At 39.2% G+C, this 55756-nt stretch overlaps 3 protein-coding genes across 3 annotated transcripts; 1 reads left to right on the plus strand and 2 right to left on the minus strand.

Moving 5' to 3' along the window:
• Positions 1–10374: 10374 nt before the first annotated feature.
• On the minus strand, positions 10375–11307 carry LOC118721589 (olfactory receptor 10J1-like). The gene has a single exon (XM_036442728.1). It carries the CDS (start codon positions 11305–11307, stop codon positions 10375–10377), a length of 933 nt encoding a protein of 310 aa, XP_036298621.1.
• Positions 11308–19734: 8427 nt separating this feature from the next.
• On the minus strand, positions 19735–44964 carry LOC118721580 (olfactory receptor 10J1-like). Its single transcript, XM_036442717.1, has 2 exons — positions 44474–44964; positions 19735–20689 (listed from the first exon to the last, which is right to left on the minus strand). Exons 1-2 carry the CDS (start codon positions 44962–44964, stop codon positions 19735–19737), a joined length of 1446 nt encoding a protein of 481 aa, XP_036298610.1.
• Positions 35261–40957, plus strand: FCER1A (Fc epsilon receptor Ia). Its single transcript, XM_036442732.2, has 5 exons — positions 35261–35374; positions 35800–35820; positions 36897–37151; positions 38655–38912; positions 40583–40957. The coding sequence occupies exons 1-5, from the start codon at positions 35320–35322 to the stop codon at positions 40774–40776; spliced, it is 783 nt and encodes a 260-aa protein (XP_036298625.1). The 5' UTR covers positions 35261–35319; the 3' UTR covers positions 40777–40957.
• Positions 44965–55756: the final 10792 nt, after the last annotated feature.

The following is a 55756-nucleotide window of genomic DNA, read 5'->3' on the forward strand; positions in this document are numbered from 1 at the left end:
TGATTTTGGTGAGGATTTTACTCTAGATTGGTTGGTTTTATTGAGACCCATTGACCCTGATTATGTTTTAGGACCTGTCATGTTTTGACTTCTCGAATCAGCTCTTCCTCAGGAGAAGTTCTACCAGGTGGACAAAGTCAACTTCCATTGACAATTGGGCTGTTCTAAAGGAATTAATCCTATGGCTTGGACAATGGAAAGCCAAGAAGTGGATGACCATGAATAAGCTCTTGTGGGGTCAGGAAGTTGATTCCCTAGCAACTGACTCTTCAATAGATACAGCAGATTGGGTGCATACTTTGGCATTCATTCGGGTGGGTGGAAACAGAATGGAATTTTAAAGCAGCATATGAAATTACTAACAGATAAAACCACCTTGGCTGGGTAGACTAAAATACAGTCCCAGGCTTTAATACCTCTTCATGGACAACCAGTAGAGCGTGTTGTCCCACATTCTAGACTGTGGGTATGTATGTGACCCAGTACCAAATTATATGGAGGTCTTGGGAGACAGTCATTGCTTTGACTCTCACTATAGACCAATATGCTATACTAATGAGAACACCAAGCCCCACCATGCTTGAAAGAGGAGTTATCTACTGGAATTTTCAGTGAGATGTCTCACTAGGATGGATGAGTTGCTTTACAGCCCTGGAAAACTACTCAATCTCTACTGAGCTTCCTTTGTTCGGACATAAACTAGACATATATATATATATATATATATATATATATATATATATATATATGTGTGTGTGTGTGTGTGTGTGTGTGTGTGTGTGTGTGTGTGTGTCTTGATTTTTTACCTAGAATAAGGGAGAGAGATAGAGAGTTAGAAACATTAATGAGAAACATTGATCAGCTGCCTACTGCACACCCCCTACAGGGGATGTGCCCGCAACCAAGGTACATGCTCTTGACCAGAATTGAACCTTGAGTCCACAGGCCGATGCTCTATCCACTGAGCCAAACCAGTTAGGGCTAAACTAGACTTTTTGAAACATACTATACTTGTAATAGAACATATAGCATTGAAAGAGGAGAGAATGTGGAGGCTCTGGTCTGGCAAGCTGTCTTCCCTGGCCAACCTGTATGACACATACAACCAGCTCAAGTTCCTAAAGCTGCCAACCTCCCTCATCTCACCAGAGGTGGATCACATTCTCCTTTCCATTGGTATGATCATGTGTCCCCTCCAATGTTCTGGGAGACTTTATAGCACACATAGAAGCGCTTACTAAGTTCTCCCAGCAAGCCTTAAATGACAGCCAGCAAAGCCAGTCCTTACTAAACTCTGAAATGTCTCTAATGAGAAAATGGACATTTTTACTGCCTCACAAGGAGAAAGTTATGCCATTGCTCAAACAGAGTGCTGTGTGCTCATGCTTGATGAGTCTGCTAGTATATCATCACGTTTATTAAATCCCATGAGGACACAAGTAAACACCCTGAGTGATCCCAACTTCTGGCCTAGTGGACTTAAATCAGTGGTCAGATCGTGGGGGTTTTGATAGGGGAAAAAAGTTACTTGGGAATCATTGTCCTAATCTATTTTCTCTTGCATGCCGCTGTAATATTCCTATGGCGTTTGCTGCTAGTGTAGCCAGAGAGCAGCCTAATCAGCCACCTTCATTCTAGTGAAACCTCTTGCTGACAGCCAAGGCTATTGTGGAAGAGGGAGGCATGGAAGATTGTATGAGCCAGTCATAAGGGGAGGAGTATTGAAGGAGGTAGCTGAGGGAAGTCATGAGCTAAACCCGGGCAATCAGAAACTCCTCCTTTCCTCTCTTGTCCTTGGAATGTGTACTCTGCTTACCATTCACACAATGGGAGTTGTTCCAGGGACATAGCCAGGAGAGGATAAGGGGTTGTTGAGACCATCTGGCCAGTATAGATGACTGAACCCAGTTAAAACCTCTAAACTTTTAAAATTCTGATGGGTGGCACAGAGACCCACCCAAGGCAAGCCTCACATGTAAGTTGTTTATTAAATCTGCCTGCCGCCCACCACCAATCTGGAGTGGTCTGCCTCTCTCTTTGGTGTCTCCTTGCCTTCTGTGTATAGGGGGCAGCTCATGAACCAATAAGGCCCCAAACCATTTCTCTTTCTCTTACACTAGAGGTAACAGTGTTCCCATCTATATAGTAACCAAGCCGGCTCTCCTTTCTCTGGCCCTAGGAATCCCTGGTGCTTGAAAAATCATTTCTCAAATTTTTCTACCACCCCTTCCTTTCTTTACCCCAACTCTCTCCTCCTTTAACAGACACCCTGTCTCTCCCCGTTTCTATCGGTTGCAGTATGTCACCCAACTGGACTCAGTGCCTACCTGACCTCATGCCTCTCTCCTATGTGAATACTGGGAACTGAAAATATTCTCAAGTACTGGAGAGGTTCCAGCAAAGGGGAGAAACTCACCACCTGACTTCTTACCCTCTTCTTTGAAGGAAAAGTCTTTTTTTTGGTAGCTAATAGGAGTTAAATGTAGATGATAAAAATATGTAAATATAAAGAAAGCTTTTTACTGCTTGATCTCTCCTTTCACCTGTTGTGGTTGCCCCATCTCTCGTAACTTCCAATTTCCTACTTTTACCTGAGAAAGCTTGGACATGTTAGACCAGGAGGCAGGCTCCACGTCTTCTTGAGGGTACAGGCTCTTTGACATTTACTATCTGTGTTTCCAGGTCTTGGGGAAATGTCAAAACATGAAGGACTGGTATCTTATCAGAAAACTGAAATCATGTACTATGCAGGTCAGCTGTCCGTTCTGAAATGGAAGCTGGGGGAGGAGAGGGGAAGCCCTCTATTTCTTGACCATGTTCCTTTAAAAAAGAACTCATAGTGGAAATCAATTGAGCAGGTCTGATATTCAGTAAGAGTCAGAAGTGCCCTCTTTTTTTTTTTTTTTTAATATATTTTATTGATTTTGTACAGAGGAAGGGAGAGAAATAGTTAGAAACATCGATGAGAGAGAGTCATCGATCAGCTGCCTCTTGCATAACCCCTACCGTTGATATGCCCGCAACCAAGGCACATGCCCTTGACTGGAATCGAACCAGGGACCCCATCAGTCCCCAAGTCGACGCTCTATCCCATTGAGCCAAACCGGTTTCGGCAGAAGTGTCCTCTTTTGACTCAACCACTCCAAGAGCTTATCGCTGCAAACCAAGTTGGTGGTTTTTACTGATGTACCATTTTATGTTTCTTTCCCCTTAGTCATACATTTGCCTCATTTATAATTATAAGTCATTAGTTACAGTTATGGATCATAATGAACATTCATATTGAAATATAACACGTTAATGAGGAACAAAAAATGATCACTCAGAATTCACCTGGAGATTGCATTTAAAAATAATGAGTGTGAAAATTTTAAATTTATACACCAGTAGAGAAAAGTTATAAATTACATATCTATTACCATGCATTTGCCACGTCAATTTGTCATAACTGTTTCCTATCTCTGTTTTTAAAATAATAACATTTATGAAGACAATCAGAAACTCACATCCATCTTTTCCCTTTTCTTACGTTCTCCTTCCTCAGAGGTCAACAGTCTATTGTGTACATGTGTATTATTCTTTTACATGTTTATACATGAATACATATGTCTGTATTTATAAACATAGGATATTATTTTAAATTTACATATTCTCGATTTCTGAATTTTATTCATATTGGTTATCCAAGAGATCCCAATCTAATAAATATTCTGTAGCACATCAAGATATCTTTAGCACTTAATTAGACTCTGAAAAATAATTACTCGGAAACTAAGCATGGATATTATTTACAAAACAGTTGTGCATGTGTGTGTATGCGGTTATTTTTTAGGTTCTCAATATCAGAAACACAATTCAAATCATTAGATATTTTTGTATATTTCTGATATAACAAAACAGTTGCATTTCAATCTTTATTTTAACGAATATATATTTATCCCTAAGTGAAATGTGGTTTTTAAAATGCCATTTGAATATGCCCATAAATTGTATTCTGTCATAGTTATTTTAATTCAATAATGTGGAGCACTTACTAAATGTGGATATGTCAAATTTGTCTTCTTAAAGTATGTGTTTTGGATATTATTAAGGACTTTATTAAAATTAACTTACCTGGAGCTATAATATACCAATATAAAGTAAGATATTTTATGGAAAATAACTTATTTATTTAGTATTATACAAAATGTACTGTGAAAATGATTTAAAAAGTATGTCTTGGGAAATTTTTGATGTTATGTTGTTATAGTTTTAAAATTAAAAATGAAAAATCATAATTGATTTAGGCCAATTTAAAATTATACAAGCAAGACAAGGATCTTAAAATGCTTTAATTCCCATCACACTATTTTTGACTCATATTATTAGGTCTAGTAATAATTAATGTCGTTTTCTAATACTTTTTTTAAATCGAATTTATTTAAACAATACAACAAAATTTAATCAACAATATAGCTGCTGTTGTTTTCTACTACTTGTGCCCAACTCTCAGGAAGCATTTTAATCCCTCTGTTGTAAAATTCTTGTGATTTTGATGCAAAAAATTCGGTCAATGCATTTTTGAGGCATTCTTCATTATTAAATTTTTTTCCAAGAAGAAAGTTTTGCAAAGAATGAAACAAATGGTAATCAGAAGGGGCAATATCAGGAGAATATGCAGGTTGAGGGAGAACTTCCCATTCCAACTGGCGCAGTTTTTCAGCAGTGATTCTTGCAGTATGCAGTCGTGCGTTATCGTGGTGAAGAATTACGCCCTTCTGATTAATCAGCGCGGGTTCTTTTTCTCTTAAAGCTTGGGCTAACCTTTCCAATTGGGCACTATACACTGCACTTGTAATGGTTTGGTTAGATGGTAAAAGTTCATAATGAAGAATTCCTTTAAAATTCCACCAAACACACAACATCACTTTTTTCGCATGCAAGTCAGGTTTTGGAGTGGGCTGTGGAGCCTCATTTTTGTCCAACCATTGAGGCTGCCTTTTCAAATTAACATACAGCACCCATTGTTCATCTCCGGTAACAATTTGCTCTAAAAACGGCAAACAGTTTTGACGAGAGAGGAGCGAACTGCAAATTGTGACTCTTTGATTACGGTTGTTGTAGGTCAACTCATGAGGAACCTATTTTCCAAACTTTTGGACTTTGCCAAGTGCACGCAATTGATTGGAAATTGTTTTTTGTGAACAATTTAAAGTTGTCACAAGCTCTTGTTGGGTAATTTGAGGATTTTGCACCAAAAGAGCTTGAAGAGCTTCTTGATCAAAATTGGACACACGGCCTCGACCACTCTTGTCATCTAACGAAAAATTTCCCTCGCGAAATTTCTCAAACCAATGCTGGCATTTTCTGGCGCTAACTGCATCTTGACCAAGAGCACTACAGATGTTTTTTGCAGCCTCACTTGCTTTTCTTCCTAATTGGAACTCGTAAAGCATGCAGTGCCGAATGTGCTCTTCATCCGCCATCTTCTTAGCCCTAGTTTTGCAACAAAAACCAAACAAAACACAAACTTTTTCAAGCAAAACTTGTTAATTGCACTTCACACGTTCTGTAGATACCACGTGTTTGAAGGTTATGTCAATACAAGTCAACGCCAAGCAAGATTTTAAACTAATGTTTAAAAACGACATTCATTATTACTAGACCCGATATGTTATTGTCCAAGAGCTAACTGACTTGCTGATAATCAACCTCTGAAATCAGAATAATCACTAAGCCCAAAGCAACCCAAAGATTCATGAACTAAATCGGTGTTTACTGTTTTAAAAACTGAATTTTGAGGTGGTTTATCATGCAGCATAGTTAAATGGATATAGATTACTACAATTACCTACAGTGGCTTTGGTTGTTTGCAACTGGGAGACTTAACTCACACAACTTTATTAACTCTAAGCAACTTGAAAAAAAAAAAACCCAGGTTACTTCATTCCATAAGTAGTTTTAGGGCTGTTACTATAAATTAATCACAGTGATAGATGATGGAGAGTCAGCTATGAGGGGGAAATATACATGACCCCTATGTTCTTGAACATTAAAGTCTTCTAATGTGTAATAAATAAAAATAGAAGAACGGACACAGCAACTTACAAAGTTGTTATTGGAGACAAAGAAACAAATAACCTGGATATCATGTTTATAACAGTCAAGCCTGGCTGGTGTAGCTCAGTGGTTGAGAGCAGACCTCTGAACCAGGAGGTCATGGTTAGAACTTGATCAGGGCACACGCCTGGGTTATGGGCTCAATATCCTGTGTGGTGTGTGCAGGAGGCAGCCGATCAGTGATTCTTTCTCATCATTGATCTATCTCTCTCTCTCTCTCTCTCTCTCTCTCTCTCTCTCTCTCTCTCTTTCCCTCTCCCTTCTTCTCTAAAATCAACAAAAATAGTCAGGTTTGTAAAACATAAATTGAGGTGATAACATAGTATCCAAACACTTTCCCAAGCCCTCCTGAGAAGGACTCAGCTATCCATCTTCACAGACACAGTCGTTGAGCTCTTAATGTCCTAACCATGTCCTGTTTCCAAATGAAGGGCTTCATCTTAGCCCAACATCCAGAAGCTCCTTTACACACAACTTTACAACTTCATCCTCATGATCACCAGAGCTAGCTCTCCACTCTGCCTTGAGCCATGGGGTCTTCATCTCACGCTATTTTGAAATAGATAGCCAGCCCTCTGAAGCAGTGACTGTGCTTGGTGTGCTGGAGAAATGGTTCCTGCAGCAGCCAGCTCTACAAAATGTGCTCAAATGGCCAAGACATAGAAACAGCCCAAGTGCCCATGAATAGATGAGTGGATAAAAAAACTGTGGTACATTGACACATAGAATACTATATGGAATACTATATAGCAACGAAAAAGAAGGATTTCTTATACCTTGAGGCAGCATGGAGTGACTCAGTGAGTATTATGCTAAGTGAAGTATACCAGTTAGAGAAAGACAAGTATCACCTGATCCCACTTGTATGTGGAATCTAATGAATAACATAAACTGGTGAACAAAATAGATCCAGAGACATGGAAGCATGGAACAGACTGACAGATGTCAGAGGGAAGGGGGAGGGGTAGAAGGAAGAGATTAACCAAGTAACCTACATGCATATATGCATAACCCATGAACAGAAGGCCTGGGGATGGGAAGGAGTGGGATGGAAGGGGTCAATGGGGGTGGGTGGGGAGGGGAACATCAGTAATACTTTCAATAATGACAATAAATGGAAAGAAACAAAAAACAAGACATAGGTAGGCCTTTCGACTCATTCCGTATTGTGCAAACATTACTTTGGGTGAATCATGTCATAATTTTCTGCATTACCCAACTGTAGGATCTGAGGGGAACACACAGCCCTGTACAACGGCAGGAGGTCTTATAGGGTTCTGTATGCAACAAATCAACAATCTATAAAAATAGCATCACAGTGGGCAGAGGCTTTCAGGATTAGGTTACTATAGTCGGCAGGACTCCCAAAGCCAGAATCTCAAATGGGGCTTTATCAGAAGTAGCGTTGTAAGAGTGTTTCCCTTGAACCTACCGAGAAAAGATGCAGAAGGGTTCCCAGAGAACATAAAGGCAGCAGAAAGCTTCCCAAAAGGTCCTCTTCACACTCACTCTCAGGTTGCTCTCTTAGAGATAGCTGTTCTGAGGAGGCAAATCTTTTTTTTTAAGGCAATGCCCCCTAAACATGAATATTTCTCTTATTGGCCCTTCTGCTATCAGGGATTCCCAAGTCCTGGATTTGACATGCACTTTCAATGCAGTTTTGGACTGTCTTTAAGCAGGAGAAGGATGATGAGTGGCAGGTACAGAATATTATTAGTATTATTTTTTAAACATCAGCGCTTTATGTACCAGCAGTCATTTGGCAAGTTCTGCCTCACTTTACTCAAGGCCAAATAATCCTAAAGCCTTAAACATTTTTCACATATCAGAACAACTTTCCGTTTTAGAAAGCAAAAACAAGACGCATTGGGAGATCCTCAGACTTGCTTAGACAAATGTTTAAACGGCGAGTTTAACCTAGGTACCCAACTGTTCACAGAAAATGAGTCCACTTATGTAGAAATGATGAGGGTCAAGACAAGACAAAGGTACCAGCTCAGGTTCCACACAGGAAAGACCGAAAGTCATGGGCTGATTTTCAAATCTGAGAAAGCCAGAGCTGGTTGAGAGGTGGAAATAATTAATTTAATTTCAAAAATATTTTTAGATCTCTCTACACTGTGAGTACAGAAGAGCATATGCATCACTCGGTACAAAGCATATATAACTGCAGAGGAATTCAGTTGCTGGATGTAACAAGTTACTTACGAACATGTAAACATACAAGACTCACCAAGGAAATAGCTCTAATATGAGCTTCAACAAAATTGGAAACCTATCTTATCTAATAAAGAGGGAATATGCTAATTGACCATCACACCCTCACAAAAGATGGTGGTGCCCACAGCCACAAGATAATGGTGCCCATTCTACTCAGCCCTGCCTCATCCATCCAGAATCCCCAAGTCCCCTCAGTTCTGAAAGGGAGGGCAGTTGGAGGTGATCATGCCAGCAGGGGAGAAGTTAAGCGTCAATCAGGCCAGCAGGTAAGTAGTTAGAGGGCTTTCAGGCTGACATGTAGAGTGGTTAGGGCAGCGGTTCTCAACCTGTGGGTTGCAACACCTTTGGGGGTCGAATGACCCTTTCACATGGGTTGCCCAAGACATCCTGCATATCAAATATTTACATTACAATTCATAACAGTAGCAAAATTAGTTATGAAGTAGCAACAAAAATAATTTTATGGTTGGGGTTCACCACTACATGAGGAACTGTATTAAAGGGTCACGGCATTAGGAAGGTTGAGAATCACTGGGTTAGGGGCAATCAGGTAGGTAGGTAGGCGAATGGTTAGGAGCCAGCAGTCCCAGATTATGAGAGGGAATTCCAACTATTCTGATAGGTGTGCAGTGATTTTTATTGTGGTTTTAATGTACATTTCTCTGATGATCATTGATATTGAGCAACTTTTCATGTTTATTGACCATCTTTATGTCTATTCAGTTCCTCTACCCATTTTTAAATTGGATTGATTATTAATTCATTTATTAATTCATTTATTTATTTCTGTTATATCATATGAGTTCTTTTTACAAATTGAATATTAATTTCATTACTGGCAAATACTTTCTTCCATTCAGTAGGCTGCCTTTTAATTTTGTTGATGGTTTCCTTTGTTGTGCAAAACTTTTTAGCTTGATGCAGTCTAATGTGTTTATTTTACTTTTGTTTCCCTTGCCTGAGGAAACATTAAAAAAAAAAAGTTACTGACAGCTTTGTCAGAAAGTTTATTGTTTTCTTCTAAGGGTTTTATGGTTTAGGGTCATATATTTAAATCTTTAATCCATTTTGAGATTATTCTTGTAATGGTATAAAAAAGTAGTCTAGCAGAAAATTAATCTTCAGAAATTAGTTGAATTTTTTCTTAATCTTTACCCAAGAATATCTTTCTATTGGTTTCTATAAAGAATGAAAGGGAGAGGGAGAAACAGATAAAGTTTCTGTTTGTTTAATTGGTTGCCTCCCTCACATACTTCAACGCGGACTGGGGATCAAGCCTACTTCCGAGGTGTGTGCCCTTGACTGGAATCAAAATCAGGACCCTTCAGTCTGTGGGCTGACACTCTCTTCACTGAGCCAAACTGGCTAAGGCTGGTTGCATTTTTAACACCAATAACAATAAGAAAGAGAAATGAATAAAACAATCACTTTTCCAGTTACACAAAAAATACCTAGAAATACATCTAACCAAGAAAGTAACAGACCTGCATTCAAAATATTAGAAGACATTGAAGGAAGAAACTGAATATACAAATAAATGGAAGTATATACAATGCCCACAGATAAACAGAATTAACATGGTTAAAATATCCTTATTACCCAAAGCAATCTGTAGATTCAATACAAACACCTTTGGAATTTTTCATAGAACTACAAAAAATGATCTTAAAACTTACATGGAAACACAAAAGACCCTGAATAGCACAGCAATATTAAGAAAGAAGAACAAAATTTGAGGTATTATGTTACCTGATCTCAAATTACACTACAAAGCCATAGTAAACAAAACATCATGGCACTGGCATGAAAACTAACACATTGATCAATGGAACAGAGTAGAGAGCTCAGAAGAAAAGATACCACAAACCTATCTGATCAATTCATCTCTGACAAAGGGTGCAAGAATATATTATACAATTGGGTAAACACAGCCTTTTCAACAAATGATTATGGGAAAACTGGACAAATACATATAAAAATTAACATAAGACCTTTTTTTCTCAGATTGCAAAAATACCCAGAGTATGATAGGTTAATGCCAAACTACCTATGATCCTAGGCAGGAGGTTTTCTGCTGAGAGCACGGTGAAGGGCATTCCTGACCTCCTTGTTTCTCAGAGTGTAGACCACAGGGTTCAGGAGAGGAGTAAAGATGGTGTAGGCCACTGAGATCAGCTGATCCTGACCCATGGTGTTCTCAGACTCAGGCTTGAGGTAGGCAATGGAGGCGCAGCCATAGTGTACAATGACCACAATGAGGTGGGAGGCACAAGTTGCAAAAGCCTTCTTTTGACCCTCACTTGAGGCAATCTTGAGGATGGTGGAGATGATAAGGAAGTAGGAGATGAAGACCAAACCCATGGGTACCATAATGACAAGTGAGCTGATGATAAAAGTAATTATGTCATGAACATTGGTGTCAGCACAGGAGAGTTTCACAACTGGGCGGATGTCACAGAAATAATGGGCCACCTCTTTACCACAAAAGGGCTGACTGAACACAGAGGAAATCTGAATTATGGCCACCAGCAGGCCAATGCTGCAGGCCCCCCAAACCAGGTGGGCGCACACCTTCTTGTTCATGATGACTGTATACCTCAAAGGTTTGCAGATGGCGACATAGCGGTCATACCCCATTGCTGTGAGTAGAAAGCAGTTGTTGATGGCCAAAGTGATAAAAAAGAACATCTGGGTGGCACAGCCAGCCAAGGAGATGGACTGGCTTAGTCTTATGAGGCCAGAGAGCATTGGTGGTACAGTGACTAATGTGTATATTGTTTCTGAGGTTGAAAGCATACTAAGAAAGAAGTACATGGGGGTGTGAAGATGACGATCAATACTGATAATTGTCACAATGATGACATTGCCAGCCATGGTTAAAACATACAAGGTGAGAAATATTGCAAATAGAGTAAGCTTGTGTTCGTGAAAGCTGGAAAAACCCTGGAAAAAAAATTCACTCACCACTGTGTAGTTCTCTCTCTTCATTGATAAATTCCACCTCTGAAAGCTGCAGACTTAGTCCAATCAGTCAGAACACATCGGCGCCTGATGTTTTGAGCAGGAGAATTCTAGAAGTAGATAGTAAGAACCTGTTTCTGGATGGATGCCAGGTAAATGAAGTCTACTGCTCACTAATAGGTAAAGACAGAAAAACACAACCAGTAAGTAATTTAATTTATGCAGATGCATGTATAACAATATAGAAAAGTGCACATAGTTGTAATAAGGTAGAAGGAAGGATAACTGGGCAAGTTTAGAACAGATTTCCTGATTAGTGAGAACACAGGTGTTAGGGAGAAACTAAGGCTAAAGAAATAGAAAATGCCTAGTCAAGTTTTCAAAGCATTTTCTCCTGGATTCCAGTTGCATAGCTTTGTTTACCTAAAACAAATTTGCCAATCTATTCTACTTTGTTTAAAGCACAAGTTTGATCTTAAACATCTCCCCTTCTTAACTGCTAAGTAACAGAGAAGTGTTTGCTTTCTCCCTGTTCCACTTGTCTGTGTCTTTCATAAATCATTTTCACAAATCATTCAATAGCCTCAAACCTGACTGCCCTCCCCATTTTGAAAAAAAAGTTTTTATTGGCACAACATTGGTGAATAAAATTATATAGATTTCTGGTGTACAATCCTACAGAATATCATATGTATATTGTATTGTGTATTTACCACCCAAGTGAAGTCTCCTTTCCTCTTCATTTCATCTCCCCTTTACCCTCTTTACCTCCTTCCAACCCTCTTTCACTCTGGTGATTTACCATCCTGTTGTCTGTATCCAGGAGGGTGTGTGTGTGTGTGTGTGTGTGTGTGTGTGTGTTTCTTAAGCTCTTGTATTGGTTTTTAATGAGGCATTTTTTCTCTTTAGTCAATACTTTACTCCAGTCTCCTCTTGCAGAGAAAGGCTTCTCACACCTATCAGTCCAAGCCCTTTCCAATTGCTAGTGATGCTCTGTAACTAATTCTCATAAAATATGTGTTATTTCTCTGTGTTTTGTGGCTTGTGCTTGCATATGAGTTTTTATAGGTAGTCTGACTCACTATTCTACTCTGAACTCTCTTTTCTAATTTCTTCAACATTATAAATAGGTTGCACATATCCCCTATTTTCTATTTGAGGGGTATTTGGGGATCACAAAGTTCTCATATTAAAAAATGAATAACGATAACCACAGCAAAAATAATAGTCCCTTATTGCAGTTTTTAGTTTGTAAAGCATTTTTACATATATTATTTAATAGCATAGCAATCCCATGTGTTAGGTAATTATTATCTTAATCTTGCAGATGGAAAATCTAAGACACCTAGGATTAGGACTTGTCTAAAATTTTAAAAATCATAGATTCAATCTTTTAATTCTAACGCCAGTGTGAACAGATAAAAATAGAAGGCTACTTTGGTGACTATTAACAAGTATTAATACTTTTGCCTTACTCTAGAAATGAGATTACATTGAGGGATAAATTGGAAAAATTGGAAATCATTAGGAAAACTGGAAAATTTTTAGGATTATCTAGATAAATAGGTAAAATATTACTGGAACAAAACCCAGATCTATGGAAAAGGAAAATCAACCCTACCTACACTAAAAGGAACAGAAAACCTCAGTCAGGCTATGGAGGAGAACAGACTGCATGTGCTGTGCATTACTGCAGTTACGATCCCTCTCATCGCCCCTCAGGAAGACAATGGCTCCTCCAATGGGGAGGTCCTGATGGGTGAGAGCACTCAGACTGCAAGGTGATCATGGTCCCTGAGACCATAGCAGCCTCCACCTGGGAAACCATGTCACTGGGAAACGCATTTTCTGTTTCTTTATATTCTGGGTCTTTAGCCTAAAACATCTCCCCACAGTTTAAAACATGGAAAATTACTGCCTTCTAGAGAAATATTTTCTGCTGAGACCTGACAAGCTATCCTGAGCAAGGGGTTAATCTTATCCATTTCATTATTCACATCTTTCCAGTTGGAAGCAAGCTGGAAAAACTCATATTCTTTGTAGCTTTAAGTTCTTTCATTAGAACTGAATCATAGGAACTTACAGTTAGGCTGTAACTTTAAAAGCCCAGCATTGCTCACAGATAGTTCACCAAATTCTGCTTCAGTGCTTCCAATGATTGGAAATTTATTATCTTACAAGTTAGTACCCCCTCTTTTATTTTTAAGATACTAAGTTTACTTAAAAATATAAAACTAGGCTTTTTGTTGTAAAAGTGCTTAAGGGAGGAAAAAGACATCTGTAAAGTAAAATACAAATGGGAAAGTTAGTTTTCTCCTTCTGTAATTTGCATTCTCTAATCCAGAAGGAAACATAATTCATGTGTGTTTTTTAAATTTATTTATTTCTGCCTAGAAATTTTGTATGTACAATTATGCATATTTCCATATAATTTCAATTTTATACAAATAAAATTTTATGGGACACGCCAATTCATAGTTTTTTTCACTTAAGTATTATTTCTTATATAATAACATTGTTTTATTATTTCTTACATTATAACATTATTTCTTAAATGTTGTTTCCATAACAGTACTATAAATCCACCTCACATTTTATTTTCTATGGTGCATAGTATTCCATTTATAGATCCGTATAGATATAGTGTCATTAATTCTATTTTTGAATGACCTTAATTCTTAGAAAATGTTACATTATATTGATTTAATATCTGTCTGCCTACAACTTTCCACCTCCCCACAGCAGCGTACCTTCTGCTTCCTTTCCAGCTGGATAGTATTTAAAATATTTGGAGATCATTATCATGCTAAATTTCATGTCCTTGAATCCATTGCCACAGCAAGATGAGCATAAAGAAATAGAATATCAATGGACATGGGAATCAATACAACCAAACAAATGATGAAAAGCATAGAAAAAAAAGAATAAGATTTTGAAAAATATACATGGCATTCCATTTGCATTTAGTTCTGCCAACAGCAACTCACTCACTGCTCCTGACCTTGGCCATAGGAAGGAGCCACTCTCCAGAGAGTGCTCTTTAAAAGGAATGGAAGAGGCTGACTCTATTCAGAGGAAGCCCAGGGAAACACTTTGTTGTGGAAGCCAAACCAAGAAAGCAAGGGAAAGTCAGCTTTCTCTGGCATCAGAGAACTTCAAATTACTGCTGAGCTCCTGGAGGCCGGGCATTGGCTCCTTTGGCTGGGGAAGCGGCCCAGGAAAAATGCCGTCTCTTAAACTCCAGATTTCAGGAGCTGTGGGTGTTTATTTTCCTCAAGAGGAGAAAACCCCTTTGCCTCCAGCCTCCTGGGAACACGCCTTTGAAAATCCCTCCGGGTACAAAGAGGTAGAATGCAAAGACTCTAGAGCGGGTCTCCAAGGCTTCATTAGAAACCCCGGATGCAGATGAGGGAGAGAGGCTGCCATGTGTTTACTCACTAGAGGGAATTGTTGGGGCTTCAGAAACTTATACTGCTTTGAGTGTTAATCAAGAAAACCTCTAGGAATACTTAGTAAGCTTACACAGAGAAAACCCCAAATTTTAGATTTTTCAGGATTCAAGAGAAAGCCACTCCCTGAAACTTATTAAATAAGATGAGGCACCCTGGATAGGTGACTCCATTGGTTGGACCATCAGTGAAAAGTTGCCAATTCCCTTCCTGGTCAGGGCACATACCTATAGGTTGCAGGTTTGATCCGTGGTTGGGAGCATATAAAAAACAACGGATTGATGGCGCTTGTGCGCTTTCTCTCTCTCTCTCTCTCTCTCTCTCTCTCTCTCTCTCTCTCTCTCTCTCTCTCTCCACCCCCCTCCTTCTCCCTTCCTCTCTGAAATAAATCAAAACATATTTTTAAATAAATAAATAAATAAATAAATAAATAAATAAATAAATAAGTAGTCAGGTTTGTGAATCATAAATTGAGGAGATAACATAGTATCCAAGCACTTTCCCAAGCCCTCCTGAGAAGGGCTCAGCTATCCATCTTCACAGACACAGTCGTTGAGCTCTGAACGTCCTAACCTTGTCCTGTTTCCAAATGAAGGGCTTCATCTTAGCCCAACATCCAGAAGCTCCTTTACACACAACTTTGCAACTTCATCCTCAAGATCACCAGAGCTAGCTCTCCACTCTGCCTGGAGCCACGGAGTCTTCCTCTCACACTGTGTTGAAGTATTATAGATAGCCAGCCCTCTGAAGCAGTGACTGTGCTTGGTGTGCTTTAGATACCCCAGCCTGTAAACATGGGGAGAAATGGTTCCTGCAGCAGCCAGCTCTACAAAATGTGTTCAAATGGCCAAGACATGGAAACAGCCCAAGTGCCCATGAATAGATGAGTGGATAAAAAAGCTGTGGTACATTGACACATAGAATACTATATGGAATACTATATAGCAGCAGAAAGGAAGGATTTCTTACCCTTTGAAGCAGGCTGGAGGTGCTGGCAAGCAAATCAGTTTCACTAAAAAGAGATGTTGACAGGAAGCCAGAAAGGCTGGTCAACAACCTTAATTGCTCTAACCACTCACCCTTTAGTTGAGACATTGTCAGCTGAAGCAGCCTCCACCTTGTTTGTCCCATGTAAGTGTCTGTTATTTCCTGCCTAAGGGCTACATGTAAATTTCTGTTTATGTTGCCTAAGATGTTTTCCCCAAAGCCTCAATAAAAGAGGATGGCAGGGCCAGAGCAGGAGTAGTTCTCCCACTATAGTTGGACTACTGCCTGGCCCCCCATATCGCCAAAATGAATTTCTTCAAGTCTCAAGTCTTTTCATTTGTGTGCGGCCCTTCTTCAGAACTCGAACCCTGAATTGGAACTCTTTCCATGGGGATCGTGAAAGAGATTCCTATATGGAGGGACTTGGTGAGTATTATGCTAAGTGAAATAAGCCAGTTAGAGAAAGACAAGTGTCACATGATCTCACTTGTATGTGGAATCTAATGAACAAAATAAACTGATGAACAAAATAGATCCAGAGACATGGAAGCATGGAACAGACTGACAGATGTCAGAGGGAAGGGGGAGGGGTAGAAGGAAGAGATTAACCAAGTAACCTACATGCATATATGCATAACCCATGAACAGAAGGCCTGGTGATGGGGAGGAGTGGGATGGAAGGGGTCAATGGGGGGAGGGGGAGAAAGGGGAACATTCATAATACTTTCAATAATGACAATAAATGAAAACAAACAAAAAATAAAATATAGGTAGGCCTTTCTGATTCATTTGGGTGAATCATGTCATAATTTTCTGCATTATCAAACATTAGGATCTGAGGAGAACACACTGCTTTCCATATTGGTGCCAATCTTATGAAGCCCTGTACAACTGCAGAGGTCTTATAGGGTTTTTATGCAACAAATCAATCCTGCAGGCCTGGTCCCCCCCCCCCCCACCCCCCCAACTTCTCTCCCCTGCAAACCTGGGTCCCGCCCAACTGCCCTTATCTGCAGGCCCAGTCACCCCCAACTTCCCTCCTCTGCCAGCCTGGTCACCTCTAACTGCCCTCCCCTGCAGGCTTGATTGCCTCCAACTACCCTCCCTTACAGGTCTGGTCCCTCTTAACACACAAGATGGCTGCCCTCATGTGGACAAAGATCCTGCCCCATGTGGACACAAGATGGCCACCAGAAGATGGCCAGCAGGGGAGGGCAGTTGAGAGGGACTAGGCCTACAGGGAGGTAGTTGGGGGCAATCAGGCCTACAGGGGAGAGCAATTTAGGGGGACCAGGCCTTCAGGGGAGGGCAGTTAGGGATGACAAGGCCTGCAGGACAGGGCAGTTAGGGATGCTCAGGCCTTCAGGGGAAGGCAATTAGGGGTGAACAGGCTGGCAGGGGAGCAGTTAGGCATCAACCAGGCTGGCAGCAGAGTGGTTAAGGGGTGATCAGGCTGGCAGGCAGAAGTGGTTAGGGGCAATCAGGAAGGCAGGGAGGGGAACAGTTGGGAGCTAGCAATCCTGGATTGTGAGAGGGATGTCCTGGTCGGATCAGGCCTAAACAAGCAGTTGGACATCCTTCGAGGGGTCCCAGATTGGAGAGGGTGCAAGCTGGGCTGAGGGACACCCCTGCACCATGCACGAATTTTGTGCTCTGGGCTTCTAGTGTGATTAATAAAAGGCTTAGGAGAGTGATGATTAAAAAAAAAAAAAGCCAGGGACACTCTTGATTCTTTAATGCAGTCTTACCACCAAATTTTGCAGCTGTATTATAGGTAGAGAATCTATTTAAAAAAATTTTTTTTTCAATTACAGTTGGCATTCAATGTTATTCAGGTGTACAGCATGGTGGTTAGACATTTACGTACTTTGTGAAGTGATTCCCTCTAATAAGGTTAATGCCTGCCTGACACCACACAGTTGTTACAAGATTACTGACTATATTCTCTATGCTGTCCTTTACAAACCAGCGACTATTTTCTAATTGCAAATTTATACTTTTAATCCCTTAACCTTTTCACCCCACCCTCCAACCTTCCTTCCATCTGGCAACCATTAGTTTGTTCTCTGAATCTATGATTTTCTCTTTCATTTGCTTGTATATTTGTTTATTTAGATTCCACATATAAGTGAAATCCTATGGTGTTTGTATTTCTCTCTCTGACTTACTTCAATTAGTATATTTCCCTCTTATATCCATCCATTTGGGCTAAGTATGATCCCATTTTTTATATGTACCACTTCTTTCTTCATTTATTATTGGGCACTAGAGTTGCTTAATTATTTTGGCTATTGTAAATAATGCTTCAATGAACATAGGGATGAATATGTTTTTTTCAAATCAGTCATTTGGATTTCTTCAGATAAACACCCAAAAGTATAATTGCTGGGTTATAAGGTGGTTTGATTTTTAATTTTCAAGGAACAGCCAAACTGTTTTCCACAGAGACTGTACCATTTGCACATCCATCAACAGTGTATGAGGGTTCCTTTTATCCACATCTTCACCAATACTTGTTGTTTGTTGATTTATTGATAATAACTATTCTGATAGGTGTGCAGTGATTTCTCATTGTGGTTTTAATGTACATTTCTCTGATGATTATTGTATTGAGCATCTTTTTATATGTTCATTGACCTCTTAGAGGAATGTCTATTCAGTTATTCTACCCATTTTTAAATTGGATTTTTATTAATTCATTAACTTATTGCTGTTATATTGTATGAATTCTTTTTTCATATTGAATATGAATATAATCACTGGCAAATATTTGTATCGCTGACAAATATTTTCTTCCATTCAGTAGGCAGCCTTTTCATTTTGTTGATGGTTTCCTTTGTTATGCAAAAACTTTTTAGTTTGATGTAGTCTAATGTGTTTATTTTATTTTTGTTTAACTTGCCTGGGGAAACATATCCAAAAAAATATTACTGACAACTATGTCAGAAAGTTTACTGTTTTCTTCGAAGGGTTTTATGTTTTGGGGCCATACATTTAAGTCTTTAATTTATTTTGAGTTTATTCTTATAATGGTGTAAGAAAGTAGCCTAGCAGAATACAACATTAATATTCAGAAATTAGTTGAATTTTTTTTGTTAATCCTTACCCGAGGATATCTTTCCACTGATTTCAAGAAAGAATGGAAGGGAGGGAGAGAAACAGAGAAAGAGAAATATCAATGCAAGAGACACAGTAATTGGTTGCCTCATGTACATGCCCCAACCAGGGCCAAGGATCCAGCCTGAAACTGAGTTATGTGCCCTTACCGGAACGGAACCTGGGACCCTTCAGTCTGTGTGCTATCAACGGAGGCAAACCTGCTAAGGCTGGATGCAATTTTATGCACCAATAACAATCGGAAAGAAAAATGAATAAAAACAATCACTTTTCCAACTGCACCAAAAAAATACCTAGGAATATATCTAGCCAAGAAAGTAAAAGATCTTTATTCAGAACATTAGAAGACATTGAAAGAATAAATTGAAGATACAAATAAATGGAAGCATATAACATTTCTGCAGATAAAAAGAATTAATATGGTTAAAATAACCATATTACTCAAAGCAATCTATAGATTCAATGCAATCTCTATCAAAATACCTATTATTTTTTTCACAGAACTACAACAAATAATGTTAAAATTTACATGGAAACACAAAGACCATAAAAGGCACAGCAATATTGAAAAAAAGAACAAAATTGGAGGTATGATGTTACCTGATCTCAAACTACACTACAAAGCCATAGTAAACAAAACATCATGGCACTGGCATGAAAACTAACACATTGATCAATGGAACAGAGTAGAGAGCCCAGAAGAAAAGATACCACACACCTATCTGGTCAATTCATCTCTGACAAAGGGTGCAAGAATATACAATTGGGTAAACACAGCCTTTTCAACAAATGATTATGGGAAAACTGGACAAATACATACAAAAATTAACATAAGATCTTTCTTTCTCAGATTGCAAAAATACCCAGAGTATGATAGGTTAATGCCAAACTACCTATGATCCTAGGCAGGAGGTTTTCTGCTGAGAGCACGGTGAAGGGCATTCCTGACCTCCTTGTTTCTCAGAGTGTAGACCACAGGGTTCAGGAGAGGAGTAAAGATGGTGTAGGCCACTGAGATCAGCTGATCCTGATCCATGGTGTTCTCAGACTCAGGCTTAAGGTAGGCAACGGAGGCACAGCCATAGTGTACAATGACCACAATGAGGTGGGAGGCACAAGTTGCAAAAGCCTTCTTTTGGCCCTCACTTGAGGCAATCTTGAGGATGGTGGAGATGATAAGGAAGTAGGAGATGAAGACTAAACCCATGGGTACAACAATGACAAGTGAGCTGATGATAAAATTAATTATGTCATGAACATTGGTGTCAGCACAGGAGAGTTTCATCACTGGGAGGACGTCACAGAAATAATGGGCCACCTCTTTACCACAAAAGGGCTGACTGAACACAGAGGAAATCTGAATTATGGCCACCAGCAGGCCAATGCTGCAGGCCCCCCAAACCAAGTGGGCACACACCTTCTTGTTCATGATGACTGTATACCTCAAAGGTTTGCAGATGGCGACATAGCGGTCATACCCCATTGCTGTGAGTAGAAAGCAGTTGTTGATGGCCAAAGTGATAAAAAAGAACATCTGGGTGGCACAGCCAGCCAAGGAGATGGACTGGCTTTGTCTGATGAGGCCGGAGAGCATCTTTGGTACAATGACCAATGTGTATATCGTTTCTGAGGTTGAAAGCATACTAAGAAAGAAGTACATGGGGGTGTGAAGATGACGATCAATACTGATAATTGTCACAATGATGACATTGCCAGCCAGGGTTAAAATGTACAAGGTCAGAAATATTGCAAATAGAGTAAGCTTGTGTTCATGAAAGCTGGAAAAACCCTGGAAAAAAAATTCACTCACCACTGTGTAGTTCTCTCTCTTCATTGGTAAATTCCACATTTGAAAGCTGCAGAGTTAGGCCAATCAGTCAGAATACATCGGTGCCTGATGTTTTGAGCAGGAGAACTCTAGAAGTAGATAATAATAACCTGTTTCTGGATGAATGCCAGGTAAATGGAGACTACTGCTCACTAATAGTTAAAAGCAGAAAAACATAATCAGCAAGTAATTCCATGTATGTATAACAGTATAGAAAAATACACGGAGTTGTGATAATGTACAAGGAAGGATAACTGGGCAAGTTTAGAACAGATTTCCTGATTAGTGAGAACACAGGTGTTAGAGAGAAACTGAGGCTAAAGAAATAGAAAATGCCTAGTTAAGTTTTCAAAGCATTTTCTCCTGGATTCCAGTTGCATGGTTTGTTTACCTAAAACAAATTTGCCAATGTATTCTAATTTGTTTAAAGCACAATTTTTAAAAAATATGTTATTGATATTTTACAGAGAGGAGGACGGGAGAGAGATAGAGAGCTAGAAACGTTGATGAGAGAGAAACATCGACCAGCTGCCTCTTGCACACCCTCTATCAGTGATGTGCCCGCAACCAAGGTACATGCCCTTGACCAGAATCGAACCTGGGACCTTTGGCTCTACCACTGAGCCAAACTGGTTTCAGCTAAAGCACAATTTTGATCTTAAACATTTCCCCTTCTTAACTGCCAAGCAAGAGAAGTATTTGCTTTCTCCCTGTTCCACTTGTCTGCATCTTTCATAAACCATTTTCACAAATCATTCAATAGCCTCAAAACTGCCCTCCCCATTTTGAAAAAAAGTTTTTATTGGCCCAACATTGGTGAATAAAATTATCTAGGTTTCAGGTGTACAATCCTATAGAATATCATCTGAATATTGTATTGTGTATTTATCACCCAAGTCAAGTCTCCTTCCATCTTCATTTTATCTCCCCTTTACCCTCTTTACCTCCTTCCAACCCTCTTTCACTCTGGTGATTTGTGTCCAGGAGGTTTTGTGTGTGTGTGTGTGTGTGTGTGTGTGTGTGTGTGTGTGTTTATCTCTTGCATTGGTTTTTAATGAAGCATGTTTTTCTGTTTAGTCAATACTTAACTCCAGTCTCCTCTCGCACAGAAAGGCTTCTCAAACCTATCAATCTAAGCCCGTTCCAATTGCTAGTGATGCTCTGTAACGAATTCCCATAAAATGTGTGTTATTTCTCTGTTTTGTAGCTTGTGCTTGCATATGAGTTTGTATAGGTAGTCTGACTCACTGCTCTACTCTGAACTCCTGTTTCTAATTTCTTTAGCATTAGAAACTGGTTATCTGGGGAAACCACCTTGCATATGTCTTCTATTTTCTATTTGAGGGGTAATTAGGGATCACAAAGTTCTCATTTAAAAAAATAATAACTATAACAACAGCAAAAACAATAGTCCCTTATTGCAGTTTTTAGTTTATAAGGCAGTTTTACATATATTATTTAACAGCATAACAATCCATTTTGTTAGGTATTTATTATTTTATCTTGCAGATAGAAAATCTAAGACACCTAGGATTAAGTGATTTATCCAAAATTTTAAAAGTCATAGATTCAATCTTTTAATTCTAAGGGCAGTGTGAACAGATTTAAAAATAATGTTATTTTGGTGGCTATTAACAAGTATTAATACATTTGCCTTACTCTGGGAATGAGATTACATTGAGGAGTACTTTGGAAAAATTGAAAATCATTAGGAAAACTGGAAAAATTTTAGGATTATCTAGAGAAGTAGGTAAAATATTAGTGTATTAATTATATCACATGCCCATTTTCCTTGGCTTAATATTTTCACTTCCAATTATTTACTTTAAATAATCAGAGATATGTGTCAGGTTGCATGTGTAGGAGGGTTTTATAATATAATCTATAATAATAAAAGCTTATTATGCTAATTAGACCCGATAGCCAAATGACCAATCGTCTTCCAGATGACCTCAGGACAAAGTCCGGGCTACAAGGGCAGAGGCAAGCCTCCACACTGGGAGGGCAAGGCAAGCAGCCACAGCTTCAAGGGCCAAGTCCTTTGCACAAAAAAACAATAAAAATGAAAAAAGGAATGATTAAATAAATTATACCATATTAATTTAATGGGATCTATGCCTCATACATACACAGTTACATAGATATATAGTAGATACAAAGATACTAGACAGATCATATTTTTGTAAAAATAGTACAAAGAAAAGAAAAAGAAGGAAAAAAAGAAATGAAGGTTATACAGTATATTCATTGGCACACCTGCCATTAAAAAGGGCTGGAAAGAAATTTACCAAAATGCTAAAAGTTAATTTTTTTAGGTAGTTTATGGTGAATCTTAAATCATCTTTCTCTGTGTATAATGCACATTTTCTTCTTAATTATTATCTTCTAAACACAGCCAAATTCTATAATTCTGCTACAACAAGGAACTCTATTATGAGATTGCAGAGAGGACTGAGGAGAGCAAGTGAAAGTAGTGTGTTAATTTATGGCCAAGAAAGGAAAGTTGACAGAAACAGGCACTTTATAGCAATTTGAGCACCGCATATGGAGGAAATGAACTCCCAAGTTTTAAAGAAAGATGGTGATTGGCAGAAAGAAAACCTTTCTGAGAAGTGCTGAAAGCACAGAGTGGTTAGTGAGGCACTGGTCTTGGATGTACAGTTAAGGGAGCACCAAAAAAAGTCAATAATTAAGATGAATACAGCTTTAATACAATAGTTTTTAAACCTTAATGCAAAAATCCATGATGAAAAAAACACTAAAAATTTTAATAACCACAGGGTCAAACTGGGTATTACTACAGTGAAATATAAGTAGTTGGGTGAGGTCAGGTTGAAGTTTCTTTATCATGGATTTTTAAGAACATTAAAAAAAAGAAAATATTTCACAATTTAGAGAAGAATGTACAGTACAATATGCATGTGCTAATTTTCCTCAGGGATGTGGGAGCAAGCTAGTCCTTAAGCATGTCTGTTTTACTGAGGCTCCTAACTTACTATGGAACCAAATCTATGGAGGAGGAAAATCAATCCTACCTACACTAAACAGAACAGTAACAGCCAGGCGATGGAGGAGAACAGACCCCATGTGCTGTGCATTACTGCAGTTACGATCCCTCTCATCGCCCCTCAGGAAGACAATGGCTCCTCCAATGGGGAGGTCCTGATGGGTGAGAGCACTCAGACTGCAATGTGATCATGGTCCCTGAGACCATAGCAGCCTCCACCTGGGAAACCATGTCACTGAGAAATGCATTTTCTGTTTCTTTATATTCTGGGTCTTTAGCCTTAAAACATCTCCCCACAGTTTAAAACATGGAAAATTACTGCCTTCTAGAGAAATATTTTCTGCTGAGACCTGACAAGCTATCCTGAGCAAGGGGTTAATCTTATCCATTTCGTTATTCACATCTTTCCAGTTGGAAGCAAGCTGGAAAAACTCATATTCTTTGTAGCTTTAAGTTCTTTCATTAGAACTGAATCATAGGAACTTACAGTTAGGCTGTAACTTTAAAAGCCCAGCATTGCTCACAGATAGTTCACCATATTCTGCTTCAGTGCTTCCAATGATTAGAAATTTATTATCTTACAAGTTAGCACCCCCTCTTTTATTTTTAAGATATTAAGTTTACTTAAAAATATAAAACTAGGCTTTTTGTTGTAAAAATGCTTAAGGGGGGAAAAAGCCATCTATCTGTAAAGTAAAATATGAATGGGAAAGTTAGTTTTCTCCTTCTGTAATTTGCATTCTCTAATCCAGAAGGAAACATAATTCATAGCTGTTTTTTTAAAATTTATTTCTTTTGTTTAGCAATTTTCTATGCACAATTATGCATATTTTAATATCACTTTATACAAATGAAATTATATGAAACACACCAATTCACAAGTAGTCTTTTCACTTAAATATTATTTCTTGAATACTTTCCATAACAGTCCTATAAATCCATCTCACACTTTATTTTCAGTGATGCATAATATTCCACTTATAGATTCTTATAGATATACTGCCATTAATTCTATATTTGAATGACCTTAATTCTTAGAAAATGTTACAGTACAAGCTAGTGGAACAAAACTCAGATCTTTGGAAGAGGAAATTATTGATTTCATTATATTGATTCATTGATATAATTAATTGAAAAACATATATTGAATTTTTTCACCACTCCACAGCAATTTTCCACCACTCCACAGAGGCCTACCTTCTGCTTCCTTTCCAGCCAGATAGTATTTAAAATATTTGGAGATCATTATCATGTCTGAAGATAAATTTCATGTCCTTGAATCCATTGCCACAGCAAGATGAGCATAAAGAAATAGAATATCAATGGACATGGGAATCAATACAACCAAACAAATGCTGAAAACCATAGAGGGAAAAGAATAAGATTTTGAAAAATATACATGGCATTCCATTTGCATTTAGTTCTGCCAACAGCAACTCACTGCTTCTGACCTTGGCCATAGAAGGAGCCACTCTCCAGAGAGTGCTCTTTAAAAGGAATGGAAGGGGCTGACTCTATTCAGAGGAAGCCCAGGGAAACACTTTGTTGTGGAAGCCAAACCAAGAAAGCAAGGGAAAGTCAGCTTTCTCTGGCATCAGAGAACTTCAAATTACTGCTGAGCTCCTGGAGGCCGGGCATTGGCTCCTTTGGCTGGGGAAGCGGCCCAGGAAAAATGCCGTCTCTTAAACTCCAGATTTCAGGAGCTGTGGATGTTTATTTCCCCCAAGAGGAGAAAACCCCTTTGCCTCCAGCCTCCTGGGAACACGCCTTTGAAAATCCCTCCGGGTTCTCAGAGGTAGAATGCAAAGACTCTAGAGCGGGTCTCCAAGGCTTCATTAGGAACCCGGGAAGCAGATGAGAGAAAGATTACCAAGTGTTTACTACTCCTCACTATTGGGGATTCAGAAAGGAACACTGCACTGAGTGTTCATCAAGAAAACCTCTAGGAATACTTAATAAGCTTACACTGAGAAAACCCCAAATTTCAGATTTTGTTAGCATTTGAGAGAAACCAACTTCCTGAAACTTATTAAATAAGATGAGGCGCCCTGGCTGGGTGGCTCCGTTGGTTGGAGCATCAGTGAAAAGTTGCCTGTTCCCTTCCTGGTCAGGGCACATACATAGGTAGCAGGTTTGATCCCCGGTCGAGAGCATATGAGAAACTGCTGATCAATGTTTCTCTATCTCTCTCTCTGTCTCTCTCCATCCCTCCCTCTCTAAAATCAATAAACATATCCTCAAGTGGGGATTTTAAAAAAAGATGAAGGCAAGCAGAGGTTACAGGGGCTAGAGCTTCTCTTCCTACAGCCAGTATTCTTAAGTCCATTGGATAGACACGTCAGCCTATCTCTCTCACTTAGGGAGGGCAACCTCCCATTCGTGGAACAGCAGACTATTCCTCATGCTCCCTTCAGTTCACTCACAGATCTTTCTGGATAGAAAATGAAACAGCAATAGATCGCTACTGCATCAAGTTCAGTTTCTGGATCAGCACAACTGCATCAAGAGGATCTCTGTGCCCACAGGAGATGCCTGAGGAGCCTTGTTAGCCATAGCCTGTTAACGGAGATTGCTCTAATGATCTTCAAACCAGACTAAGAATTTTCTGTCTAAAATAATCCTATTTTCTAATGAAAAAAAAAAAATAAGCCGAGGAACAAAATAGGTCCAAAGATATGGAAAAATGGAACAGACTGTTGAATATCAGAGGGAAGGCAGGGGAGGAGGGAGGGAAGAGATCAGCCAATGAACTTGTATGCATACATGCATAACCCATGGACACAGACAGTAGGGTGGTGAAGGCCTGGGGTGGGGGGTGGGGGCGGGCTAGAAGAGGTCAATGGGGAAAAAGGGGGACATATGTAATACTTCCAACAACAAAAATTTAATAAATAAATAAAACAATCCTATTTTCCCTTTAATTAAAAAAAGTAATTTATGTTCACTTTAGAAAACACAGATGAGAAAAAAAAAAGATAACGTAAATCATTTATGATCTCCAATTTAGAAATATCAACGCAATTAACATTTTGGTAAATTGTCTCAAATCTTTTCTCCACCCAGTCATATGTGTGTATCTGTTTATACCCACATACACTTAGGTTTGTGCCAAAAATTAGATAATCTTTTTTGTATTCTTTTGTCCTTCTTAACAAAATGAAGTTTAGCAAACTTCTTATACCCATGTTTTTTTCTCCTAACAATGTATGGTGAACCTTTTTTATATCAATAAACAAATCCCTACCTTGACATTTTAAAATAGCTGCCTTGCCTTTAATCAGAGGATTGCTCTACATTACGGTGCAGTGTAAGGACCCAAACCAGCACCATCCATTGCATGCAGCTGTTAAGTCTTTCAAGTCTGTTTTAGTCTGGACAAAGCTTTCCCAATAGGGGCACTAATGACATTTTGTTGTTGTTATTTTTAATTTTATTTTTAAAATCTATCTTTATTGTTGGACGTATTACAGAGGTCTCCTTCTTTCCTCCATTGACCTCCTCCTCTCCACTCCTGCCCCCTCCTCAGGACCTCACTATGAGCTATGCATTTAGGCAGAGAATATGACTTTTGGTTAATCTACTTCCATCTGAAAGTCGTGTCTGTTCCATGCTTTCATGTCTCTGGATCTCTTTTGTTTGTCAGTTTGTTTTGTGTGCTAGATCCCACACACACATGGTATTTGGGTTTCTCTGACGGGCTTATTTTGCTCAGCATAACGGTCGTCAGGCCCCTCTCTGTGTCCCACAGGGTAAGAGATCCGTCTTTTTTCCGGCTGCACAGTATTCCCCGGTAGAAATGTGCCACAGTTTGTTTGTCCGGTCACCTATGGATGGGCACTTGGCTGTTTCCAGATCTCAGCTTTTGTAGATAATGCTGCTCTGAACACAGGGGTTTGTATATCCTTTCTGACTGGTGTTTCGGGATTCTTAGGAAATGTCCCAAGAAATGGGCTCACTGGGTCAAATGGCAGTTCCATTTTTAATTTTGGGGGGAAGCTCCACACTGTTTTCCAAGGTGATTGTCCCAGTCTGCACCCCAAATGGCACCCGGGGACCCTTTCTCCACATCCCCACCAGCACTCATACTCCTTGTTGTGAGGGTGGAGGCAGGGGGAAGTGAGCAGGGAGGCCGTCCTGTGAGTTGTAAGATGTTTGGTGTTTATAGCATCCCTGGCTTCTGTTCACTGGATGTCAGAAGCAACTTCTCTCCTGCCCCCACTAAATTGGGAAAAACCAAACTGTATTTAAATTTTGTCAAATAGCCCCTGGGGATAAGATCATTGAGCATGGGTTGGCCACTATCACTCTCCCCCACCTTTTTTTTTTTACATTTCTTTGACATGTTTAAAACTAGGTCAAAGTCTCACCTTCTGCACGTCTGTTTACTCATTGCATCACTTAATTTGTTCTTCATATCCTGTATTTCCTGTAGACTGGAAGTTAGTTCTCAAAGCTTAATTAGATGCAAGCTTGATTTATTAAATTATGTTAACTATATTAAACTATATATTATATAGAGTATATTATATACTATATTACTATAAAAAATTTTCATGACATCAAACAGGGTTATCAGAGTTAACAAATAAAAATACAGAATACTCAGTTAAATTTGAATTTTAAATAACCAATAAATAATCTTTCAGGATAAGTATATCCCAACTATTGCAAGGTACATATTTATTTGATATACTAAAAATTACTAATTTTTTATCTGAAATTCATTTTTAACTAGCCATTTTGTATTTTATCTGGCAACACTAATCAAGAGGCAGATATTGTTTGATGATTCCACTCTAAGCAATGCTAAATTGATCAGTGTTTCATGTTTCATGCTCTATTCAAAATGATCCCATCAATCTTTCATTATTTCATTTTTTTATGACTTTTATCTGAATTATTTTTTAGTAAGGGTTGCAAACTGTTTTTGCTAATCATGCCATTCCTTCTACATTTATTCCACGGATATTTATTTATTTGTTTGTTTAAAGAAGAAGTTGGGGTTTTTTTTGTCAATTAGGGTAAGAGTGCAAATCTCAAAGCTCATCTCTGAAGGAAGATGGGGAGGCTGGGTGGGCAGGAGGTAATCAACCAAATACCTTGTATGCAGGTATGCATCACCTTTGGGCACAGACAGTAAGGTGGTGAAGGTCTGGAGAGGGCAGAAGGGGGGTCAGTGGCGAAAAAAGGAGGACATATGTAGTACTTTCAACAATAAAGATTAAAAAATAAAGTGTTTGTTGACAAAGAGACTATGACAAGTAGGTCAAAGAAGACTCTGTTCAGCCATTGACTGCGGTGAAGGGTACCTATAAATCAGAATTAACAGCACAAGGAATTTTATCTTCCTTTTCATTTGTTGATTTTATTATATTGTATTTCCAGATAATTAAATTTATAGTTAATATCCTGTGGTTAGAATAGTACAAAAAAGATTAGAAGACCATATCTTTTCTATATTTTATGTGTCTCAATAGGGCAGGCAGGCCATTAGTTATAAAAGAAAATATTCTATGATACTAATTACCATAGGAATTCATTGAAGAGTATGGTTTTGGGTGATCATTTTCCTAAGTACAAATACAAAGACATGATCAATCGTTTTCATAAATAATGAACAATCAGAGAAAAGAGTTTCCTAACATGTCTCTAGTGCTCTTTAAGAGATCTTTTTAAAAAAAAGGAAAGAAAAGAAAAGAAAATTGTCTCTAAGGAAGGGGAGAATGATTTATTAGGTGTGACATCATGATAGAAATAGTCAACGAGTTAATAGCTTATCTGTATCTCATAATTATTTATTAAGGATCTAAGTATGTCCTGCACTGTGCTAAGCACCAGGTAAAGAGCAATGACTCAAACACATACACAGTATGTGATGAGGAGCAAGACAAGAAAAGATGCAACGCTCATTCATTCTGATATATGCTTTGATAGGGTAAGAATGCAACAGTAAGTAACATTCAGACATGCATTTTAATAGACTAAATTATTTATACCCATCAGGAAGCAGAAACCACACGGAAAAGACTGGTCTGGTATGTTTATCATTAAAAATGAACGAATTAGCACTTGGAGTTATCTTATGAGTGTGAGTAATGCCTCAGAGATTGGTCAATTTAGTGAGTTTACTGTTGAGATGACAGGATTCCCTGGCTGATACAGACCCTGGAAGACAGGGACTACACCAACATTTTTCCAATTACCAGACTCAGCCTTCTCCTTCCACTTGGTAACTCAGATGCATTCAGCCTTGTTCATCACTCTCTGTCTAGAAACTCTCTTGAGCCATGATTCCAGGATAATGCTCACTCCCGCTATTTCTACTACAGAGAAGCTTACCAGGGTTGTCATTTAGCATAGAGTATGTGCTGTTCTGCAGAGAAGATGGTGAATATCATTTAATCTGATGATTTAGGGAACTTGAGGTTGTTGAGAGATTCTACTGCAGTCATCATCTTAGTACAAATTATTTAGTATTAACCTAAATACTTCACTCTTTATTACATCACTCTGATGTAATTCTCTGCCTGTTATGTTTTTGTTTACTAATTTGTTCATATCTTTACTGTATTTCTTCTCGCATTGGATTGCATAGTCCTTAAGAGCACTCGGTCCTCATCCCTTTATCAGTTTTAAAATTTCAGCTAAAACCAAAGACAAACAAACAAAAGGAACCTTCTCATGTATATCGTTACAGGCATACCTCAGAGATATTTCAGGTGTGGTTTCCGGACCGGGGCAATAAAACAAATATTGCAATCAAGTAACACAATAGTTTTGGTTTCCCAGTACATGTAAAAATTATGTTTAAATTATACTGTAGTCAATAGTGTGCAACAGTATGTATAAAAAACAAGGTGCATGCTTTAATAAAAAATAATTTATTGCTAAAAAATGCTGTTATCTGAGCTCTTTGGGAAAATGGCACCAATAGATTTGCTTGTTGCTCCACTTCCAGTCAAGTCTCCTCCCATCACCATTTATCTCCCCTTCACCCTCTCCTACCCCAATCCCCGCCCCACCTGCCTTTCCCTCTGGTAATCACCATGCTGTTGTCTGTCTACGAGGTTTTTGTTGGGGGTCTAATGTTGATTCAGTCTTTTCTCTACTTTAACGCATGTTCTTAGGTGCAAGGAGACTTAATTTGATAGTCACTGGATGCAATTGTAAATTGTAAACAAAAAAATGCTAATGTAGGCACTGAAATCAAGTATCAATTTCTGGTTATGAAGTGGTCATCTGAATGAGTCATAATATATTTACATTATTTTTTTAAGATTATCTCCAAGAAAAATGTACATTTTTTTTTTTTCATTATGAGAAACACTGGCTTATAGGAATGGCTACCAAAATGTCCTGAATTTTCTCACACTTCACTATTTCCAATGTTCAGGCCAATGTTTAAAACACAGATTTTAATTTTGAGCAGACACTATTCTGTTATTTTCTTGAACCTCTGGTCTGTTTTGAAGGAAAAGTCCATTGGGAATTTCCTCTGTTTTCCCTTTCTCCTGGCCCTTTCTCCTTCCTTAAAAGGCAGGCCAGTGGTTTCAATCCAGCCAGGCTCCCTTTCACGGCCTACATTTGGGACATTTTCTTGTGACCCTGAGAGGAAACCCACAGGTTATGAACTTGCCTACCAGAGATGGAGTGATGGTGTAACTAATGAAAGTTAAGCTTCAGGGCACCTCCAAAATCCTGGAAGAGGTCATATGTTTCTGGAAAACTTACAAAACATATTTAACTGCATTTGGACAAGACTAGTTTCTTCTCTTTCTCTCCACCCTCCTCCCTTCCAGGCTTCTCTCTATCACACTTTGGTTCCTATTGCGAGGATGATATTCGTTGCAGGAAGCCTTTGGGGCCCAGCTAAGGTGAACTTAAGCTGAGGATGTTTGCTTCTGGTTTAGCGTAACAGAGGCATGTGGTTCATAATCACATCCAGGTTTGGTAAGGTACTGCGAGCCATTCTGGGGTGGAAATGGCTTCCAGAAAAATCCTTCCAAAGAGCCCACTTTCCTGGCTTCTGGGCACACGGTGAAGGGCCTAGAGCCATGTGCAATATGAACCAGTACTTGACACTGGACAAAGGAAAACCAAGGTTGAAATATCTGGAGTGAGAAGGCATTTTGTCATTTTTTTTCTCCCAAGCATAGGATGTGTGTAAGCAGAAAATTTGATTCCTCGTGTCTAGTGAAAATGGAAGTTCTCTCTTACCAGGAATATACTCAATACAGAATATAAAATTATAAACACTCATGATGTTTTTATCACTTTTGATTGGAATAAGACAATGTAAAATTTATCAGAATTCTTGTGTTTGTAAGGCACAAACCTCTACTAGTACTACAGAAATCAAGAATATCTCATAAGAATTGAATTTTTAATGCACTTCAACTATCAGTAATAGAAAATAAATGCTGATCAGTGATGCTAGAGGGAAGGATGAATTATATTTCTAGTTTCTCTATAAAAATATTATTATAATAGCTGAGGAGAGGATGTAGCACAGATAAGGAGGAAAAGGAAAGTATTATTGTAGAGTGTCAAGTAGCATTTTTGTAATTTTTTTCCTGGGTTTTGTAATGCTCATGTTATTTTTCAGCTTTTGTATTTTGTAATTTGTGATTCATATTTTGTTTTACATAGTCATTCTAACATCAAATATTATATTCATAGTTTTCTATTCATGTTTTTAAGGAAGGCCCCTAAAATTATGGAAGTTTCAGGAGCCTGAAACTGAATCCACCCCGCCTACCAATACACATTTTTATTCTTTAAATCAATATACTTCCCAATTTTAATATAAAGAGGAAATAAAATAACTTTATAATGAGCAAATATATTCGTGATGAATATGGTGACAACAAATACAGCCTAAGATGAGGGTGAGGTGTCAGTGATACAAATCTAAACAGCATAGCTATTGGGGATCAGATTTTCTGAAATAGTGAACAATTTAATGATGCTGTTCCAGGAAAAGCAAAGAAAAATCTCTCCTCAATATACATGGTAATTTCTTTGTTGTAAAATCTAGTATATTCAAAAAAAGTAAAAAACAACAAAAAAGTTTGCATTTGTTGGTCAAAACCTCTACTAGTACTAGGTTTAAGGCTTACAGGCTCAAACATTTCTAAAAGAACTGATTATCATTTTTTTATATGCAAGGCCATCCTGGGTATTACAGGACATTTGGCTGAAAATGTATCTGCAGACCCATCACTGAGACAAGCAACAAGCAATACTCATTGCTGCCCAGCCCCATCTCTCTCTCTCCCTCTCTCTCTCTCACACACGTACACACACACACACACACACACACACACACATATACACACACACACACACATTTCCCTCAAGGGACTGAGAGGTTCAGACAACTCCCTGGCTTCCCAGCCCCCACTCTTACCCACCCTCACCCCCAGAAACACTGGTCACAGTGCTGTTCAGCCAGATCCTAAAGGATTCGGGCTTCAGAATTTACCTATTAAAATGCAAATGTTCTTGGCTGGGCCAGGACCTCTTGTTCTTATCAGCTAACAACCTAAAGGAATCCCTTTAAGAGGAGGCTGTTTCCATTTGTTAACTGTGTAATTCTGTGAGAAAGCATAAAATAAGCCTGGCCTACAGTACATTTGGCTTGACTCTGCAAGACTGGGGTTTCTCTGTCCACAACCACGCCCAGGAAGGATCTGAGCGCCCCTAGAACATCTCCTAATGCAGGGAGCCGTGTGTGGGGGAGGCAGGCACAATTGCTTCTGTGGAACCTGGTTGCATCCTTTGGAGGATGTATGGACCCACTGGTGACTTTTCTAGCTTTTGGGGTTTTCCCCCTATGGATTGAGCAGGAAGTTGGGGAAATGGTCTCTTTCTCTTCTATTTTCAAGTCCTAAGCTCTTTATAAAATAATCATAGTAACAGTAATGACTATCATACAAAGCATTAACTTATCTGCCAGGCTCTATTCTAAACTTTCCACTATATTAAATATTTTAATGTTCACAACAGAGAACAGGCCGGGAAGCCAGGACCAGTGGAATAGGGAAACTGAGGCAGGCAGCTGAACAAACTGGCAGAGCAGCTTAGAGCAGATACAGAGGTCACCTCCCTAGAGAAAACACACACAGGAGGATTTTAAGTGACGGTGGCAAGCTCTGTAGGAGCGCCCTTGGGAAGGCTGCCACACTTGAGGAGGCACTTCCCCAGCATCAGCTGATAAATCCCGCCCACTGCCCCCAGGTACACCACGCCCAAAGTCTCATCCACAGCCAGGTGGTTCAGCTCCATCTCACGCAGAAGAAGTCCAGCTTCCAAGGCTGCAAGCCCACACGTGGGCCCACCAGGCCCAAGAGGGTCAACAGACCCCAGAGCTGCATCACTCCAGCACCCAAGGCTACCCTTGGGCAGGTCATCTAACTTCTCTCTGCCTCGTGGTCTATCTGCAAGTCCGTCACCAAGACTCAATGGCAACTGAGCCATGGTTGGCACTGCACTCCAGCCCATGTAGCTGTCCCCGAAGACAGGCCTGTGATTGGCTTTAGTTCTATTTCCTTGAGTTTGGGAAGAGCCAGGCTTCTTTCAGACTGTTCAGTCTCATTCCTGGCTCTTCCCTGGCTCGTGTCCTTATCCTATCTGATCCTTTCCCAGATGTCCCTGGGGTTTTCTCCTCCCCTTCATGGTGGCCACTTTGGCTTCTACTGAGCTTGTGCATATGCTAAGTGAAAAGACATCCTCTGTGCCATCTCCCCCTTCCCCCGTCAGTGGAGGGAGCTCCTGCCCACTCAGATGCCTGGAGGGTCCTTTCCTAGTTAATCCAGCCAGGTCCATGTGCTACCTTCTTTTCGTTAACATCTAGCTAACGGCCTATTCTACAAGTAGCTCTGGAATTTCAGCAATCGCTGGCCATACTCGTGAACATGCATAAATGATATATTGTCATGACTAAGGGTTTTCCTCTAGGGCCGTGGTCGGCAAACTGTGGCTTGCAAGCCACTTGTGGCTCTTTGGCCCCTTGAGTGTGGTTCTTCATCAAAATACCTCGGCCTGGGCGAGTCTATTTTTAAGAAGTGGCGTTAAGAGAAGTTTAAGTTTAAAAAATGGGGCTCTCCAAAGAAATTTCAATCATTGTACTGTTGATATTTGGCTCTGTTGACTAATGAGTTTGCCTTCCACTGCTCTAGGGTTAGATTTTTAAATGTCTGAATCCCAAATTAGCCATTTAGTACCTACCCTAAGATAAGTTGCTTAACCTCCTTTAGCTCCAGTTTTCCTACCTATAAAATATAACGAAGGCACCTGCTTCATAGGATTAATGTGAGAAATGAAGGAAACATCGCCTGTGCCCCACTTTCCTAAGTTGCATTGATAGACAGTTTAAGAATGTCCTCTGACTGTGTGTCTAGCCCTGTGCCTGTCTTTTACTGGATTCCAAGTATATTTCTGGAGATGGGATGGGGAGTAAGGAGATACATATAAGATTGCCCAATTAGACACCACTCCAAATTTTATCTCCGGGGAAGGAGGCAAACCCAGGCACAGCTGATCAGGTAACCAGATAGGACACAGAAAACATTTCCTTCTCCTTTTTGGGTTTAAGTCGATCTTAAGGCCCTAGACTTCAGCTCAGTCTGCACTTGGAGGCCCTAGGAGAGATGTCCACCTCTATGGGAGGCCCTGTCCTGCTGTGGACAGCTTTGCTGCTCTTTTGTAAGTAGAGGCTCAGTCCCCACTCTTGCAGCAGCCAGAATGGATTGGGAAGCAGCTGGGGTGGGATTGCTGGGTTTAGTGCTGATTTTCCTAGGCTGTGCCCAAACCTTGGGGCATTTCCCAGGGATTCTGTAATGGAGACAAACTGGAAAGCAGAGGAAACAGAGCTGAGCAACATCTCAGCAAAAAGCTAGAGGACTGAGAGCCTAGTTTCTTGCAATCATTCTGGCATCTCCGAGGACAGGAAGGGGTGGGGAGGGTACAGAAAAAAGAGAATCTCCTTATCTGAGGATCAAATGGCTAGGAAGATGGTTAGCCCTTAAAATTCCATGAATGTAGACATCGTCTACACCCCGGTCCCCAGTTGTCAGGAGCCTCAGAAGGCTGGGGATGGACACTAATGTATCCTCTCTGAACATTTGCAGCTCCAGGTGGCATGCCAGCAGGTGAGTCCTCTGTCCTCGTTCACTCAGTGTTTCCATGTGTCTGGGCATTGCCTCCCCCCAGTTTCCCTTCGTTCCAGCGTCTTTGTTTTCTAATGATGATTACTATTTTTCTACTGATTGTGAATCTACAACTCCCTGTTCAACCCACTTCCCATGTTCACCTTGCCTTGTCTTCCTTCTTTTCTCTCACTCAGAAGCATCTCACATACCAGTTCACTCACTCCAGTCACCACCTCCTCTTTTTATGCCAACAACCACTACTTTGTACCATTTCAATGTCTCGGCTTCTCTTCCAGGCACTATTATGTAATCTCACTCAATTGTTATATCACCATTCTTCATGTTGTTATTTTACAATTAAGGGTGCCGAAGCTCAGGTTTAGTGATTTTTCTGGAAGTTACACAGCAAGCAAAAGACTGGATTCTAACATGAGTGCCTTGGATTCAAATCTGGCTCTCTTTCTACTGCATCACCCTTTCTTCATCACCCCCTGCTACTTCCTTAGCTTCAGTTCATATTTGTATCACATCTCTTTGTTCTTGGAAACCTTTTAAGACGGATCCTCTTGGTCTTCCTCATTACCTTCCAGAATTGGCATGTATTGTTTGCTGTGTAAACACTCACAACAGAGTTATATATCCATTATTCATTCATTCATTCACTCCACGTGCCAGCCATTGTGTCAGGCTGGGGTTGAACATGACAGACATTGTCTCTGCCTGAAAAGAGATTGCAGTCCTCATTTACAAATTCTGAAAACTGAAATCAAGAGAATTAAATGAGTTCTCTTATACCAATTTTAATTTTTTAAATTTTTGGTTTGCTTATTTATTTGTTCTTTTTAATATCCTGCATTTTTGTCCTGTCTTTCTCCCTAGGTAGGGAGCTCCCTGGGACCACACCAGTGTTTCCTCCTTTTTAAAATCCTAAACAAACTAGGGTCTTATCAACATCAGTAGAGGGTAGACAGACCATTGATTGACTATTAGTATATCTGTATTTTGAAGCCTAGACAATTAATTTTCTATGATGTTTCCCCCTCTGTATCTCTTTTCACAATTTGATCTTCCCAAAGCCACCTGGAAATCTACATTGTCCTTGAATCCACCATGGAACAGAATATTTCAAGGAGAGAATGTGACTCTTAGATGTAAAGGGAACAATTCCCTGGAAGTTAACTCCACGAAGTGGACCCACAACAATACCATGCTAGCAGTGACAGCTCCAAGGTTGGACATTGTGCATGCCACATTCCAGGACAGCGGGGTATACAGATGTCAGAGCAAAAACCTTATCCCAAGTCAACCGGTGAATCTAGAAGTCTTCAGCGGTAAGTTCCAAGTCTGTGGAAATGCAGGTTTTCCCAGGTAAAGGACAGCCTCTCTGGTGATGGGGAGCAAAGAAGTTATTCTAAGGCTTAGGGTACCAGAGTGGAACTCAGGGACTCGCCCAAGACCCATAAATCTCTCTTCTTCCATCTCTACTTCTGTATGCTTTCAATATTCTGCCCATCCTCCAATGATATTTGTCCATTTTATTTCACCTCTGACTATCTTTTCTACATAGATTCAGATGCAAATTATGTGATCACTGACATGTTGGGTGTGTGAATATTGCAAAGAGCTATATATCTGAAATAGGATCAAAGGTTTGATTTAAAGATTTGCTCTGCAATATCCATGTGCAATGGTCTGAATATTTGGTTGTACCCTTCATTTTGAAAGATATCTGTGTACATTCCTCATGTCCTCTATTTTTACTTAAGAAAAAAAGTTTATGTTTGTTTTTTCACCTGCATCACTTTCCTATTGATAATTATTAGTGAAGCCTGCTTAGACATACGTGGGTTAGTTAGTAAATGCTGAATGATTAAGCTAATGATTTCATTTGAATGTCTAGGTTATTATCATATTTTACTTTATATTTTTAAACATAAATATACTTTAAAGTAAAGACAAACTTTGTATTTTTCTCTTGAATGAAAGATGTTTTAACATCCATATGCAAATCCCAAATAAAAGCAAAGGAGTATAAAATAGCTTCTTTATGTCTGTAAAGTAGATTCTGGTAAAGTCCTCAAGGATTGCTCATAAATAAAATATGTTTGCACAAACTAGCCACATTTCCACTTAACATTTTTCTTTGGTGACTGCTTTTCAATTCTTAAAATGACAATAGTCATGGATCCTAATTTTTCACGGACTCATTACTGAAAATATTTGTTGAGTACTATCAACTTCTAGGTACTGTGTTAGGCACTGGGGATATATTGTAAGGGACAGACATGGCCCCAAACCTCTTGTATAAAGCCAAATAAGGACAAGGATATTAAGTAAATGATTACACAAATAATTAATAAGAGTTGTTATACATGTTCTGAGGAAGTTTTAAGATCAACAATAAAACTGAAAGTCCCTAATGAAGTAAGAGAAGACAAAATAGACACTCTCCTAGGCTAAGATGCCTTGGGCAGAATAGGTTTGCTTCCCACTTAGAGACTAGAACTAACAACAGTGGAGCTAAAGGGAATCCTGGATTTCAGACCTTCCTTGGATAGGCTCAGCAGAAATGTCAGAGAAATTTTATGGCTCCAGACTTACTATTCAGGAAGAGAGAAGATTTATCAATATAGAAGTCCCACTCTAAGCATTATTTTGTTTCCTTTTTATTGACTTTATGAGCCAAGAAATATATTAATGATGAACTATGGCTCTGACACTGACTCAATGCGGGACCACATCTATTTTATCTACGTGTTATTTGTCTATCCCCAATCTATCTATATCATCTATTTGTTCATTGTTAAATAAGTAACTTAATAAATGCTCTTCAGATTGGCTGCTGCTTCAGTCCTCTTCTGAGGTGGTACAGGAGGGTGAGTCCTTCCTCATCAGGTGCCATGGTTGGAAGAATAGAAATGTCTCCAAGGTGATTTACTACAAGGATGGCATAGCACTGAAGTACTGGTATGATAACTACAACTACTCCATTACCAATGCCACCACAAAAGATAACGGCAACTATTACTGCACGGGCAAAATTTGGCAGATAAACTTTTCCTCGGAATCCCTCAAGATAACTGTAAAAAAAGGTGAGTTAGATCTGGCTGGCATGACTCAGTGGTTGAGCATTCAACCTATAAACCAGGAGGTCACAGTTCAATTTCTGGTGGGAACATGCCTGGGTTGCGGACTCAATCCCCAGTGTGGGGCGTGCAGGAGGCAGCCGATCAATGATTCTCTCATATCATTGATTTTCTATCTTTCTCTCCCTCTCCCTTACTCTCTGCAATCAATAAAAGTACTGTTTTAAAAGGTGAGTTAGTAAGAGAAAGGGAAGGAGCCTATAGCAGAGGAAGGAAGAGAAGACATCTTAACTTGAAATAGTAGCAGCTTGATCCCTTAGAAAATCTACTAAACATCTAATGGAGAGACATGGACTATAGTATCGTTCTCAATCTCTGGCTTAATTTTTTTTTGTTTGTTTGTTTAATGACAATAGTAATACCTGCTCATATTAAGGCATTTTAATAAAGATTAAATGTGGTAATATTTGTGAAATGGATTTATAATTTGTTAAGCACTGCCCAAGCATAACACATTGCAATTAGTTTTGATCTCAAAGTCACCTGCTGCTCCTTGTAGGACACTTATATTTACTGAATTGAAGGAAAGTATCAAAGTTGAAGAAACAAAGGCTGGGCAAGAAAACCAATAATCCAATAGGCTGTGTGCCTGTATATTTGGAGAAAAAAGAGAGGGCTTACTGAGTGGGGAAAATGGGCAGGTAGGCAGCCAATCAAAAGGACTGCTCTTCCCAAACTTCGTATAACAGAGAGAGCCTTTGAAATATTTGCCTTACAAGGAGGAAATTGGCAATCTTGGCTCATACTAATGTCTACAGAAGCCTGAGTCCAGAAGCCAGAATTAGGCTCTAGTGGCCGCTCCTTGTTAACTAATTTGAGACCTAAATACCATTTAATTGTTCAGTATCTTTGTCAATAAGTAAAGGGTTTGGTCCAGACTTTATCAGAATCACTTGGAGAAATTTAAAAACAATATTGATGTTCATTTCTCACTCTTAGAAATTCGAACTTACTTGATTTGACAAGGCATGCACACATCAATATTTTTAAAAGCTCTCTCAGGTAATGGTAATGAATAGACAGTGTTCAGAGCCACTGATCTAGGTGAGCTATAAGAAATACCTGGCTTTAATATTTTGGGTCTCTATAATTCTAGAATAATCACCAAAAGCAGTACTTTGTAAAAAGAGTAACAGAGTCACAAAATAGTGCAACTGGAAGGAAATGTAAAGATGATTTTGTTCAATATCTTCATTTTACCCAAAAGGCATGCAAGAATGATGATTGATTGATTGGTTGATTGATAAATAAGATACTGATGACCCCTTATCTCACTCTGTCTCCTTTCTATCCCAAATAATGTGTGGATGTTAGTCTTTTCAGTTTCAGGAAAGGGGTTATGGTTCCTATTACCTTCCCCGTTGGGCATATTGGCTAGAGAGACTGTCAGACAAGGGCTTGGGGAGATGTTCAGGACTCCCTAGACTCCAGGGAGCACAGTGTGAGGAACCCAAACTCAGAAGTGTTTTCTCCCTGCACCTGAGAAATGCCATGGCAAGCTATTGTAGAATAGGGAAGACCATGCCAGCCCTTTCTCTTGGGGAGGATGAAGCTTTGAAACTTGCTGTTCAACTTTTAATATTATTCAATAATGTTATGTTTCCTGTTGCACCTAGATTCCTTTCACCAAAGCAGCTACTACTCATGGCAACTCCTTATCCCAGTTTTGGTAGCCATCCTGTTTGCTGTGGACACAGCGCTATTTATCTCAACCCAGCAGCAGTTTGCATTCATCTTGATCAAGAGCGCCAGGAAAGGCAACAAACGTATGGACCCACAGCCACAGCCCAAGCCAAGGCCCCCAAAGTGATGTCACCACTCAAGAAACATTTGCAGCAACAGTTCCCTCAGGCATCCGCAATTGCTTCTAATGTCACACCCCACTCACAATGTCCATAGAAAAATCTGTGTTCACCTGACTGCTCACTAAACCAACTACCACTGGTTAAGTGGCATGTAATAAGTGCTCAATAAACATCAGTTAAACAAGTAAAAAGAAGGTATAGATTCATTTATACACCTGTTTATACTTTATTTATATAGTTTTGAAGGAAAAGTACAATTTTAATAAAAGCAATATGAAACTGTGTGTTGCTTCCAAGTATCCAAGGCTTGCCAGTTGTTTTACTTCTTTCCTATTTTTATTATTATTATTATTATTATTTTTGCTTCTGGAGGCAAAAACCATGAGGTTTTAGATTAGGCAAGTTGTCTCTTGACCATTGTAAGTTTGAGCTAGGAGTGAGAAGACATGGTGGAATGATAGTGAGGTTGATCATTTTTATATTCTCTCTTCAATTTACTATCCATGAGCTTCTAGGTTTTGGCAGAATCTGGGGCAGTCTTGAGTCATAGCACTTAGGGGATGAGGCTCAGTCTAAAATCCCCTTGTGATTGTTTCCTCCATCTAACCCCCTCGCCCCAAACTTATATCTTTAATACCCTCTTACAGCACCTGAACTAAGCATCTTCTAAAGAGATTCTAGTAAATAGTAATAATCAGTACTCTCTGCTCTGAAAAAAGTCTGGAATGGAATAAATCTCAAGCAAAGAATTTAGACATTTCTGGTTTGTTGATTTCTCTTTTCATTTTATGTCTTTATTATATTCATTGGAGTCCCAGGATTATCTCATAGAATAAATGGGACTAAGTTATAGCCTCTTCTAAAGCCAGCTATTAGAAAGGGACTAAACTAATCATGAGACAAAATGGAATTGTTCATAAAAATTTTTTTTAAGATAAGGGGATGATTTTTTGTGGATTCTGAGAAAAATTTATATCTTAATTTTTAACCCGTTTCCAAGAAAATGATACTTAAACTTCTGCCAACTGAACTGAGCCAAAGCAAATAGAGTTCAGTTGATAGGATAAAATTATTTTTTAATTAAAATATAACTAACTGGCCTTCTGCCTTAGCCTATATCAACACTGAAAATTTGGGGCCTCACTTGCCAATTGCTGTTCTAGAAATGGTGCCCTAAAATGTAAATGGAGGCTTCCAGGAAACAGAGATGTGAATGCAACTAGTTTATTAGGGAGTGCCCTCAGTACCAACCCTGCGTGAGAGTGAAGGAAGCAGGACCAGGCAAAAGAAACGTGACAGAGACACAGCAAAAGCCTCAAACAGTTCAAACAGTGGTATAGCTTAGAGCCTGGAACTGAGGTAGCCCTTCCTGATCATCTTAAATTGATCATACCGTGTTCATACCCTGAACTAGCAAGTCATGGAGGCCAACCATGTGGCTTTGAAGGAGGCAGCTCTTAGCAAGGGCAATTCCTGAAGAGGGACTCAGCTGAGAACTGTCAGCCCAGGACACTCCCAGCAGCTGGAGCAATGAATGTGGGTCCTGCAGGGGAGCAATCAGCCTAGCGTACAACAGTCTCAACGAGAGACCACTTCAAAAAGAAGGAAGTGTGACACGGGCCATCAGACCTTTACCTAACCTGTTCATCTAGATGAAGCAGATCTACGAAGGACACGGTTTTCATAATGGTTCTATGACTATCCTCACAGAAATGTACTGGCTCTATCATTTCTGGAAATCTGGACACAAAGGCAAAGATAGCGTTTCTCTCTCAGACTTCACGTGCCAGTGTTTTTTGCTAAGTGAAACATGGTAGCTTTGCTTAGGGGATTTGCTGACTTCCACTGACCGGTCCCCACCTCAGTGCCCAGCCGCCTTCATGACACTTTCACAAGCTTTTGCAGGGTCCTCACTTGCACCAGCTGGGCACTGGGGCCTGTAAGAGCTCTGTGTGAAACTCAGGCTGTGCTTGGTCCTCAGTAGAGAAAGCCAGAGTGGAGTGGAAGGATGAGAGAGCAGATTTTTTCTCCCACCAGAGCATATGCATTCACCTTCTGTAGATGCTCACACATGAACTGCTTTTACCAACTGTGGTTTTAAGCTGAAGTAGCTAAGGAGAAATTTCTGAAGATTAGCCTCTGCAGGCTCAGGAACTTACTGGAAATTCTTTTTAAGTCAAGCTTCAGACTTCCACTCAGTAATAAATATTTTCAGAGGTTTTTGTTAAAGCGCTTACACTGAATACTCTTTCAAAGAGTTTAGCTCTATCTTGCAAGGGAAACTGTATTTTTGCTTGACTCTTCCCAACCTCCATCCTCTTTCACTCCCGAATTGGAAATGTGAAAAGCATTGGACTTTTCAGCATCTCCTGCTTGAGAATTGGAGTTTTCTCACCCAGGTATCTCTGGACTATGAACACCCCACCTTTGGGCTCTCCGTAGCTGATGGCTTTTGCTTTCCCTCATTTGCCCTCCTCATTCCCAGGAATGATCAGTTAGGGCAGTTCCCATCACCCGGAAAGTGTGCGTGACCTCTTTTGATGATTCTTCAGGCTGTGGCAGGATCTTAGCAAGTGGCAAACACATATTACCATAAAGCCTTCAATGTCTACTGGAAAACATACGCAGGCATGCCTCCTCACTTAGTTGTTAAAATATTTGCAAAAATTACTCCTACCCCCATAATAACACACATACAAAAGTCTTTCTAATATGCTTTCTATTCCCTCTTAAGAACTTTGCTGAATTCTGTGTCTTAATGGAGTTGTATTACTTAACATATCCTCAGGGTATGTATAGCTATGTGCCTGTGTGTGTGAGAGAACATAGATATGAGTGGCTCGGGCATGTAAATCTTTCTCCTACATTCTTAACTGTATGTGAAGTCATTTTTTTCTCTTTTCTGAAGAAGGGCATTAAAGAACAGTGATTAGTTCAAATGAAAGCCTTCAGTTTTAACACCCAATTAAACTTAGTCTACTATTCTTTGTTTTATTTTATGTATATTTTTATTGATTTCAGAGAGGAAGGAAGAAGGAGAGAGAGACAGAAACATCCATGATAAGAGAGAATCATGAATCCACTGCCTCCTGCAAATCCCCCAATGGGGATCGAGCCCACAAGCCAGGCATGTGCCCTTGACTGGAATCAAACCCGGGACCTCTCAGTTCACTGAGCCAAACCTATTGAAGTAGCATTAAGATCAATACATATTGATAAACCAAGTAAAAAGCCTTCACAACCATTCCTCATTAAGGGGACCGGGGCTTTCGCCCCATGGCTCTGCACAGAGCGTCTTGGACCTCCTTGTTCCTCAGACTGTACACAACGGGGTTGAGCAGGGGAGTGATGACAGTGTAGGTCACTGAGATGAGTCTGTCCTGGCCTATGGAACTCTGGGACTTAGGCTTGAGATAGATGATGGAGGCACAGCCATAGTGGATGACCACCACTGTGAGGTGGGAGGCGCAGGTGGCAAAGGCCTTCTTCCGACCCTCAGCTGAAGTGATCTTGAGGATGGTGGAGATGATGAGGACATACGAGATAAAGACCAGACTCATGGGGAGAACCAGGACGCAGATGCTGACCACAAAGTTGATGATTTCATTGACCGTGGTGTCTATACAGGCCAGCTTCAGCAGGGGTCTCACGTCACAGAAGAAGTGAGAGATGACAAAGGCATCGCAGAAGGGGAGGCAGAACACAGAGGTGACTTGAACAGTGGCCATACCCAGACCAATTCCCAGCGACCCAGATACAAACCGCACACAGGCCTGTTTACCCATGATCACTGAGTACCGCAAGGGGTTGCAGATGGCCACATAGCGATCATATCCCATGGCCATGAGCAGAAAGCAGTTGTTGATACCAAAGGTGAGGTAGAAGAAGAGCTGAGCGGCGCATCCTGGTTTAGCAATGGGTTGATGAGGACTCAGCAGGCCAGAGAGCATCTGGGGGATGATGGCCACAGTATAGCAGGTCTCGGAGACGGACAGCATGCACAGGAAAAAGTACATGGGGGTATGGAGGTGACGGTCCATGCAAATAATGCTAACAATAATGGCATTGCCCAAGAGAGTCAGCAGATACAAAGTGAGAAAGACAACAAAGAAGACAAGCCTGTGCTGCCACTCAAAGCTGGAGAAACCCTCAAAGAGGAACTCGGTTACAGCAGTGGAGTTTGGTTTTGGCATCGAGGAAGGTCTAGGTCTGGAAGATCTGGGCAAAGAAAAGAAATGTGTGATGAGTTAACTAAGAAAGAGAATAGGCTGGACCAAGGCCTTCACTAAAGGGCTGCCTCTCTTCTGAGCAATGCTCCAGACCTCGAGGGCCATCACTATCCAGCTGTTGACTGAATTATCACCTTTGTCCTTCTTCTTCTTTTGTACTACAGACATGCTACCTTAGGACCCTAGGATTGAGGTCAGAGAGAAATCTGAGAGGGAAAGCACAGACAAATTACAAGGCAGATTTTAGAGAAGTAATTACCCAGCCATCGAAGGAGTGAGTCCAAGTCAAAGAACAAGCCCACCTCTATAGTTTTCTTCAAACACATTTGAATTAAACTCCTAGAGATTCAGTGAGGGGCAGTGTCCAAGGTGAAAGATAAAAGACATATGAGGCTAATATCAACAGTCAGAATGCACTACCGACAGCTAATGCTCGATGCGGGTCCTAGACTGGCTTTTCCTCCTCAGAACCCTACGTCCTAGGCTTCACTTCCCTATGCCTTGCACCTACAATCCACTGTGATCATGACAGATTAGAATGGCACAGCAAAAGAAACTGTCAACAACATGAAAAGGGATCTCACTGTATGGGAGAACATACTTACCAATTAGACATCTGATGAGGGGTTAATTTCCAAAATGTGTAAAGAACTCATACAACTTGACATAAAGGAAGACAAACAATCCAATTTAAAAGTGGGCAATAGATGTGCATGGACATTTCTCCAAAGAGGACACACAGATGGCCAAGAGACATGAAAAAATGCTCCAAGTCACTAATCATCAGAGAGATGCAAATTGAAATGACAGCGAGGTACCATCTCACACCTGCCAGAATGGCCACCATCAACAAATCAACAAACAAGGGCCAGCAAGGATGTGGAGAAAAAGAAATCCTAGTACACTGTTCATAGGAATGCATATTGGTATAGCTACTGTGGAAAACATTAAATATTAAAGATGGAACTGCCATTTGACCCAGTGATCCCACTTCTAGGAATATATACTAAGACTCCTGAAATATTAATCAGAAAGATTATAGCACCCCTATGTTCACAGCAGCACTATTACAATGCCTAAGATCTAGAAACAGCCCAAGTACCTACCCATCAGAGGATGAATGGATAAAAAAGCTGAGATACATTTACACTATGGAATTCTATGCAGTTTTATATCATTTCCCTTCCAATTGTTCATATGGACTTCTTCATGCTCTTTTAAATTTTTCATAAGGTGCATTTACTAGAATCCCATATTGCTACGTGTATTACCCTAATACTGGCATGGATTAAGTGAGACAAGATTTTCAGCTCTGCTTCTAATCCTGTTCTTGAAGATGCCCGACATTTAACTTCTTCCTTAAATCATAGTAGCCTATCCAGCTAACATATATAAAAAAACAATAGGCACTGACATCTAGATTGTTTTCCTGGGTTATAACTGATAGTTTGAAACCCATCCCTATAAAATTACAGTTTTCACCATTATACTTGAAAACTTGGATTGAAATTCATCCAAGTTATGCTTATAACTTCATTCCACTTTCTTGCTTAGAAGATCTTATTCATGCCTCTTGCCTAGAATATTTGTTTCCTTCCTCTTCCTACCATTAGTCAGCTTTAAATTGCTAACACCCTAAAACACTATCCCAGCACCATCACATGAGAGACTCTTAACATATACAGCAAACAACAAAGGAATGCAGAGTAGAATGGAGAAAGAAAAAAAAACTGGCAAGAATAGGATTACTCAGGCAGGGTGTAAGAAATATAATTGAAGAAGGATAGATGAGAGAAAAATGTAGGGAGGGTACAGCTAAACAGACTATTCAAATAATGCCATTGAACTTGGAGTTTTTACCACTCTTCCTTTCAAATAAATGACAAAAAACAAAAACAAAAACAAAAAATGTTGTACATTAGCACAATGGAATGCCATGAAGCTGTAGCACAGAAGGATCTCTTACCCTTTGAGTCAACATGGAGGGACCTGGAGATGATTATGCTAAGTAAAATAAGCCAGTCAGAGAAAGACAAGTATCACGTGATACCACTTATATGTGTAATCTAATGAACAAAATAAACTGATGTATAAGAAACAGAGGCATGGGCACACGGAACACACTGAGGCATCTCAGAGGGAAGGGGCAGTGGGGACAGGAAGAGATTAACCAAAGATCTTATATGCATGTGTGCACAGCCCATGGACACAGACAATAGTGTTGTGAAGGCCTAGGGGTGTGCAGGAACTGGGTAGAGGGGAACAATGGGGAAAGAAGAAGGGGAGGACATCTGTAATACTCTCAACAATAAAGATTAAAAAGTTGAATAAAGCCTATCCCTACCCTATTCATGAATGAACGCACTATTTACATGTTTTCCCAAACAAGAGCACTTACCTCATTGTTCCCTGATTATTTTTAGCCCCCTCCACATAATAAAATTTGGCTTCAAATCTAAGCAAAACCATTTCTTCTGTCGTTCAATATGTGGAGCAGTCATAACGTATAACTACTGTGCTGGCATTAGAAAAACAAAGATAACTATGACATAGACAGACCTTCTCCTCAAGGATCTGATATTTTTGAACAGCCTTTTATGTTAAAGGCCCTTGAAATCATACGTCCCTCTTTCTTAACATTAGCTTACATACTCATATTTCCAAAATCACAGACGTCCCAATATGTATTCTCTATGAGAGGTCTTTTCCCGCTTCTGGAGACTTCACCGTCTGGGTGATAACTGAATATCTGTTATAATAAACATCCCCCAACCCTCACACATAAGGAAGTGAGACTCACCAGTTAGCTTGTTTCTCCAGCTCTCAAAGAGCTGTATTCATGCGTGAGTCACATCCCCCAAGCTGGAAATGTGACTGCCTGCAATAATAGGTTTGGATTTTTTTTTTAAGATTCTTTATTGATTAAAGTATTACATGTGTCTCCCTTTTCCCCCATTGACCTCTCCCCAGCCACCTCCATCCCCCAGCACTAAATTTTTATTTTTACTAACAGTTGTACAATGTTTCCTAGACCTTCTCAATGCCTTTCCTGAAGTTATTTAAAACTCATCAGTTGTTATTTGAGTTTAAGCCACTTTGTAAGAACATTGCTATTTTATCAAATAGTCTACAAATGTTCTTATCTCAGGGCTACTAATGTCTTACCGAGAAGAATTATGGTTTAATAGATATTCCCCCACTGACTGGCAAGTCTTTAGATATGACTCAGGATGCGATATCTAAAAGAACTAGAGAGGAAGAAAATAATGCACCTCCCAACCTCCTGGTGCCTGAGACTAGAAGGGAAGGACAAGAACAAGTCACACTAATTTCCTTTAGATTCTTACAGTCCTTCCTGCTGGAAGAGGCTCTTCTTTGAGTCACAAAGCCGTAACTCTGGCTTGAGGTTTCTTAATAAGGTGTAAACTGTTTGTCCCAGGCTTCTGGGTCTCTTTCCCCAAAACAGCGCCGACTCCCAAGTGATCAACAGCGTGTGCCTGGGGACCTCGTTATCAGGCAGCTCGTTTCCTAATCCCGAGGAGAACATTCTGGAGGGTAGAGTTGCCTTGGCTATTAGGAGAAAAGTCTCTGGTGAAAAACTGATTTTGAAATGTTTTAAATTGGGTGGGCCTGATCCTGCTAAGATACATGTCATACTTTCTGTCCATTTCTCTGGCACCAAAGGAGGGTGGCTTATGGCCTTAGGGAATTGCTTTTCACAAATGAAGAGAAGCAAGAATTTACAAGTAGGGTCAAGCATGGAGCTCTGCTGCCAGGTACACAGAGGGTTGACATTTAGGTTATCTGCCACTTGGAGTCAGTTTAAAGTGTCAGGGTATTATAGAATCATCAATCCAGTTCCTGAACTCTGTTGAAGGAACTTTTATACTTTTTTTCCTTTCTTCTTTTTTTTTTTTAATCCTCATTGAGGATATTTTTCAAATAATGTTTAAAGAGGAATATCGATGTGAGAGAAACACATCAATTGGTTGCCTCCTGGCAGGGCCCCAGGCAGGGGAGGAGTCTACAATAGAGGCCTGTGCCCCTGACCGAAATTGAACCCAGGACCCTTTGGTCTGTATGCTCTATCCATTGAGCCAAATCGCCTAGGGCAGAACTTTTATACTTTTAACTAACCTCTCTCATCTCTGCTCGGCACCATTTTGGATCCTACGCCATTTTGGATCCCCTCCCTAGCTCAGTACCATGCAAAGCATTAGCCTTGCTAGGTCAGCTTTCCTGCACTTCATCATTTTATTATCTATAGCCCACATAGATGCCAATGAATGTCAATAACCTTAAGATACGTAAAAGTTGGCATTGGATTGCCACAATTTTTAACTCTTTAATCATTTTCTTTGCATTGATCTTACATTCCAAACTCTATTGTATGCATATTTAGAAAACTCACAGTCATATTTTGTTCTTAGGCTACTTACAGCAGCTACTACTAATTAAAATAATAGACAATACTTTATTATATGTGCTTATTATATACTAGGTACAAAATTATGCATTGTGCATATACTGACTAAGTTCTAAGAAAAAAATATAAAGTAGCATTATATTCATTTTCAGGATAGAAAATAGGCATAGAGACATTATGTAACTTTCTCTAAGACACTGAGCTAATAAAGGAAAACCAGATCTTAAACCCAAAAATTCAGCTTCAGAAATCAGACTAGTACAATTCTGGACACAAATTCATTCTCAATAAATATTGGTTATATTGATTTTATTAAAATTATGTGTGGTACTGCTACTGATAGCAACTTAAGAAGGCACCTTAGTGATGGTGAAAAGCATTAGACTAGTGATTCTGTTTAGTTGGGTTTTAGTTTCCATATCCACCACTAACTTGATTAGTGTTTGGATAGACATTTATCTTATCTGGGCTTCTGTTTATTCATCTCTGAGTCATGATATGATATGTGATGATGATGGTGATAATAATGATGATGATGATGATGATGATGACAGTAATATCTAACCAGATTTTTGCCTCTCTGCATCTTTCACATTGTCTGATGTACTCTCCCAATAACATGATAAAGTACATATATTTTAAATACTATTATCCCCATCTATAAATGACCAATCGCCCATCCGTCTAATCATCTGACTGACAAACCAGCCCATATATATGATGCACACTGGCAACTTAAAAATAAACATTGACTGGCACATGTGTGATGCATGTAAAGCTCTTGGAATGTATATTATTGAAATCCCCTGTGAAATGATTTGTAACAAATCTATTATTGAAGGTATCTTTGAAATAGTATATTGATATATATAAAATACTAATATGCTAAGTGTCCAGCCATCCGACCAGTTACTATGACACTCACTGACCACCAGAGGATAGATGCTCAACGCAGGAGCTTTCGTTACACACATTGGCCAGTTACAGAGAAAAGGCACCGTGGGCCTGGCGCCCACAAAGCAGCACTCAGCTTCCCCCAACTGGGACACAGGCCCTGCCACCACCCGCCACCAAATCACAGCCAATACTGCCGAGACCCCATGGCCTCAGATTGCTGACCACGGGTCTAGCCTCTGTATAATTGGAGTTCTGGGTGGGTAGAATAAATAGAAAGCATCAGAATTAGGATACGAATACACAAATTGCCACAATTTTCCAAACCTGAGGAAAACCAAGACACAGATTAAAAAATTACTCTGAATTACAAAGCAGGCTATATAAACACACATTCCACACAAAATGCATGTAAGCATATCATGTAAAATGGCTAAAAAATATTTAAAAGTGTGTTAAAAGTAGTTTGAAGAAAAAGAGATGCATTCTTTTCAAGAAATAGCAATAACATTTTAAACTGACTTCTTAGTGGCAATAATGGGAAACAGAAATCAATGAAATGACATCTTCAAAGTGCTGAAAGAAAATAATTGCCTAACTAGAATTCAATGCTCAGGGAAAATATCTTTTATTAAGAAAAGCAAAACAAAAACAGTTTCAGACATAGAAAAAGATGAAAGAATTCACTACCAGCAGACCTGCAGTAAAGAAATATGTAATGGAGTTATCCAGGTTTAAAAAAAAAAATCATCTTAGATGGAAAAAAAATTTTTTAAATAATTAAAATGAATAAAAAAGAAAAAATAAATACACAAACAAATGTAAATTAACATTATACTTAATATTATTCAATAATTAATGAATGTCTTGTGATTTTAAAATATTTATAGAATTAAAATAAACAACAATAATAACATTAAAGTAAAACAAATGTAATGTAAGATACTTTTATTGTACCATTTCATCTTTCTCTCAAAATGTAACTTTAACCATTAAAATTATTTATGAGTAACAAATGGAGAGGAAAAAATAAAAATAATTGATTACTTTAAGACAAAAAGATGAAAGAAAATGTACACACACATAAAAGAAGAAAAAGAGAAAACAAATCCCAACAAGGTATATTTAAACCCAAGTATCAGTAACTCCATTAAATTTAAAATGTACATTTTATTAAATGTAAAATAAGAACCGAATTAGTAGATAAAGATTGTCAGACTGGATAAGAAAACAAAATTTGTTTATAGGGATACACCTTACTTATCAGCAGAGTGGAAAATACTAGTTTATCGTGCAAACACTAACCAAAAGAAATGTATGGCTTTATGTTAATAAGATTTCAATTTTTAAGAATTTATTGAGGCTATTTTGTGACCTAACATATAATCTAGCCTGAAGAATGTCCCATATATACTTGAAAAAAAACGTGTATTCTGCTTTTTGTGTGTGTTTTCCATAAATGTCAGGTCAAGCTGGTTGATACTATATTTCAAGCATTCTGTTTTCTTACAGATTCTCTATCTAGTTGTTTTATATATTACTGAAACGTATTTCTTGAACTCCAGCTATAAGATGAATTGTCAATTTCTCCTTTCAGTTCTGTCATTTTCACTTCATGGATCTTGGGGCTCCATTGTAAGGTTCATATACATTTATAATTTTATGTCTTCCTAATTTTATCATAATTAAATATTTTTCTGTATCTCTAGTAATATCCCTTGTCTGAAAGTTTATTTTGTATAATATTAATATAGCCACTTCAGATCTCTTATGGCTACTGTTTGCATGGTGTATCTATTTATAAACTTTTACTTTCAAAGAATCAAAAATAGAAGACAACTCCCAATTGTCTTTGGTTTTAAAGTATATATCCTGTCAACAGCATATAGTTTGATCTTGCTTTTTAAAATCCAATCTGACAATTTTTCCCTTTTGATCAGAAGATCTAATGCATTCACTTTACTATAATTAATTATGTGATTAGGTTAATGTTTTTCCATTTTGCTGTTTTCTGTTTCATGTTTCATTCCATTGTTTCCTTTTTTACTGCCTTCTTTTCTGCTAAAAGATACTTTTATTGTGCCATATTCATCTTTCTCTTGATTTTATAGACAAAACTTTTAGCAGTTGTTTTATGTATTTCAATTATCACAATCTAGTTCAGGTTTATACTGATTTTACTTCAATAAAATATAACAACTTTACCCCAATATGACCCATTTCCTCCTCTCTCTCCTGTTGTTATCAAAATCTTCATTTTTATAAATAAAAAAAATACAGTGTTAGGATTTCATAACTGCTTTAAACAATGTTATGTTTTGTTAAAAAAATTAAGGGAAAAAATACACTCCTATTATCCTCATCTGTTACATAGGTAGCATATTTTGCTTCTTCATTCTTTCCTATGGATATGAGGTACTGCTGATTGTACAGTAATTTCCTTTCAGCCTGAAAAACTCCATCTTGTATGGTAGGTCAGCTCATAACAAATTCTTTCAATCTCTGTTTATCTGAATACACCTTTATTTGCCTTCGTTTCTTAAAGGATATTGTTGCTGACTATAGAACTTTTTGTTAAAGTTTTCTATTTTTTATTTTTATTTTGCCAATTTAAAATTTTTTCACTGTATTCTAGCTTCAATTTCCTTCTGCTGAGAAGTCAGCTATTAATCGTTTTGTTTTTCCTCTGTACATGATAAGTCAATTTTTTCTAGTTGTTTCCAAGATTTTATCTTTGTATTTGGCTTTTGGCAGTTTGATTCTGATGGGTCTGCATCCGGCTCTCTTTGCATTTATCCTACTCAAGATGCATTGAGCTTGGATCTATTAAGTTAATGTTCTTCATTGAAGTTGGAAAGTTTTCAGCTATTATTTATTCATTTTTTGTTGCCCCTTTATTTCTCTTCCTGGGAATCCCAATATACTTATGTTGAAATACTTACTTTGTCCTACAGGTCTCTGAGTGTTTTTATTATTCTTTTGTGTCTCTGTTCTTCAGACTGGACAATTTCTATTGACTGATTTTCAAGCTCACTGATTCTTTCTTCTATCTCGAATCTTCTGTTGATATCACCATTTCAGCTACCATACTTTTCAACTCTAGAATTTGCATTTGCTTCTTTTTTATAGTTTCTATTTCTTTTTTGAGAGTCTCTGCTTGCAGGGCCAGTGTCATCATATTTTCCTTTTAATTTTTAAACATGGTGTCCTGTAATTCCTTCAGTATATTTATAAAACCTGCTTGTGTGACTGTTTATTAAAGCCAATTTCAGCCTTTTCAGAACCAACTTCTATGAACTGCTTTTTTCCCCCTAAGTTTGGGTCACACTTTTGCTTCTTTACATGACTTTTAATATTGGGTCAATAACTGAATATATTGTAGCAACTCCGGAAAATTTATATTTTCAAATGTCATCATTGTTCTTGTACTTTTTAAATTGCTTTTTTCAACTTAAATGCGGAACCTGCTGTGTATGGATGCTGATGCCTGCTCAGTTTCCCGATTGTTTTTATTGTTTGGCCCAGGAATTTTCCTCTGACTTCTCAGCTTGGTGGTTAGCCAATGATTTAGCGGAGATGGTATGTGAATATGTACAGCTCATAAGGTTTGAGCCTGTGCTGACCAGCCTGTGTGCAGATTGTGGGTGCATTCGAAGTTCCAGCCAAGTTCTTATTCAGCTCTCACTCAGCCAAGTTTTCTTGGGTCTCCCTTGCGTGCTCGTAGTGTCTATGCCGCCAGAAATGTGTGGGGAGCTCATCTCAGCCTTTCTACAGCTCTCTTATCTTCAGGATCTTCTAGCAAAGCTCCTGGCTTATTTGCTGCTTGGCCAGAGCCAGGACAACATCAGAGAGGCAGAACTGTGGGTGTTCTCTATCCCTTCCCAATTGGCTGGGCCCCATTGAGCCAGCGGAGCTGCAGGTTTTGCCCAAGAACCACTGCAAATATAGACGGCCCTCTCTGGCACCACAGCTGCTGGTTAATACCGCCAACCTGAGCGATTAACACTAATGTTCCTACCCACTGAACTGTGAGTGGAAGAGGGGTGTGGGAACCATGATGGTGGCAACCCAAGAAAAAAATGCTACAGGCTCTGATCATTATCTATGCTCTGGCAATCTTTTTTTACATAGATTTTTCTTAACTTGTTATCTCCTTTCAGTCAATTTCTGGTACCCTAAAAATGTTGTATAATAAAACATATTTCTCTCTCTCTCTCTCTCTCTCTCTCTCTCTCTCTCTCTCTCTCTCTCTCTCAATTTTTTCAGAAGGGCCTGGAAAAATGTGTGTAGGAATATATTCTAAATGTGTTAGAGTAGGAAGAAATATTGTTCAGATAGAGGTCACACTTAACCAGATGTGTGCACTGAACCAGAGATTCTTGGCTTTACTGTATCTGTTCAAGGATATGAGAGTAGCTCTGACAGTCTGCTCAGCTGGTTAATTAAAGTATGGACTCCACAGTTAAGAAGGTCTGCTCCCAGCAGCCGCTGATTGAATTGGGAAGGGATAGAGAAAATGCTCAGTTCTGCCTCTCTGATGTTGTCTTGGTTCTGGCGGAGCAGCAAATAAGCCATAAATTTAACTGGGAGATCCTGACGATAAGAGGGCTGTCGAGAGGCGAGACAGGGCCGTTGAATTGGCTGATAAAATAGGGAGTGACATGGGTAACAGCAGTAATCAGAACTGCTTGCTCCCAAAGCTTTTCAGTGCACCTAATTGAACGTGGCATTGGGAAGGCTGAAATAGAATGGAAACAACTGAATCTGTATAATAGTAATGATTCTCTTTAAAAATCTCTAGGTCTTGACTTGAGTCACCACCTGGAGAATCATGGCCCCTCCCCTAATGCCGAGGCTAGAGCCAGTTCACATTCCCAGAGCCCCTTAAGTGGCCATATCCCACTGAGGATTTATCCTGTGGCTTTGCCATGCAGACATACTATACATTTTCTTTGTAGGCTTCCTGACAGGAACCTTCATTTATCTGATGGACACCACCTCTGATCTGACATTCATCCTCTCCATAGTAAGTAACATGGATTCAATGTACTCAATGAGAGTCCATTTTTAATGGAGATTGAGAATTATAATGTGTATATGTGGCCATGTCAATGGGTCTGTCCTCACAGATACACGACTACCCCTTTGTTTGAGGGCTCCCGTCAGAGAACTGTTGGGGGCAGCGATGATTCTCTATCATGGTGAATCAAGTCAGAACTCTGTCATGACCCCACAGAGAACCACAGTGCAGAATCCTCAGATCTCAGTAAAAGAACAAAACCAAAACTTTGAGCAATGGCACCTAAATTACTTCTGAGTCATGATAAAAGCAGGTCACTTGGCCATGTGTCTTAGATGCCTATTGTGAATTGGTCTGACAGGGACCAGAGAGACAGTCATCTCCGTGTCCACCACCCTAGCTCCAGCTCCTGTGGG

The sequence above is a fragment of the Pipistrellus kuhlii genome, unplaced genomic scaffold, assembly GCF_014108245.1.
Source record: "Pipistrellus kuhlii isolate mPipKuh1 unplaced genomic scaffold, mPipKuh1.p scaffold_m20_p_18, whole genome shotgun sequence".
Classification (NCBI taxonomy): Eukaryota; Metazoa; Chordata; class Mammalia; order Chiroptera; family Vespertilionidae; genus Pipistrellus; species Pipistrellus kuhlii.

Coding starts and splice junctions, on each gene's coding strand:
- LOC118721589 (XM_036442728.1), bottom strand. CDS start 11,307: ATGAAGAGAGAGAACTACACAGTGGTGAGTGAATTTTTTTTCCAGGGT.
- FCER1A (XM_036442732.2), top strand. CDS start 35,320: ATGTCCACCTCTATGGGAGGCCCTGTCCTGCTGTGGACAGCTTTGCTG. Junction 35,821..36,896: donor TCCAGGTGGCATGCCAGCAG/GTGAGTCCTCTG, acceptor ATCTTCCCAAAG/CCACCTGGAAATCTACATTG. Junction 38,913..40,582: donor CAAGATAACTGTAAAAAAAG/GTGAGTTAGATC, acceptor TGTTGCACCTAG/ATTCCTTTCACCAAAGCAGC.
- LOC118721580 (XM_036442717.1), bottom strand. CDS start 44,964: ATGCCAAAACCAAACTCCACTGCTGTAACCGAGTTCCTCTTTGAGGGT. Junction 20,690..44,473: donor ACTGTTCAAGTCACCTCTGT/GTTCTGCCTCCC, acceptor CTAACTCTGCAG/CTTTCAAATGTGGAATTTAC.